Source organism: Brassica napus, chromosome C3 (assembly GCF_020379485.1).
Source record: "Brassica napus cultivar Da-Ae chromosome C3, Da-Ae, whole genome shotgun sequence".
Lineage (NCBI taxonomy): Eukaryota > Viridiplantae > Streptophyta > Magnoliopsida > Brassicales > Brassicaceae > Brassica > Brassica napus.
Window position 1 is genome coordinate 29,265,745 of NC_063446.1, and position 71,394 is coordinate 29,337,138.

Sequence of the window (71,394 nt, forward strand, 5' to 3'; positions counted from 1 at the left end):
GCGGGAATGTGTTATTTGCAGAAGATAAAGTCTACAAGGATTTGAGTGTCTGTGAGGTTAAAGCAGATGTCACAGAGAAGCTAAGAAATCAGACTGTGCTGGGAGAAACAGCAGGATCTGCGTCAGGACCGGAAGTTGAACCTTCAGGTGGAGCTGTTGACGAAAAAGTTGAAGTAGCTGTTGACGCAGATGATGAACAAGGTGAAAGTCTTGAATGATATCAGCTAGCAAGGGATAGAGTTCGGAGAAGAATAGTACCACCTGCACGGTACTCTGACTCGGAGGATATAGCAGTGTTTGCGCTATATGTAGCTGATGACGTATGTGCCGAGGAACCTCAAGACTATCATGGAGCGATGAACAGCAAAGAGAGAAGGCAGTGGGATGAATCATATAGTAAAGAGATGACTTCACTGGATAAGAACCAAACCTGGAAGCTTGTGAGAAGGCCTAGTAAGCGCAAGGTGATTGGCTGCAAGTGGGTCTTTAAGTTAAAGTCTGGTATACCTGGTGTTGAGAAGCCTAGATGATATTAGGAGTTTTCAAGGCTCCTAAGACAAATGTTGTAGTATAAATGATTGTCGAACCAATTCCAAGGGATTTCAAGCACTGAGAATGCAAGTACTTACTTAATATAAGTGCAACCGATGATTTTAAAGGTTTTCTAAACTAATGATTATTACTAATGCAGTTTCAGAATAATAAAAACGGTTAATGAGTTGACTTTCTTAACTAAGGAAATGAGAACTCATGGGCATATGAATTAGACCTTGGGTGATCAAGTTTCGAACTAAAGATGGCAAACAAACAATCAAACTATCAACCTTAAGCTTAGACACGATTCTAAACAAACTCTATGTCTAGACGAATCTTCATTTACTAACACATTTCAAACAACAAATGTCTTCGGTTGAATAATATGGAAGCAATCATTACTAACAGGTCTAAGGCTATCTTAGCATTTCTAACAACAAATGTCTTTGGCAAAATATGCTAAAAGCTTAGAAGAGTTGTTTCAGGCATTTCATCGAACACCTCTTGGGTGGGAAATGCCTAAAGATCAACTTTTGAGAAGCTAACTCAGAAGATGCATTATGATTACTCTACTAGCAAGGTTTTGGAATGATCTACTCTAAAACATCCTAGCTCTAACCTAATCACCCTTAATCTTCCTAAACCATGAATTCAAATGGTGATTACTCACTACTCTTCATGATTTCTCTTAAACCCATTTTGGATTTCAGATTAATCATACAGAGGGATACAACAACGAATTGGAAACACAGAATTGCAATAACTAGATGAACAAAGATGATTCAAGAGATGAACTTTCCAAAGGTTTTTTCTTAGAAAAAGATAATCTGTCTGGTGGCTGCCAAGAGTACTTAAAACATAGGTTTTCAGAAGTAAAAACGTGCATAATAAAATGACCAAAAGGCCCTTGAGTAGAAATGAATTCGAGTAATTAGACGTCGCGCAGCGACCTCCAGTAGTCGCTCCAAGAGGTCGCTCCAGGCTTCGGGAGCGACCTGGAGGGGTTATTGGGGTCAAAAACGGTTACGACGGAATTACCACCCGAAAATCCTCGGAGATCGTATTTCCGAAAGAGATAGTAAAAAGGAAGATGTAGCTTTCGTAAAATATAACCAAACACGAAGTTTTTACGAAGGAGTATCCTTGAAGATTTAAACCAAACTAGCCAAGCTCGACCGTTACGTAATTACCACGCATACACGCTGTCCGGTCGCTGCGTAGCAACCAAGACCGAGCTCGAGCCAAAGCTCGGTCGCTACGTAGCGACCGAGCGATCGTCCCGCTCGGTCGCTACGTAGCGACCGAACGATCGTCCCGCTCGGTCGCTACGTAGCGACCGAACGATCGTCCCGCTCGGTCGCTACGTAGCAACCGAACCCGAGCCAAAGCTCGGTCGCTACGTAGCGACCGAGCGATCGTCCCGCTCGGTCGCCACGTAGCGACCGAGCTCGAGCCAAAGCTCGGTCGCTACGTAGCGACCGAGCACTCGTCCCGCTCGGTCGCTACGTAGCGACCGAGCGTTCGTCCCGCTCGGTTGCTACGTAGCAACCGCGCTCGAGCCGAAGTTCAGTCGCTGTGTAGCGATTGAACCCTTCCAAACATCGATACGACATCAATCCATGCATTCTCGTCGAACCTTCGAATGCTATCTCCCGAAGACCGTAGCAAGCTCAGTCCATGTTTTCCGCTATTCAAATTCATCGATCATGCTTCGCGGATTAGAAACCGCGGAAAGTTTGTTCTTTATCAAAAAGAATTCGTAGTAAACGTGTCGAGTCGGAAGACGGCCCAAAGGGATCTAAAACACGACTCGAGGCCCATCCTACGACTTCTTGACCAAAAGCCCGTAAACCGCAGCACGGTTTACGCTTGGTCCACAAGGAAGGATAAATGTCAAGTTTCCGCGGATAAATACAGAAGTTTTGAAGATAATTGGAAGATCGGGATAAATGGAATATCTCCATTTTTATGCTATGACGGCTTAAGGGCAGAAGAGTAAAAACGTAAACCGACCTTGGAGCTAGTATATAAGGAGTCCTAGGCGAAGAGTATGGGGAGAGACTTTTTCAGAGCAAACTTAGCACTTAGAGCAATTTAGGCATTTTTCCGTTTTTGCTATTTCGAGCTGCGACTCAATTAGGTCTAGCTGTGTTAGGGTTGCTAGAACTAGGAATCTCGCCGACAGCTCTCGAGCCCAGACTTATACCTTTTTGTAAACGCTCATACGCAGATTCGGAATAAGATCTACTTTGCTCTCTTTTTTCGATTTCTTATTCTTATCGTTGTTATTCTCGTGTTCTGATTGCTTGACGTGTGGTAATTAGCAGATTTCTGGGTCCTCTGGGAAATTAGGGTTTTTCTAGTTTCCTTATTTAAACGGAAATCGACAGTGCGAATTTTGGTTCCCACAGTTTGGCGCTAGAAGGAGGGGGATACGGATCAATCTAACCCGCAAAAGCCGCATCACTCTCGATCAGACATGTCAACTAACGACGCGGATAACGTGCAAACTCCTCTTAACGGAGGCAGCGGCACCGATCTCCACACTCCAGTAGCAGACGTATCCGCGGCCAACGCACAAGCCAACGCCGCGACGCTCGAGGAGTTTAAAAAGATGTTCGCCACCTATGAGAAAAGGTCGGAAGAACAGGATAAGCTCGTGAATACCTTGACCCAACAGGTTGAAACCTTAACGGCAAGGACCCAAGCAATCCGCCCCCGCGGAACCACCAAAATCCACGGGAAAAGGCTCGACTTCGCTACCCCACTCGACAGATCAGGAGTCGCGCGGGAACGACCTTCCGGTCAAAACCCTAGCGAGAAATCTCCCATCGAAAAGGGGAACCCTGAAAGTCTTCCGCCCCCTGCAAAGGACTCGGAGGATAACGAAGCCGAACACATTGACCTGGATCCTAGCGATGTTTCCAACGACACCGATGAGAACGTCGACAGACATCTGAGAAGGACCAGAAGCCGATCTGCTCAGGAAGGCTCCCCGTTCGAAAAACCAATGACGGAAGAAGAAGAAATCGTCTATTGGAACAAACAGGAGGAGCTGGCTGAAAGACAAACCGAGCTCACTCGCAGTAAACGCCGACAGGCTCGGAAATCTACTGACGAGACATCGGATATCCGCGATCTTCGCGACTACATCACCAAGACTGCGGCAGAAGTGAGGGCCGTAAAGTCTCAAATCCATCATGCTACTAGTGCTGCCCCCGAAATCGATCGACTATTGGAAGGAGCTCGGAAGACCCCTTTTACCAATCGCATTTCGGACATGAGGGTGTCCGATCCGGGAAAAATCAAAGTACCGAAGTACGATGGTACGGCCGATCCAAAAGCGCACCTTCAGGCTTTCCACATCGCGATGGGAAGAGCTAGACTGAAGGACGGCGAAAAGGATGCCGGCTACTGCCGCCTGTTTGTTGAAAACCTGGAAGGAGCAGCACTTGAATGGTTCGCACGCCTTCGTCGTAACACCATCGGGAGTTTCCGACAGCTCGCATCGGAATTTCTCAAGCAATACTCTGTATTCATAGACAGAGAAACTTCCGATGTTGACCTCTGGAGTCTCTCCCAGAGGGAAGACGAACCCCTCCGCGAGTTTATCAGTCGGTTCAAGCTGATAATGTCAAGGGTCAGTGGGATAAGCGACAAAGTGGCCATCGACGCGCTGAGAAAGACGCTCTGGTACAAGTCGAAATTCAGAAAGTGGATAACTCTCGACAAACCACGAACGATCCAGGACGCCCTCCACAAAGCAACGGACTACATCATAGTAGAGGAGGAAACTAAAGTCTTATCGCAAAAACATAAGGCAGTAAGACCATCCTCGAAAGACGTGGACCCGAAAGGGAAAAAGAAGAACTCTCGTAACGGCAAGTACGTCCATCACGAGGGGGAAGATCTCCAAGGGGCGTATAACTATGCGATCAACTCGGATCATGGTCGGACCACGGGCAACACATGGACTCGCAATCAAGGGTATGACGAAAACACCTTCTGCGAGTTCCACCAATCCCGAGGACATTCCACAACCAACTGCAAAGTCTTGGGAGCAAGATTGGCCGCGAAGCTACTCGCCGGAGAGCTCTCGGAAGTAACTAGCGTCAAGGATCTGATCCTCGATTCTGATCGTCCTCCAAAGACGGACAGAAATCCGTCCGCTGAAAAATCCCCTCAACAAAACCAGCTTGGGGATAAACGCGGCAGGAGGCCTGACGACAAAGGGAACGATAACAATCGCCGCAGAGTCAATATGATCATCGGAGGATCACAATACTGCGGCGACACTGTGTCGGCCATCAAGGCTTACCAACGGAAGGCGGAGTCGAGCGCAAATTGGTCTACATGGTCTCCTCCCCGAGATGGCCAAAATTGCTCGATCACCTTCACAAAGGAAGAGGCCGGCGGCATCGATCAACCTCACTGCGACCCGCTCGTCATAGATCTCGTTATACGAGACTTAGAAGTCGGAAGGGTACTCGTCGACACGGGAAGCACGGTCAACGTAATCTTCCGCGACACTCTCAAACGGATGAGCATCGAACTCGGAGAAGTAATTCCGACGCCAAAACCACTCACGGGTTTTTCAGGCGAAGTATCGATGACTCTTGGATCGATCCAATTGCCAGTCATGGCCAAGGAGATCACGAAAATCGTCGAGTTCGCGGTGGTCGATCATCCCGCTATCTACAACGTGATCATGGGAACCCCATGGCTCAACGCCATGCAGGCAGTTCCGTCAACCTTCCACCTGGGTCTCAAATTCCCAACCCCAAGCGGAGTCGCGGCCATCTGGGGGTGCCAAAAACAGTCGCGGCTATGCTTCCTCGCAGAGCACAAGTTAAGGCAAATCACGACTTCTGCAGCTGTAAACGGCAAGCGCACGAAGATAGACCAATCTTCGGCCAAAAGCACCCCGGGAAAAAACGAATTAAAAACGTCTACCAACGCAAACGCATCGGACGTCGAAGCTCGACACAAGTCTGAAGCCCACGCTACAACTCAACCAGAACATCCGGAAAATAGCGTTGACCCAGCCACGATCGACAAGGTCAAGGCGGACATCGCGACATCTACCGCCGAGTAAGAACACTCGCGGCATGAAACAGAACTACGAGATGGCTTGATCCTCGAAAGGGGTACGTAGCAGCTCGTCAAAAGACGAGTTCAGCTATCCCCCTCTCTAAAAAGGGGGGAGTGGGTGCGTATACCGTATACTCCCACTTAAAAAATCGCCATTATTGTAATCGAGTTTTTAAGAAACTTCAAAAAACTTCTACTACAATATACGTTGTCCTTTTTATCGGAAAACGTTTACGCTTCAGTTAAAGACAAAAAAATTTCAGGACACGCCTGGAAACATTAAGACTCTTGTCTGCAGCCTCATCCGGCCCAAAAATCGTAAAAAAATCATCATCCTTCAAACGCACAAAGATACACGTATAATCCTCGAAACAACTGCGAGACGTCGCAAAGTTAAAATTCGAAGATAATACGAACAAATTGTCCGAACGCGACCACCAAAAACTTACACCCCATTCGTCGATTGGCCCCGACGAACACGCCAGCCGTCTTAAACAAACGCAATTCGATCACTCTTTTGATCTTTAAAAACGTCCAGCACAAGGACAAAAGCGCGCTACAAAAAAAATCCAAAATTTTGGTTTAGCACTTCCAGTTAATTCTGAGAAGATGCTCGATTCGTACCATACAAGTCATATAAGCCGAGAACATATCGCGGACTTTAAATCGGTGCGAATCAGGAAGAAATCGCAACAGGAAAACGATAGCCGGCTAGTCACCGCATAAACCTTAACCGAAAGTAAACCTAGGTCTTGCCCTAAACCCAACGCTCTGGTCTCAAACATCTCAAGGCATGATATCTAAAAGATACGAGATCCTAAACCATGTCTCTCCGTTCGTATCTCAATGTTCTCGAAAATCGTAAAGATAAATAATTTTTACGAAAATCACGAACGAACCAACAGATTGAACGTCTCATCGGAATTAAATATGAGACGACAACTCATATTTACTTCAAACCTACTCAGGAAAACTCGAAAACGAAAACATTCATCATATAAATAACCGCGTAAAGCGGTAAGGGGATTCAAAGCCACCAACGGCCAATCCCGATAAACGATAAAAACAGCCAAAACAGGCCCGTACAAATCTCTCGGCCACAATCGGCCATAAAACATGAAACAGAAAGACGAGCATCTCTCTTTCGATAACTATTCCACCTCTCATAATCCAAAGTCAAAGTCCCCGGACAACGAAGCACCGAAAGCATCCGCGGGACGATCCACTTCCTCGCCATCATCGGGAAACCCAGTCGAAACCTCCTCGGTATCAGGGGAAACCGGGATGGAATCCCAGAACCCTTGAATCCGCTCGTCGATCGGAGGGATAAGCGCCTCAGCGTGGGCACGTTCATTCATCCCACTCTTCATCAAGCTCATTTCCTCCTCAAACGCATAGTCATTGGCTCGCGTCCTCCAAAGACTTCCGACCGAACCGCGGCACTCACGAAAGTCACCCACCAAAGTAAAGGCATTCTTGAGGTTCCCATACTCAACCTGGAATTGAGAGGCACGAGTCTTCATCACCTCGACGATTTCCCTCTTGCCTTTCCTTTCCGCTTTGCGGATGGCCCGCGCGTGATCGCGAGTGAGTTGCGCCTCTCGCTCGAACCTCTCACCTTGCACGCGAGCGAGATCCCGCTCCGCTTTCTCCTCTTTGAAGCGGTAGACCATGGCTTCTCTATGGCCCGCCTCAATGGCCGAGCCCAGCAAGCTCAGGCCCTGTAAAATCGATTGACATGTTATAAATATATATATACATAGGACAATCACCAAAAAATTCTCAAAAAACTAACCCCATTGATGATGCGAGATCCTTCCGCAACGACTCTCGGCCTCGCCGATTCTTTCATAGGAGGAGGAGCATCGAAACCCGATGGCAGATCAGCAAAGAAATCATCGAAATCCGGAATAGGGACCTCGCTCGAACCACTCCCATCGCCGTAAGCAAGGTTCGGATCCCATCCTGGAAGCATAGAGTCATCCATCAAAAATTCTATGCCGCCAAGATCGACGTCTTTTCCCTTCCGAGAGCTCGACTCCGGCACAGCTGTTGGAGCTTCGACGGGATTCTGGTCGTCAGATTCGGAGTCGCTTCCTGTGTCCGCAGCCAAAGTAGGACCGGGTTGCACGAGTTTCAGTGCCTTCCGAACCCTCTTCGGCGTAAAAGAAGTCCAGAAGAAGGGACCGTTCCTGAGAAGATCCCTCACCGCAATGATGTCCTCAGGGAACGGAGCAAGAGGGTTGATGAAGGGACGATCATTCGGCAACCTCCGGAACAGTGGAATGCAACTCTCTTCGACAGACGCAGCGTCTATACGAACAAAGAAAAAGAACTTCTTCCACGAGTTGAAGTTCGAAATGAACTTCTTAACCACTGACATAAATTTCCGAGGGACCAACCTATGCTTATCCGTATCTGTGACAAGTTGAAGCCTCAAAAGCGCTTCATAATGATCGACGGAAAGGGAAAGGCCATGCTCGTAACTTAGGATCAGGATCCCAATAAGATGCTGAATGGCAAGGGGAGTCAACTGGCTTATCGCAACTTCGAACTGGTCCAACACTCGGACGAGAGGTATTGGGAACCATAGGCGACAACGCACTACGAACGCCTCGTAGCAAGTGAAGTAACCCTCTGGGGGGCTGTTAGCACATTCCCCACGGCGAGGAACCCGGAACTCCACAGCATCCGGGATATGGTAGAACGATCGCATGATCGCGAGAAACTCGTCGGTACTCCTGCTTGCATCCCCTTTCTCGACTCCATGATGGGTCAGGACCGGGAACGACTTCTCCTTGGGAGGGGTCAACGAGCCGTAATGAGCAACCCACCATGCATCCTTCTCGGCAGGATGTACTGAGTGAGGCACGAACTCCATCTTCGGAACAATAAGCTCTTCGTAAGCGCTCGCGGATGAAGACCTTTTTTTCGCAATCTTTTTCTTGCTCGACATCTTTAAACTTCTTCTAAGAAAATAGAGGAAAAGGGTGGAGAGAAAGAAAGAAAATTTTTTCGTAAGAAAGATCTTAGAGAAAGACAAGAAAGTGAAAAAATTATGAAACAAGTTACCTCCCTTCTTATAAGCATGAGGATTTACTGTTCAAGCTCGGACTTTCGGATATTAATTCCATCCATCACGCCTAACTTGCCAAACATGCCTAACCGCACGCTAGGATCCTACGATGCATGATCCTAACGGGTTGGGGGGCTAACTGTTGGGGTCAAAAACGGTTACGACGGAATTACCACCCGAAAATCCTTGGAGATCGTATTTCCGAAAGAGATAGCAAAAAGGAAGATGTAGCTTTCGTAAAATATAACCAAACTCGAAGTTTTTACGAAGGAGTATCCTTGAAGATTTAAACCAAACTAGCCAACCTCGACCGTTACGTAATTACCACGCATACACGCTGTCCGGTTGCTGCGTAGCAACCAAGACCGAGCTCGAGCCAAAGCTCGTCCGCTACGTATGGTCGCTACGTAGCGACCGAGCTCGAGCCGAAGCTCGGTCGCTACGTAGCGACCGAGCGCTCGAGCCGAAGCTCGGTCGCTACGTAGCGACCGAGCGCTCGAGCCGGAGCTCGGTCGCTACGTAGCGACCGAGTGCTCGAGCCAAAGCTCGGTCGCTAGGTAGCGACCGAGCACTCATCCCGCTCGGTCGCTACGTAGCGACCGAGCACTCGTCCCGCTCGGTCGCTACGTAGCGACCAAGCTCGAGCCAAAGCTCGGTCGCTACGTAGCGACCGAACCCGAGCCAAAGCTCAGTCGCTACGTAGCAACCGAGCGATCGTATCGCTCGGTTGCTACGTAGCGACTGAGCTCGAGCCAAAGCTCGGTCGCTACGTAGCGACCGAGCAATCGTCCGGCTCGGTCGCTACGTAGCGACTGAGCTCAAGCCAAAGCTCGGTCGCTACGTAGGAACCGCGCTCGAGCCGAAGTTCAGTCGATGTGTAGCGATTGAACCCTTCCGAACATCGATACGACATCAATCCATGCATTCTCGTCGAACCTTCGAATGCTATCTCCCGAAGACCGTAGCAAGCTCAGTCCATGTTTTCTGCTATTCAAATTCATCGATCAAGCTTCGCGGATTAGAAACCGCGGAAAGTTCGTTCTTTATCAAAAAGAATTCGTAGTAAACGTGTCGAGTCGGAAGACGGCCCAAAGGGATCTAAAACACGACTCGAGGCCCATCCTACGACTTCTTGACCAAAAGCCCGTAAACCGCAGCACGGTTTACGCTTGGTCCACAAGGAAGGATAAATGTCAAGTTTCCGCGGATAAATACAGAAGTTTTGAAGATAATTGGAAGATCGGGAAAAATGGAATATCTCCATTTTTATGCTATGACGGCTTAAGGGCAGAAGAGTAAAAACGTAAACCGACCTTGGAGCTAGTATATAAGGAGTCCTAGGCGAAGAGCATGGGGAGAGACTTTTTCAGAGCAAACTTAGCACTTAGAGCAATTTTGGCATTTTTCCGTTTTTTGTTATTTCGAGCTGCGACTCAATTAGGTTTAGCCGTCATAGGGTTGCTAGAACTAGGAATCTCGCCGACAGCTCTCGAGCCCAGGCTTATACCTTGTTGTAAACGCTCATACGCAGATTCAGAATAAGATCTACTTTGCTCTCTTTTTTCGATTTCTTATTCTTATCGTTGTTATTCTCGTGTTCTGATTGCTTGACGTGTGGTAATTAGCAGATATCCGGGTCCTCTGGGAAATTAGGGTTTTCCTAGTTTCCTTATTTAAACGGAAATCGACAGTGCGAATTTCGGTTCCCACAGGGGTCGCTGCGAGACGTCGCTCTGGGTCGCTCTTCGCGAGCGACCTCGCTGCGTCGCTCCGGTCACGTCGCTCCGAGTGATGGAGACGCAAGCGACCTCGCTGCATCGCTCCGGTCAAGTCGCTCCGGGTGATGGAGACGCGAGCGACCCCGCTGCGTCGCTCCGGTCAAGTCGCTCTGGGTGATGGAGATGGAGCGACCTCACTGCGTCGCTCTGGTCAAGTCGCTCTGAAAGGGTGTCACAACGACTTCACGGTGTCGCTCCGGTGAGGTCGCTCCCATGCACTGCTCGTCCAATGATCACCTTTTTCACCTCTTTTGAGCTCCAAATGCACCCAAATGTCTCCAAGAACTCCATGTGGTACTCCAATACCTGATAAGGACTCATGTATGCAAAATGCAACCTAAACATGGCTAAATCCTAGTCTATATGATCAAAATGCACATGGGTGAATGGATAAGACAATGAAAATATGCAAGATATCAACTCCCCCAAACTTGTTTTTTTACTTGTCCACAAGTGAACTTTCTAGAACTCATAGGGAGAGAGGTTTGAAGGTGGGAGCTCATAGCCAAAAGAAACACAACTAGCACTCGATTCAACATCTAATCTAACATGAGCACACTCTCTTATTACACTCTAGCTTCTCTAGGCCTATCTCAACTCTTTTTGCCCTTATACTCATCATCAAGCATCCACACATTTAAATCAACCAACTCTCACATTCATTAAGCATAAAACATCAACTGAATTTTTGCAAATGGTCAATTGGTCCAAATCATTTGGTTGAGTAAGGGAAGGCTTTTATTCAAGTGGGTCAAGAGGTTCGAAATCCATGATCTTTTAAAGTGGTTTACTCTCGAAACGAGTAGCCTTGACATTGCACATAATATATCTAAGAAAGGGACCAACTCATGCATACAATGCTCAATCTCCATTGTTCTACCCTTTTCCCAAATATACAAGTTACACAATCACTTCATAATGTCGAACCCAACTCTCATCTCTCACCAAAAGACCCCAAGAACACTTTGCACATAAAACTCTTTTTTTTGAAATCTATAAAGGATTTTCTTAACTTCTAAACAAATCTTAGCTCTAAACAACTATGCTAGCCCCTTTTTTTTTTTTTTTTTTTTTATTCTTTTCTTCTTTCTTTTTCTATTTTGTTTTTGGGGCCAAGACTTTTCACAAATCGAGCTAGAAGTTTCTCTACTTATCCCATAAAGACTAGTCAATTAAACACAAGAGTTCACTCTTTTCCTTCAACTTTCTCATACTCCCAAATCGAACTTCACAACACTCACCCCCATCCTATGGCTAGACAATGATGTGCCTAATCTAGCAAGAATGAAGATCAAGCATTGTTGTTCCCGATACTCTCAACATTATGTGAATGTAAGACTTTCCGAAAAAGGCCTCACTCATCAATCAATGAAGGCTTAAACAGAGGAAGGGATTTTGGGGAGGGGTCTACCACTAGAGGTTGTCAAAAATATTGGCATAAAGGATGTGACAACTCAAGTGTGTATATCCATGATTCAGTACACAAGGGACCATGAGCAAGATGCATTAAGTTCGTTCAGTTCAAATAAGGTTGTAGTTGGCTTTAAAGACTGAGTTTCAGCAATCAACAAGTTTCAGGAAGAGTTTTCAAGGCTCGAAGCATACAAGTCCTTTTGAGAGGTGCATAAGCTACTCAGGTGCAAAGTAGTGTTCTTTACAAGGAATTTTAAAGTGAATGCAACCTGTATGCTCTAGACTCTCCTAGAAATGCAAATGATGCAAACTAAATGATTTTTTTTTATATGCAAATAGATATGCAATGCTTGACTCAATGAAACAACATCAAAGCAAACATGATCAAATACTTGGTACCTCCCCCAAACTTAAATGACACAGCCTCTGTATTGTCAAGGAGAGGGAGATACCCAAAAAGAGAAAACTAATATGCAAAAACGAAATGGTATATACATGGGAAAGTAGAGAAATACCTTCAAGGATAGTAAGTAGGGGCAGATGCCCCAGCATCATCGTCGTCCGGTGGAAACGTGGCGTAGTAACCCCAATGTCCTGAGCTGTAGTCTCCATACCATTGTTGGCTCTGGACTTCTTCAATCTCAGCTTCACTTTCTGAAGAGGCTAGGGATGGAGACTTGTTTCCAGAGGCGGAAGGCTGAGTGGGTGGGTTCCTCCGTTGTCGCTGGAGCTGTCTATCAGTGAGTGGGAAACCAAGATCAGTGGGGTGAGGTGGGGGCTGGGGGACTGATGTGTTCGCGAAGGCGAAGTCCGCTGAGCTACATCCAGCTATTCCTCCTATGGTCAAGACATCGGCCACTTTCTTCATGAACTTGGCTGAAGTCTTTGCTTGCTTCTTCACCGTCTTGCTTAGCGCCTTGCACTTGTCCTTCAACTTTTTGATCGTTCTGTCTTGTGCCTTGTTCCATCGCTGAAGTCGGCAAATGTGGTCATGAGCATCACGAAGCGCACCAGGGGGAAGGACTCCATCATGCGGCTTGAAGTAGTAGCGTGGAGGTCCATAGATGGGTACAGATTCTTCCCTAGGAGGTTCTGTGAAGTCGTGTCTCGTCGGAACACTCCTTTTCCTTGGTGCAGCAATGGGACCGAGAGACCCGTGTTCTCCAGGAAAGTCTTCTTGGGATAAGTTGAAGCTGATAGCTCCAGGTCTCTCTAAGCCCGTCAGCCTCTGGTTTGGAAGAGCCACTTCGACCGGCTTGCCCTGCAAGTAGTAGTGGTAGACGTAGTCCTTCCCATACATCCCACTGAAATAGGTGGCAATCCTCAAGTAAGTGCCATCGATGAACTTAGGCCCTGCTGCGTCCTTTCCCAAAGGAACATTCAGAAATTGGAGCAGTGGCGTGATCATCCCGCCTATCCCAACCTTTGGTTGCGAATCAGTTGTGTACCATGCCCAGTCTCTGTAGTGCTCGAGACGATTCACGAAGAAACTGACCATCCCGAAGGAAGCATAGATGTCGTTGCTTGGAAGGGGCAACGTTCCAGGTGGGGCATAGGGGCGGATAGCCGGGCAGAGCAGGCGCATGTTTTCCTCGGTGACACTACCAGCTTGCTTCCGTGGGTAGAATGCATGGACGAGCATCCTATGGAGGTAGCGTACAGACGGGTGCCGTATATGTGAGTTCTTGTCAGCCCCGGTAGAGTGTTTGTTTCCAGTGATTAGCTTCCAAAGCTGAGCGGGGAGGTTTTCACACTTGGGAGGGGAGTGGTCTGCCAAGTCTTGGAAACCCATGACTCTCCCAATGTCTTTGAAGTTCATGTTGTACTCTCTCCCATTGACCCTGAACTTTATTTTGCCCCATCCCTGCCTCACGTGCGGATCGTCATGGTAAGTGACCTCAAGGGAAGACAAGAACTGACAGGAGACATCCCGGTAGGTGGGGTAGGCCATGGTGAGGAGTTTGGGCATCTTCAGGTGCCCCAGCATTGCCTCAATATCAGAATAGAGACCCACCTCTTCAGCAAATCAAGGTCAGCGAATCTGGTCGGAGTCCAAGTTACCCCATTCAACAAATGGTGATACAGCTCTTCCTCAGATGGAGTTTTCGCCCTGTCTCTATCCTCAGCAACCTCTTTCCCTTTGGACATCTTGGCCCTCTTTGTAGGAGCCTGCTCATCTGCACTTTCATCGCCACTCTCTTCATCTGTGGCAACTGCTATACTCTTCCCTGCCCTCTTCTCTTGCTCCTTTGCCTTCTTTGCAGCCACGGTTTTCTGTCGAGAAGTCTTTTGTGTCCCAGAACCAGCTCGTTCCGAGGCTAAAGCCTTTCCTCTCAACGAAGACTCTTGACTTTCAGGTTCCTGCCTCTCAGCATCCGACTTTCCCTTTGTTTTCTTAACCATTGTACCTGAGAAATACAAAACTTGGAAAGGGATAAGTCGATTGACTTTGCAAATGTAGACTTCAAGAAGGAACGTAAAAAACCACAATTCTCAATTTTTTTCATCATGTGAAAATTACAAGACAAGTAAAATTCAATAATCAAAGTTATTCTAGAATGAGAGGGTTCTCTAATCAAACCTTTCAACACCTTAACATACTAACTCACCCACTAACACACTCAAATAGGATCAATTTCGAAAAGCCCCAAATCCATGAACCCTAATTTTGCCAAAGTTCAAATTAAGCTCAGTTCCACCTTCAATTCAACAACCCAACTTGATATATAAGCTTTCCCTAGTCTATTTCACCACAATCAAGCAAGAAAATTACCAAATTTCGAGTTTCAAATTCTAGGGTTTATGGACCTACGAATTTGAATTTAAAAACACAATACCTTGCTTTGGATGGAAGGAAATGGGGAATGGGTGGTGAGGAATAGACTGTTGGGGCGAAAGCTTAGATTTAGAAACAAGAACTATGAGATTTGGGTGAGAATTGAGAAAGTTAGGAGATTTTTGGTGTGGGTTTGCTTGAGAGAGTATGAGTGTTTGTGAGAGGAAAGGAGAGTGAAAGAGATGAAGGTCGTGGGTATGGGTAGTTCTAGGGTCGTCCGGTTAGGTTTAGGGCTGGTTAACTCGAATTAAACCGGACAAAATCGAAAAGGGACTTACCTGGACCGGCTCTGGAGCGACCTGGAGTGGTCGCTCTGATGGGTCGCTCTGTGTCGCAGTAAACGCGAGCGACCTCACATGGTCGCTGCGTCACGTCGCTCCCAGCGACAGAAAATGCGAGCGACCTCACGTGGTCGCTGCGGGACGTCGCTCCGAGGGCGATTCTGGAGCCTCGGAGACATAAAACGCAAGCGACTTAGCCGAGTCGCTCTGATCACGTCGCTCCCAGCGACAGAAACACGAGCGACCTCACGTGGTCGCTGCGGGACGTCGCTCCCAGAGCAACTCTCGAGTTCCAGACACCGAATGTGCGAGCGACTTAGCCGAGTCGCTCTGATCACGTCGCTCCCATCTGGAGCGACCTCGTGGCGTCGCTGCGGAACCTCACTCCCACGCTCAAGTCCTTGCCACGACCGGATCGATGAACCACCTGAACAATACTTCAACACTTCCCCCTTTTTTTTTTTTATGAAATATGAAGAAAATGAAAATAGCAATGCAATATGTACAAGGATACGCATGGGACTTCCTCCCAAGTGAGCTTGTTTTAAGTCTCTAGCTTGACTTTGCTTCCTTTTGGACTAGGCTGGGGTAGGATCAGACAGTGGAGTTAAAACTCCATCTTCCTCAGGTGCATCAGCCATGTAGAGCTTAACCCTTTGCCCATTGACAGTGAAGTCTCTTCCATTTGTACTCCACAAAACTATTGCTCCATATGGCTTAACCTCTTTGACCTTGAAAGGGCCGGACCACCTTGACTTAAGCTTTCCTGGAAACAACTTCAGTCTTGAGTTGTGGAGAAGAACTTGATCTCCTTCTTTAAACTCTCTCTTTAGGATATTCTTGTCATGGAAAGATTTAGTCTTCTCCTTGTAGATCCTTGAGTTTTCGAAGGCATCCATTCTTATCTCATCAAGCTCATGTAGCTGAAAAAGCCTTTTCTCCTTGGCACTCTTGATGTCAAAGTTCAGCAACTTTACTGCCCAAAGCGCCTTGTACTCAAGCTCCACTGGTAGATGGCAAGCTTTCCCGTACAATAGGTTGAAAGGTGTGGTCCCCAGAGGTGTCTTGTAAGCTGTCCTGTAAGCCCAAAGCGCATCATCAAGCTTAACTGACCAATCCTTCCTTGTAATCCCCACAATCTTCTCCAGAATGGACTTGATCTCTCTGTTAGAAATTTCAACTTGACCGCTTGTTTGAGGATGGTAAGGAGTTGCAACCTTGTGCTTAACACCGTTCTTCCTGAGAAGTCCCTCAAGCAGTTTGTTGATGAAATGAGACCCTCCATCACTGATTACAACTCTTGGAACTCCGAACCTTGGAAAGATGGTGCTCTTGAACATCTTGATTACCACTCTTGCATCATTGGTGGGACTTGCAATAGCTTCCACCCATTTTGAGACATAATCAACAGCTACCAGGATGTACTTGTTGCCATGTGATGATGGAAATGGCCCCATGAAGTCAATACCCCACACATCAAACACTTCAACTTCAAGGATTGGATTCTGAGGCATCTCATTCCTCTTGGTGATGTTTCCCCTCCTTTGGCATGAATCACACCTTGAAACAAAGTCTTGTGTGTCCTTGAACATGTGTGGCCACCAGAATCCAGCTTGTAACACCTTAGCAACAGTCTTGAAGGTGGCAAAGTGGCCTCCATAAGATGATCCATGACACTGTGTAAGGATCCCATCAATCTCCTCATTAGCAACCACTCTCCTATAAAGTTGATCTTTGCAGAGAATGTAGAGGTAGGGCTCATCCCAGTAGTATCTCTTCACATCCTTGTAGAACTTCTTCTTGGCATAACCCACAAGATTCAAAGGCTCTTTTCTGTGGCTAGGTAATTCACCAAATCAGCATACCAAGGTTCTTTCTCTTCTGTTGCCTTGACTTCTTCAAGCTTCCTTCCAGTCTCACAAACTGCTATCACTGCTCCAATAGCCATGATCTGTTCCTCAGGGAGTCCTTCGTCAATGGGAATGCCACACTCCACTCTCAGCCTGGACAAGTGATCAGCTACACCATTCTCAACTCCTGGCTTGTCCTTGATCTCTAAATCAAACTCTTGCAGCAAAAGAATCCATCTCAAGAGCTGGGCTTTGCATCCTTCTTCGCCAAAAGGTGTCTCAACGCAGCATGATCTGTGTAGACAATGACTTTAGATCCCACCAAGTAGCTTCTGAACTTCTCAAAGGCAAAGACAATGGCTAGCATCTCCTTCTCTGTTGTGGCATATCTCATCTGAGCATCATTCAGGGTTTGGCTCGCGTAGTAGATCACATGGGTCTTGCCATCTTTCTTCTGCCCCAAAACAGCTCCCACAGCATAATCACTAGCATCACACATGATCTCAAAGGGGAGATCCCAATTAGGTGGCTGGACAATTGGAGCACTGATGAGTTCACCTTTCAGCTTCTTGAAGGCTTCTAGACACTCCACATCAAAGCTGAAGGTGGCTTCTTTGCACAGCAGCCTGGTCAATGGTCTAGTGATCATGGAGAAGTCCTTTATGAATCTCCTGTAAAAACCAGCATGACCAAGAAAACTTCGGATGTCTTTCACTGTCTTTGGTGGGGGCAAACCAACCATAACATCGATTTTGGCCTTATCCACCTCAATCCCTTCTCTGAAATCTTGTGCCCCAGCACAATCCCTTCTTTGACCATGAAGTGACACTTCTCCCAGTTCAGCACAAGGTTGGTGTCTTCACATCTCTGTAGGACCCTGCATAAATTTGACAAACAAGCAGAAAACGAAGATCCATAGACAGAGAAATCATCCATGAACACCTCCACAACATCCTCAATCAGATCAGAAAAGATCGACATCATGCACCTTTGAAAGGTAGCTGGAGCATTACATAGACCAAATGGCATTCTTCGATATGCGAAGGTACCATAAGGACATGTGAATGTTGTTTTCTCCTGATCATTGGGATGTATGGGGATCTGGAAGAATCCTGAATATCCATCAAGAAAACAATAGAATGGATGATTTGCAAGTCTCTCAAGCATCTGATCAATAAATGGAAGTGGAAAATGATCTTTTCTAGATGCAGAGTTCAGTTTGCGATAATCAATACACATCCTATGCCCAGTGACTGTTCTTGTTGGTATCAATTCATCCTTGTCATTTTTAATCACAGTTATACCACCCTTTTTTGGCACAACATGCACAGGAGATACCCATTTAGAATCTGAGATAGGGTAGATAACACCAGCATCTAAGAGTTTAAGAATCTCTTTCTTTACAACATCCTTCAGGTTAGGATTTAACCTTCTTTGATGCTCGATAGAAGTCATTGATTCATCCTCAAGATGTATCCTATGCATACACAAAGAGGGTGATATTCCCTTGATGTCATCAAGTGAGTAACCTATTGCTTTTCTAAATCTTTTAAGTGTTTTCAAAAGTTCAGATAGCTCAGTTTCAGTAAGTTCACTACTCACAATGACTGGATAAGTTCCATTAGGACCAAGAAATGCATACCTTACACCATTGGGGAGAGGTTTAAGCTCCACCTTAGGCGCCTTAAGTTCGCTCCAGTCGTTTTGCTGGGTGTCCCCTTGTTGAATGACCGAGGCTTCCTGATGGACAATTTGAGGCAGCTCCTCATACTGATCCTTACTACCAAATCCTCTGTGTGAATCCAACATCATCCCATAGGCAGCACTCTCCAGGTTCTGAATCACTTCAGCTGGCCTCTCTATCGTCAAAGCATGCTGTAGAGGGTCTTCTATTGACAATTCTTCAAGGAGCTCATCAGCAAGGGCATCCATCTCTTCAATGTAGAAAACTTGCCCTTGAACTGTTGGTTTCTTCATTACCTCCTTGATGTCAAAGTGAAGAACATGCCCTTTACCCAAGTGGAGATCAATCTTGCCCTCTTTCACATTAACAATTGCTCCTGCTGTAGCTAAGAAAGGCCTTCCAAGGATTAAAGGATCTGCAGCTTCCTCACCCATCTCAAGCACCACAAAGTCTGTAGGGATCTCATATTTTCCAACCATAACGGGGAGGTCCTCCAAGATACCCACCGGGTACTTCACTGAACGATCAGCCAATACCAGAGACAGTCTACACTTCTTGTACTGAGTGAAACCAAGCTTCTTAGCAACAGATAAAGGCATCAAGCTGACACTAGCTCCCAAATCGCAGAGACATCTATCAAATACCATAGGTCCAAGAGCACAAGGTAATGTGAAGCATCCTGGATCTTCTAGCTTCTTTGGAACAACAAGCCTTTGGATGATGGCACTGCACTCATGAGTGAGAATCACCATGCCCTCCATCTCCTTCTTCTTTGCAGCTACAACATCTTTGAGGAACTTACTATATTGAGGAATTAGCATGAAAGCATCAATGATGGGCATTGTGACTTGAACTTCACTCATTTGCTTCTCAAATAGAGCTTTGTACTTCTCTAGCTCTTGAATCTACCAGGGAATGGTAGTTTGGGTTCATAAGGAGGAGGAACAAAAGAATTTTCACTTGCTGGAGCAACAACTTCACCATCTTTCACTGTTTTCTTCTCTTCCCCAACCTTTCCTTTACCTTTCGCTTCCACAATCTTCTCCAAGATTTCATCATTGATTTTCTCATCAACAATCACCACTTCATCATCTATGTTGATGGCAACCCCCTCACCTTGTTTCTCAGCATCCTTGGTGAGAGCTTTCTGAGGTAACTCCTTACCACTCCTGAGGGTGATAGCTTTCATGGTCTCCTTGGGGTTTTGCTCAGATTTTCCAGGTAAAGAACCTTGTTGGCGATTTTGTTGAGTGTTCATGGCAGCAAACTGGTTCTCCAAGGTTCTGAACTTGTTGTTGAGCTCATTGTAGCTTCCATCAATCTTTGCGTGAAGGTTTTTCAACTCATAGCCAACATGCTTCTCACTTCTTGTCTGAGACTCCAAGATTTGTTTTAGTAGGGCATCAGTGCTGCTGACTGGAGGAGTAGAGGTAGAAGTAGTAGGTTGTTGTTGGGCAGGTTGTTGTCCTTTGTTGTTGAAACCGGGAGGAGGGTTTTGTTGAGGCTGATAGCTGCCTTGCTGGATGTTCCGAGGCTGATAACCACTCTGTTGGTTGTTGTGGTAAGATCTCTGTTGGTAGTTGTTGTACTGAAAGTTTGGCTCTTTCTTGTACCAGCTACCATTGTTGTTGATGAAGCACAGCTCTTCTTGCCCTTCCAAACCATCAACTTCCTGGACAACAGGTGTGGCGTCTTTGTTTGGGTTACCAACAAAATGCAGCTGCTCTTGGGTGGCCTTATCAGTAATGAGGATGTCAATCTTATCCTGGAGAGCCTTTAACTCCCTCCTCGTCTGCTTGTCATCTGTTCGACTGCCTCTGTCGTGGTCTCCACTGTAGACAGCATCACTCTTTACCATATTGTCAACCAGCTCTTCTGCATCTTCCTCAGTTCTCCCCAAGAAGAACCCATTGCTAGCTGTATCCAGTCTGGCCCTGTACTTAGGAAGAGCACCATGGTAGAATGTGCTCAGCAAGCTCTCCTTAGAGAAGCCATGGTGTGGGCATTGAGCTTGGTAGCCCTTGAATCTCTCCCAGGCTTCACTGAAGCCTTCCAAGCCTTTCTGTTGAAAACTGGAGATCTCATTTCTCAGCTTAGCAGTTCTTGAAGTAGAGAAGAACTTCTCCAAGAAAGCTTTCTTGCAGTCATCCCAAGTGGTGATTGAGTCACTTGGCAGAGACTTCTCCCACTGTCGTGCCTTATCCCCCAGAGAGAAAGGGAATAACTTCAGCTTTAAGGCATCCTCAGACACACCATTGGTTTTTGACAACCCACAGTAGCTGTCGAACCTGTCCAAGTGATCAAATGGGTCCTCTAGAGCCAAGCCATGATACTTGTTGTTCTCGATCACGTTGAGGAGTCCTGATTTGATCTCAAAGTTGTTGGCTGCTACAGCTGGTGCTCGGATTCCCAATCTATGACCATGAATGTTGGGACGGTCGTAAGTGCCAATGGGTCGAGCTGCTCGCTGTTGGTTTTAAGGAACGTTGTTGGCATCATTTTGATGTATGTCTCCCATATCAGTATCCAATCTCTGCAAGTGAGACTGTTGCTCTTCTTCTCTTCTCTTTCTAGCACACTCTCTCTCTAAAGCTCTGATGTCTGCGGCTCTTGGAACTAGGTTTGATGGACCCCTGCTCCTCAAGTTCATACACCTGTAAATTAAAGGGAGGTGAAGAAGGAGAATCAGTAACTAAAGAAAATTAAAATGACTTAGTCTCAAGCAAATGACTAAATCTCAATGTTCAAATCTACTTAGAATTTGGCAACGGCGCCAATTTGATATTAGGAGTTTTCAAGGCTCCTAAGACAAATGTTGTAGTATAAATGATTGTCGAACCAATTCCAAGGGATTTCAAGCACTGAGAATGCAAGTACTTACTTAATCTAAGTGCAACCGATGATTTTAAAGGTTTTCTAAACTAATGATTATTACTAATGCAGTTTCAGAATAATAAAAACGGTTAATGAGTTGACTTTCTTAACTAAGGAAATGAGAACTCATGGGCATAGGAATTAGACCTTGGGTGATCAAGTTTCGAACTAAAGATGGCAAACGAACAATCAAACTATCAACCTTAAGCTTAGACACGATTCTAAACAAACTCTATGTCTAGATGAATCTTCATTTACTAACACATTTCAAACAACAAATGTCTTCGGTTGAATAATTTGGAAGCAATCATTACTAACAGGTCTAAGACTATCTTAGCATTTCTAACAACAAATGTCTTTGGCAAAATATGCTAAAAGCTTAGAAGAGTTGTTTCAGGCATTTCATCGAACACCTTTTGGGTGGGAAATGCCTAAAGATCAACTTTTGAGAAGCTAACTCAGAAGATGCATTATGATTACTCTACTAGCAAGGTTTTGGAATGATCTACTCTAAAACATCCTAGCTCTAACCTAATCACCCTTAATCTTCCTAACCCATGAATTCAAATGGTGATTACTCACTACTCTTCATGATTCCTCTTAAACCCATTTTGGATTTCAGATTAATTATACAGAGGGATACAACAACGAATTGAAAACACAGAATTGCAATAACTAGATGAACAAAGATGATTCAAGAGATGAACTTTCCAAAGGTTTTTTCTTAGAAAAAGATAATCTGTCTGGTGGCTACCAAGAGTACTTAAAACATAGGTTTTCAGAAGTAAAAACGTGCATAATAAAATGACCAAAAGGCCCTTGAGTAGAAATGAATTCGAGTAATCAGACGTCGCGCAGCGACCTCCAGTAGTCGCTCCGAGAGGTCGCTCCAGGCTTCGGGAGCGACCTGGAGGGGTCGCTGCGAGACGTCGCTCTGGGTCGCTCTTCGCGAGCGACCTCGCTGCGTCGCTCCGGTCACGTCGCTCCAAGTGATGGAGACGCGAGCGACCTCGCTGCGTCGCTCCGGTCAAGTCGCTCCGGGTGATGGAGACGCGAGCGACCTCGCTGCGTCGCTCCGGTCAAGTCGCTCCGGGTGATGGAGACGCGAGCGACCACGCTGCGTCGCTCCGGTCAAGTTGCTCTGAAAGGGTGTCACAGTGACTTCACGGTGTCGTTCCGGTGAGGTCGCTCCCATGCACTGCTCGTCCAATGATCACCTTTTTCACCTCTTTTGAGCTCCAAATGCACCCAAATGTCTCCAAGAACTCCATGTGGTACTCCAATACCTGATAAGGACTCATGTATGCAAAATGCAACCTAAACATGGCTAAATCCTAGTCTATATGATCAAAATGCACATGGGTGAATGGATAAGACAATGAAAATATGCAAGATATCACTAGATTCAAGGCTCGATTAGTTGCTAAGGGATACTCTCAGAGGGAGGGTATTGACTATCAAGATGTGTTTTCACCCGTCATGAAACATGTGTCCATAAGATTTCTGTTGTCAATTACATTGAATCAGGATTTGGAGCTTGAGCAACTTGATGTAAAGACTGCATTTCTTCATGGTACACTTGAAGAAGAGATTTACATGGAGTAACCAGAGGGATTTCAGGTTAAAGGGAAAGATGATCACATTTGTCTACTTCAGAAGGCTCTTTATGGACTAAAGCAGGCACCAAGACAATGGAACAAGTGTTTTGATCAGTTTGTGGTTAGTCATGGATTTATGAAGAGTGAATATGATCATTGTGTCTACATCAAGAAGTTAACCAATGGTACGTACATCTATCTACTGTTATATGTGGATGATATGTTGGCTGCGTCAAATGATGCGGCAGAGATCATGAAGGTGAAGCAGCTACTCAGCAGCAGATTTGAGATGAAGGACTTAGGTCCAGCAAGACGAATTTTGGGAATGGATATTGAGAGATATCGTGTGAAGGGGATTCTGACACTATCTTAATCTGGTTATATCAGGTTGGTTCTCAAGGTATTCGACATGGATGAGTCAAAGAGTGTGTCAACGCCTGTTGGTGCACATTTCAAATTGTCTGCCTTAGACGATGCTGAAGCAGAGACAAGTATGGAGGATATTCCATATGCTAATGCTATCAGAAGCATAATGTATGCTATGATAGGCACAAGGTGTGATCTGGGATATGCATTGGGGTTGGTTAGTAGGTATATTAGTAAGCCTGGGATGGTTCATTGGACTGCGGTTAAGTGGGTATTAAGGTACCTGAAGGGAACACAAGATCTGAAACTGTGCTTCAGGAAGAATGAGGTATTTAAGGTTGAAGGTTTCTGTGATTCTGATTTTGCTTCAGATATGGACAAGAGAAGGTCGATCGCAGGTTATGTTTTCATGGCTGGTGGTAATACAATCAGCTGGAGATCAAGTCTAAAAAGTGTAGTGGCTCTGTCAACGACTGAAGCAGAGTATATGGCGCTGGTTCAAGCGGTCAAAGAAGGAATGTGGTTAAGGGGCTTAGCGGAGGAGCTTGGATTCAAGCAAGACACGGTGGAGATATCGTGTGACTCTCAAAGTGCATTGTGTCTAGCCAAGAACACTGTGTATCATGAGAGGACTAAGCACATCAACAGAAAGATGCACTTCATCAGGGATATTATCGCTCAAGGTGATGTAAGTGTGAAGAAGATCTGTACTAATAAGAATCATGCTGATATATTAACCAAGGTTGTTCCGGTTAAGAAGTTTGAGGAAGCGGTGGACTTCCTTGGGATGTCTGAACACTGAGAAGCATTCGGCATCGCCTGACAAAGCACGAGTTTGATTAACCTAAGTAGTAGATCATGTTTGATGTTATCAAGGTGGAGTTTGTTGGGATTTATCAGTGGCTACGTCAGAAAAATCCGTCGTGGACTGCGTCAGGATTTGGTGATGGAAATCAAACAAGATTGAGTAACTTAAACCAAGACAAGGACGTCATGTTAGGAAAAGGAAATGTCACTTTTATAGAGATATGAAAGTCGGCAGGATTCTGGAAATATTACTTTCATGGAGTTATGGAAGTTGCAAGTATTTTGAAATATTTCCTAATATGTTTATGGAAAGGGGCGAATGCCCTAATTCGACAAGGTTAACCTAATAGACTCCTACTATATAAGAGGAGCTTGTGTGTACTCTTTCTCCTTTGTCCAAGAAAAGACCTAGTTTGGTTTGTGATTTTTGGTTGTGAGAGAAAGAGAGGTTCTATATTCTTTGTACTTGAGATTATAGTGGATTGTCTCTTGCCAGGCCCCAGTGGACATAAACCATTCTAGGTGAATCACTGGGTAAACAATTTCTTGTGTCCATTTTCTATCTTTTCCGCATTCTTCTTTCTATCTCTATTATTCTACAAACTCAACTTTCTTACTTACGTCGTCGAGTTCGTCAGAGAGTGTATCAGCGAGTTTGTGTGTTTGATTTTGGTTCTTAAGTCAAACAGTTTCGTCGTTGTGGTTCAACAAAGAAGATGAAGAAGAAGCCGTGTTCACCTAAACGAGTTGGGAAGTCTCTGAAAAAGAAGAGAGGAACGCTCTACATTATTGTGAAATGTATTACTATGCTTCTTTGTTCGAACGAGTAATCATCAATACACACATTTGTATGTATAAATGATGACACTAAAAGGAGACATATATAGGTTCACCTGCCACATCTCGTCGCTCTACGGTGTTTCTTTCTCAATTTTATGCAGGTGTGTTGTTGTTGTTAATAGGCCTGAGCATTTTACCCGGATCCGAAGACCCGACCCGTAACCGACCCGAAAAAACCCGGTTCGGGTAGGAACCGACCCGATCAAATTACCCTATCGGGTCTTGTTGCAGAGGACCCGCGGGTCTTGGACCCGACCCGACCCGACCCAAACCCGAAACCCGATGGGTACCCGAATTAATAATGTAAATTAAATAAAATGCATCAAGGGGGAATCGAAGACGGGTTATTCGTCTAGAGAACATGGGGGTCAACCACTAGGAGACAACAAATTGTTGTTGTATCTCGCATAGTTTAATATATATACACATTTTAATATAATAAAAACACAAATTTTGAATAAAATTTCGAATATTTTCGGATATATAAATATTTTCAGATATTTTTTTGTATTTTAAGTCTTTTCTAAATCGAACCCGACCCGAAACCAAACCGAATCCAAACCGATAAATTCTAGTTATCCGAATGGGTCTAACTATCTAAGACCCGACCCGACCCGGATCCGGCACGATCTGAACCGACCCGAAACCGAGAATTTGAAATTACCCTATCGGGTCCTAAACTCTTAGACCCGAAAGATCCGGATCCGAAAGGACCCGATCCGAACCCGACCCGACGATCCGAACCCGACCCGGCGATCCGAATGCCCAGGCCTAGTTGTTAATATGCATTTCTAAATATTTTTCTTGTCAACTATACATATATGTACCCCCAATATTTTCTTGTCAATAGATGATCTATTTATGTTAATCATACCGGGCAATTTGTTTTCTACGTACCAAAAGGTAACTTCCTAATAGAACATGCTACGAGGCTGCTTTTAAGTACTATGGAGACTGTAAGTTACTATTTACTCGCATACATGCACACAAAATAGAGGGTACTGATTACTTGCTCACGAAATGTATTCTACTAAAATTCGCATTTTATTGAGCCAGGAAAAGATTTTGACCAAGAAAAAAAAAGTTGAGTCAGGGAAAAAGCTCTCACATTTGTTAATAGTAATGGGCTTAGGCCTATTTTCTGTAATCATTGGAGGAAGTAATTAGACCATTACCGTCTGTGTAACTTTGGAGTGGTTTACGTTTACCTGATGGCTCAAACTTGAATTAATAATGTTCTTTGGTTAGATCATCTCCAATGTATTTTGCTATTTTCACCTTTAAAATAGAGGAATTTTATAATAGAAGTGAAATATGCTTTAATGTATTCCTCTAAAATAGTAATTTCTAAATGTAGAATAAAAAATAGAAGAATGCTATTTCGACGAATGCTATTTTTTTTTCTATAAATAGAGGAAAATAGAGATCTTTGTTATAGAAGAAGAAATAGAGGTGGGTTAGAGCAATTTCACCGTCAAATGCTATTATAGAGGTGGAAATAGCAATGGATTAGAGATGGTCTTGTAAGCTGTTCTTCCCTCCTTTTTTTCAAATAGCTAAGCTTTGGTGTATTAGGGATGTGTTTGGCTTTTTTAATTTGATTATAATAAAAATGAAAGGAAAATAAACATATAGTATTTTTTTCTCATTTTTACATACCTTGTGGAACTCTTTGTGCCAAAGCCGAGGGAGGTCAACTAATCTATGTGAAATGATTAAAAGAGCCTAGCTAGTGAATTCTGGTCTATGGGTGTTATCATATATATATATATATATATTTATTTTTTTTTATTTTTTTTTATTTTTTTTTTGTCAGCAACAAACAGACTCATATAGATTCTGTAAACCAAACTAGTACCTCCGCATCTATATGAACAACAAAAGAGAGTTGCTTTCTTGCACTGCGTGCTAGAATGTCCGCCCTTGAATTATGCGTCCTTGGTATATGGATGAGCTCTGAGCTGTGGAAACTGCTTTGTAGGACCTTGATGTCTTCCAGATAACTTGCAAATCCAGGTCATTCTTCAGGTTTAGAAACCATCTTCACCAATTGAGAACAATCTGTCGCAAAAGTAACTGTAAAGTGTCTTAAATTCCTCATACATTTTATCCCCCAACTAAGTGCCTCTATTTCCGAATGAAGGGGTGATTGACTCATTCTAGTGTTCCTCGCTCCCATCAAACCAGCAAAACCTTCCAAAGTACTGTACCACCCTTGTCCCGAGTATCTATCATTTTCTTTCCATGATCCATCTGTATAACACCACCTACCAGGAATAGTTGGTATTGTCGCATTCACTACCGATATTGCCTGAGCAGCTCGCTGTGTATGGGCAATTTGCGCCTCGGCCCAGAGCACCGACTCTGTTTCTGCCAACTTAAGGGTATCTCGAGTATCAATATCCAAATTACTAAATACATTATTGTTCATTCCTTTCCATATATACCATAGAATCCATGCAAAATGATGATCTTCCATTGCCGGAGAAACTCTCCAAAATAAATGATCCATATTTGCAAAAATGATTGACATGGAAAAATATCTGGGTTTGACGGGATCCGTGAGAACGCCCAGACCTGAATTGCCGGTGGACATTCAAAGAAGACATGGTTTATGGATTCTTCAGGTGCTCCATATCGTGCACAAGTCATGTCCCCTTGGATTCCTCGTGATCGTAGATTTTTCTTTACCGCTATGCAACCTGTTACCAGTTGCCAAAAAAATGTTTTAACTTAGGTGAGCATTGCACTTTCCAGCAGTGTGCTTTCAACAACGAAACTGAAAGACCATACTCTGGCAGTGTCCTCTCTCTATCTGGATACACTCGCTCCACCTCATAACCTGTTTTAACCGTGTATCTCCCATTTTTCGTGAAATGCCATCCATCCCGATCTGCTGTCCGAATTCGGCTTAGAGGTATACTCTCAATAATTTGCACATCTTGCGGGTCCACCAACGTCCTAATAACCTGTGAATTCCATGTTCTTGATGTTTCATCAATAAGAGAATCCACTGTAAGATCCGGGTAAAGGTTATGTTGATTTTTGTTTGCTGGTCTCGGGCGAGTGGATGGGATCCATGGGTCATTCCATACTGAAATAGATGATCCTGATCCTACCCTTTTGATTAGTCATTTGCTAACCAGAGATCTAGCTGAGACAATACTACGCCAGCCATAAGATGACGAGTACGATCTAATAGGTTCCAGGGGTGATGCATTCCTGAAATATCGTCCTTTGAACACTCGGGCAAATAAAGTGTTCGATTTCTCAATTAATCTCCATAGTTGTTTCCCAAGCATAGCCGTGTTGAAGTCTGTGAGGTCTTTAAAACCCAACCCTCCTTCATCCTTAGGCGCACAGAGTTTATCCCATGATTTCCAATGCATTCCTCTAGTGCTCCCCCCTGGACTCCACCAAAACTGTGCTACTGCACTCGTCATTTTTTTCATAACTGTTTTCGGAATCCGGAAACAACTCATTATATGGTTTGGCAGAGCTGTTACCACCGATTTTATAATCACCTCTTTACCCCCTTTAGTGAAAAACTTGAAAGTCCAGCCATTGACTCTATTATTCAATCTCTCTTGAACAAAACTAAATACTTGTACCTTTGAACCTCCCAAACTCTCAGGTATTCCTAAATATGATCCCATGCCATCTAGGTTCTGTATTCCCATAATATCCCGCATTTCTTGTCTTAAGTCTTCATCAATCTTATGTCCAAATTGGATCGATGATTTTTCAAAATTTATCTATTGACCTGATGCCACTTCATATTCCTTAAGAATCCTAAGAATAGTCTGACATTCCTCTCTTTTAGTTTTATAGAAGAAAAGACTATCATCTGCAAAGAGTAAATGGGATATCGGGGGACAAGCCCTAGCAACTTTTATACCGTCAGATGTTTCTCCCTCTCCGCCTTTTTAATATTCGCTACCAACGCTTCCGTACACATTTAGTACCTCTGACGAAGCCCCCGCTGCGGAATAATATTTTCTTTTGGTTGCCCATTTAGTAACACTCTATACTGGACTGAGGAAATGCATTTCATCACCAGTTTTATCCAATGATTATCAAAACCCATCTTAGAAAGAAGTTGTTGAATAAAGATCCATTCAACTCTATCATGAGTAAAACTCATGTCTGTTATATATTGATCCACTGAAAAGCGTTTTAATTCATACTTATATATAACATAGCGCTGGTGTGAAATCTCCAAACCAAACCTTAATTATGAAATGACAAGGCTACATCCCTGCACAACATATATTAAACTTTAAAATTACAAAATTTCATATTCAGCAGGTTTAATAATGTTTCAAAAAACCTACTTTTTATCGTATATTTTTATGGTCAAATTTTTATCATATCTAAAAAAGCATTCTAATACAGTAAAAATTCTATAAATTAATAAAGTTGGAACTATGATATTTTATTAATTTGAAGAGTTATCAATTTTAAAAAAGTTTCTTTTTTAGATTTTTTTAATTTTATTTTAAAATAATTTTATTTATAAAATATGAAAATATTTAATTTTACCGTATATACATTAATTAAATTTTAGAAAATTGACTTTTATACTGTTTTATTATATTATATGGTGTATATTTTTATTTTTCATATGTTTACGGTATAACTTTAATAAAATCATCAAAATATATTCAAATGTTAAAATATATAGGTATTTTTATTGTGAATAGAAAATTAACATATAATGTTTAATTTGTATTTATATAAAATGTATATATAGATAGATTATTAATTTATGATTTTAATAGATCGTATATTTATATAAGACTTTAAAAAAATTATCATATTATTATTGTATCAATTTGTTTTATATTTTGAAACTGTTCAATTCGGACCGATGAATTTTCTTAATTTATAGTGTTTATTGAATTATAAAGTTTTAATTTACAGAATTTCTACCGTAGGTGGAAGGTAACGTTTATGGTTTTGAATCTTTTGGTTCGCCTGCTTAATGGGCTTATATTCTTGTTGGGTCACACGTACTCAGCCCAAATAATCTTTCACACTTTAAAGTCTAAACGTCGTCGTAGTCGTCTCTCTGTTTGCGCAACCGTGGAAGGAAAGTTTCGCCGGAAGAAGTTTTGCTCCGTCGCTGAAAATTTTCGGCTCCAAATTTCCGATAGATAGAGAAGAAGGCAGCAGGAAAGTCCAGATTCTCAATTGGGGTTTTCCTTTACTTGAATATGGTTGTAGAATCTCTCGAGAGTTCCTGTGAGGTTTCAAAGAGGAAACATGGAGACGGTGGTGACGGAATTAGAATCCTCCTCGATGAGTTTAGCAATGGAGACGTGAATTCTGTATCTAGTGTTTCATCCGTAAGCTAAAGTTCAAAACTTTACTCTCAATGCGTTTCATTGGTTTCTGGGTTCTTCTTCACTTAGTTATTGTTATGCAGAAAAGAGCTAAGGTTTCAAGAGAAATGACGTTTCAAGAAGATAGTGATTGGGAGCCTATGCAGCAGACAAAGCCTGTTGAGTCTGTGAAGTGGTTTTGCGTCAATTGCACTATGCCAAACCCTGGTGATATGGTCCACTGTTATGTACGTTTTAATGTTTGAATACTGATGTGGATTCGCTATTGGATCAGTAAAGTTGATTCCTTTTATGCAGATGTGTGGTGAGCACAAGGAGTCTGGCATCCTGAGTCATGGATGTTTTGCATCTCCGTTTTGCAAAGATAATGGTCTCACCCAAGTTGAAGAGAAACGTGGAGGTATGAGCTCCCTTCTTTTGGAACTTTGAGTTAACTATAAGCATACTCAATTCTCTTTTGTTCTGATCCTTAGGTAGCTCGCCTTCAACCAGCTCAACAGCTGTTGGTTTCGACGAGAGAATGTGGCTACACTCTGAAGTATGTTTCTGTTGTTTTTAATAGTTTGCTGAGAAATCTAGTATCTCTTAACATGTGTTGATGGCATGCTTAATAAGTTCGAAGTGAAGGAACTTCCACATGTTGAGAGACCTGACCGTCTTCCAGCTATAGCTGCCAGTCTCGCCACAGCTGGTACTGTAATGACCATATGTCTATGTTCTATTTTGCTGTATGTAATTTTTTGTATTCATCACATTTTGAAAATTTGCAGGCGTTTTTCCTGGAAGATGCTTTCCTATCCATGCAAGGGAAATCACTAAACAAGAACTCCAGATGGTGAGCTGCATACTTAATAGTCTTGGAGACGTCTCTAACTGCGATTAGTTTGTTTGTTTCATTAACTGATTTATAATTTTTTCAATTTTTGAGGTACACACTTCAGAGCATGTTGATGCTGTTGATACTACAAGCCAGCTTCAACATAGGTTTTGTAATTCACCTGTAACTTATCTAGTTTTGGCTCTCGCTGCTCATCTTTTTTCCCATTGTCTGGCAGCTACTTCACCTCTGACACATATGCTAATGAGTATTCAGCACGTGCTGCTAGACTTGCAGCAGGTTTGTGCGCTGATCTAGCTAAAGAAATCTTCTCTGGCCGTGTCAAAAATGGTTTCGCTTTGGTATGTCAAAAACTCACCATAATTTTAAAATTTAAAGATGCAACTACACATCTGCTTTAATTCATATCCGGTTTAAATATTTTTTTGATTGAATCAGGTTAGACCTCCAGGTCATCACGCTGGCATCAAAGATGCTATGGGGTTTTGCCTTCACAATAATGCAGCTGTTGCTGCATTAGTAGCACAAGCAGCAGGGGCAAGGAAGGTGCTCATTGTGGACTGGGTAATGTCACTTTAGAACTTCAACCTTCTTTATTCTTGTTCCGTGCATCAAGTGTTTAGGTGAATGTCAATATCTTTTCCATTGTTGTAGGATGTCCATCATGGAAATGGAACTCAAGAGATATTCGAAAAAAACAAATCTGTAAGCTGCATGTCTCATTGATTGTTTGAGTGTCGGATGCAGTAACTTATTCTTGTGAACTGACCTTTTCTATATAGGTAATGTACATTTCCTTGCACAGACATGAAGGAGGAAAGTTCTATCCGGGTACTGGAGCTGCTAATGAGGTACCTGTGCTTTTTCTATTGTGCATCAGTAGACTTAGTGGTCCGCAATTATACTCATATGTACTAGCTTTTTGTTGAGTTTGTAATCATGTGGTGGTATATTGTGTTTGTGTGTTGCCTCATCCATTCACACAATAACCTTCAGCGCCATATGAGAGAGGCGGTTGTGACTCAGGGGGCCGTGGATGCGGAGGCTGTCGTGGTGGATGAGGCACCTCCGTCTGAGTTCGCGTTTAATTTCAGCTACTCCGGTGATGGTTCGCTTCTCGATGACAAAGAAGCTTGTGGGGAACTGTTCCGTTTGTTCCGTCTTGAACCTGATCCGTCCAGAGATCTCTCCCCTCCTGATGAGACCAATTTGTACAATGAGTATGCTCTCAGTGTTGCTAGGGTATGTTACTTCAAACTGCAGATCTTTGTGCTTATGGTGTGAAAAGATCTTTTATATATATATATATATTTTTTTTTTTTTTTGTTTTCTTGAAATGTAGTCAATAGCGAGTGTGAACGCGATGGTAGCTGAGTATGAGAATGCGCTCAGGACTGCTAGGGCTGACCTTGAAGAGCAGAAAAAGGAGCTTGAGGAGATGGCCTCGCTGCGCAGAGAGCTGGAAGAAGAGAGAAAAAGCGCATGAAGAAGGAGGCTAAGGTCTTAAAGTCTGGAGTTAAACGTCTCAGGAAGTCACGGACTGATTGTGTTGCGAGGGAGAAGATGTACAATGAGCTGGTTGCCAAGTCTGCTTCTTGTTTTGAGAAGATGAGGAAGTCGATTGTATTAGAGCTGAACCAGGTATCAGGAATCCTCTCTGCTGATCGTGCGACTCTGGCGGATAGTGACGACGATGATGATGAGCACGAGATTTAACGAGCTGTTAGGAAGATGATTCTTATGTGGTTATTGTAATTTTGCCTTTTGGTGTTGGAGAAAAATGCAAAAAAGATGCTAGAGAAGCATCTTCCTAATCCCTAATACTATTCATTGCAGAACACTGATCTTAGTCAAACTCGATTCTGTTCAAAAATGAAGTGTTGTTTTTGTCTGAAAGCTTTCCATAAAAAGATCAACAAAATGAAGTGTTGTTTTTGTCTTCATCTGCCTAATCCGAAAAGAACGGACAGAACTAGTACAAGTCTACAAGAGCCGAGAGAGAGAGAGAATTTACAAAAATGGAACTGAAGTGAAAATTGCAAAGGCTGTTTCAGAGGAACTGCTTGAGCCAGTGGCAGCCGACGTCATCTTTCTCTAGCTCTTCTTTCAGCTCATGTAGGCGTTTAAGTGAATCTTTTAGCTCCATTTTATCAAGTGGCATCTCTGCGAATTCTTTCAGAAACTTGTGAGCTCGTGCTGCCCCTCTTGATACTTCCTCTGCATCATCTTCTCTGCTCTTTCTCTTCCCACTTTCCTGCAACACACCACCGCAAGAACTTTTTAATCTTTTGTCATAAACTCTCAAATCAGACGTAGTAAACTGAAGTATTGGTGAATATTTCCATCTTCAACCAGATACAAACGGAGCAAACGAATCCAGACCTCATTGTTGATAACTATGGAAGGTGGAGAGAAATCTTCTAGTTCGGCAGCTTTCTCCCTTGCTAGCGCAACTACGCTTTCAGGGAAGTTGGCAAACTCAGCCACATGGATCCCAAAGCTCTGGTCACATGCCCCTGGTTCAACCTAACCAGACAAACATAGACATCACAACAAGAAAGAGACACTTTTACTAAGGATGCAAGAGAGAAATTCTAAGATTCAGCGAATATGAATCTTCTTTTTCGGAAGAAGCAGATGATTCTGTTTGATTAAGACAAACCTTGTAAAGCATGGTGAGTTTGCGGCTTTCTGTGTCAATGTGCGCGCTAACATGGAAGTTTGCAACACCAACGGTGTTACCTGCAACTTCAGAGTTCGCTTGAGCCAAGGCAGTAAGTTCATGGAAGTGAGTAGCAAACAGAGTAGGGGCTTTCTTCACTTGAACCAGATGCTCACATATAGCCCATGCTAGACCTGGCATAGTGTCACCAAGACAACGTTAACAACATAATACAGCAAAATCAACTCAAAATCCAAAATAAAAGAAGAGAAACTAACCAAAACCATCATAGGTTGATGTTCCACGGCCCAATTCATCGATTATTATCAGTGATTTATCAGTAGCTCCTTTTAATATCGAAGCAGTTTCAAGCATTTCTTGCATGAAAGTAGACACTCCACGCAGCTAAAACATGAAAGTGAAAAAGAGGTTTAACACAACTCAGCAGTTTCAATAACAAAGAAGCAAAGAGTTTGTGTTAAACTCACTTGACAATCGCCTGCTCCTACACGGGCAAAGATACAGTCTCTGATGGAAACTGAAGCTTTATCACAAGGAACAAAGGAACCAACTTGAGCCATCAGAACAGTCACACCAACTTGGCGAATGAAAGTGGACTTTCCTCCCATGTTAGGTCCCGTTATTATTTGAAACCAACTCTCCCCTCTCATCTGATTTTGACAAAAGAATTGCTTCAAAGTCAAAATAGGGACACAAAGGAAAAACAAAGGCTATCTATCTCATCATCATATTACAATACTTACAAGTCTACAATCATTTGGTATAAAGTTCACCCAATCTTGAGCTTCTACGCATGGATGTCTGCTTCCTTCTAGCACAATGTCTCCAACATCCTGCAATGTATAAAACAAAGAAGAAAACCCATTAAATTTTCGTAACAAAAACAATCAAAATCAACTTGAAGTTGTACTAACCGAAGAGGTGACTTCTGGTCTACAGTATGGTGTAGGGCAACTTGCAGCCAAATCAGCAAAGCTTAGCAAAACATCCATCTCAGAAAGCATCCCTGCTAGCTCCTCAAACACCTAAACCATATAATATACATTATAAATCCCAGTGTTCTAAAAATTGGTCTAGGCTGCAAATCGAACCTAAACAAAATGATTTTTATAGAACAATTTTTTTTTTTTTTAAAATCACTCTTCAAAAAATCAGTATAGGCGCCCGCCTAAACATTGATAAATACCATACCTCGGAGAAGCTGGCAACAGTCTGAACAACACGATCAACGAGCTCCTTTTGACAGCTCTTATAATCGTCCACAACACTTTGGTACTGGTCCCCAAGTTTCTTAAGCTTTGTGTTTGTGAACTTCACTCCGTCTTTGCGAGTCTCCAGCACCAAGAACTGCGTCGTCAGCTTCTTCCTGATCTTAGGCTCTTCCTTCTTCGTGATCCTGAACACATGCCCATACTGCGCTGCTTTGTCGAGTTTCAAGGCCTTGTCCACCGGAAGATCGAGTTCTATAGCTGTCTTTTTGTGCAGTTCGTGTATCTGCTGCTCCAGCAACTCTTTCTGATCTTTGAGAGATGATAACGTGGCGTCGTAGCTTGAGGAGATCATGTACTCTCCGTTCTCTAGCTGGTCAAGGTCTACAGAGTACTCTACCAGATCAATGAACTTGCCGAGGTGATCTGCGTCTGATAAGGCCTCAAGCCTTTTGATGTATCTTTTGCTGATGAGCGATGAGAACTCTCCGGTGTACTGTTGTAGTGATGTTTTGATGAAGGGAAGCCTTATAGTTGACTGATAGAGTTTGATAATGTGCTGTAAACCGCCTCTTCTTCTCTCGAGACTCCTCACAAGCCTCTCAACATCTGAGATGCGCTTCAGATGCTGTCTAAGATCTTGCCTTAACCCAGCTTCTTCAACAAAGCACTGAACTATATCTAACCTCATCGTAATCTCATTCAAATCCACGAGAGGCTGCTTGAGCCACATGTGAAGCAGTCTCTTCCCCATCCCTGCGGTGCATGTTCTGTTCATAAGACCAAACAAACTGAAATTCTTGTTTGCGTCAGTTTTGCTCTCCATCACATTCAGCGCCCTCATAGCTGCAGAGTCGAGTCTCATGAATCCGCTGATGTCGTATCTGCGTATTGTGAAGTTCCCATAGTTACCCTCGTCCGAGAGAAGTTCAGAGAAGGAGAGTAATGCGCCAAGAGCAGGGGTGGCAAGCTCAAACCCAGAGATTAAATCTCTAACAGGCTCAATGTTCCCCTTCACCAACCTCTTTAGATCTGACTCTAAATCTCTTCCTTTAAACTCCTGACGACTTCTCTCTGTTGTCATCACACCACACCTCTCAAGAGACTCATACAAACTTTTGCATTCATTAGATTTGCCAGACTCAGCTGGAAAGATGCATTCTTTCGCGCCTATAGCAACGAGGGAAGACTCCAGGTTAGTGAAGCGGCTATCATCAAGAAACTCAGCTAGTCCAAGAACCCTCCTTGTGAGATCAACGTAAGCCATCCCGACAACGCATCTGCTCTCCTGAAAACTCAGAAACAAGGAGACAACAACCGGCGTGTCCTGCATCTCGTTGTTTGCAAACAAAACATCTTCGAAGCTACCAATGTTTCCAGGAGAGCCTGCTTTCACAAGCCTCCAATTCGACCCGCTTCCTTCGTAAAGCTCCACGGTATGGTCGTTCCTCTCCAGGAGAAGATCCCTGACGATGGTTTCAAACATGTTCTTACTAATGCTGACGCTCGAAAGAGCGTTTGCTCCACTCCCAATCTGGCGTAGAGCAGTGGTTGTATGGTAATAAGTCTGAGCAATGAAAACTGAGTTCTCCCCATGAGCTGTGTAATAATCCTGCAAAAATGCATTTAATCAAAGTCTAGACTCTAGACCAGTGAGAGAAGTAACAAAAGTGATAGATCCAGGAACTCACCTTGCGATCAAAGAACCTAACAGCTCTCGAGTCCTGTAAGGAAAAGACCAATCAAAACCCCACATAAGCATAGTTCCAGTGAATACATTTGCTTCAATCCCTAATCTTAAAGGCATATCTATCTGTTTCCCCTAGAGATAGAAGGAGACTTACATTTGGTAGGGTTTTGAAGAAAGAGAGAAACCCTTGAGCTTGCTTAGCATCTGAATGTTAAAGGTAGAAACTTTCGTGAAACCCACAAACCCAAATTGAAACTCGAGGGAAGGAAAAACGAAATTAGGGTTTTAGATTTCACCTAATTTAAGCTCCGGAAGCTTGTTCGTCTCCTCGAAGTTACCTTCCATCGGTGGATAAAGCAAGATCCTTTGGCTATGCTCTGAGACTTAAAGGAGCAAGTATTGTTTTCTCCTGGCAACTGGAATAGAAAGAGACAACTTTTCAAGGGCAGGTTATGGTGTCGGGTTTGGCGGGAAAATGATGGGCGGCAACTTTTTCCCGGCGGCGCGTTGATCGACGTTCTTTGCGATACGCGTGTTGGTCCATTAAAGATAAAGCCCATATACGCGTATTGGGCCTACTGGGCTAAATAAATATCTCTGTCTATTAGTTCAATACTTTATTTATTACCGAAATCCACAATTTTGAGGACTTTTGAGTCGCGTTGATCAAAAAAAAAAAAAGAAAAAAAAAAAGAGGACTTTTGAGTCGAGAAGAAGAGGAAAATGTTTCATTTCTTTTCAGAAACATGATTAGCGACAGAACTGTTTGGATAATGATAGATATTCACATATCATTATCTATAAAATTGAATTTATGTGATATACATATAGTTGATAAGTTGGAGAACTTTGGACAAAGAAGTTTCGGTGGCCGGCGGATCCCTTGTCCGTCGGTCGCCACCCCTCCTGTTTCGCCACTCTGCCTCCAATCCTGTCTCTCGATTGTCCTATCGTCGTCTCCTTGCTCAGCCCTCTAGATTTTCGTCGGATTGCGGCCGGATCCGGCGGATCTAATCAGTCGCCGAGAGTGTTTTTGGCATCCCCGGAGGGTTGGCGAGTCAGCGGTTGGTTGTCTGTCTTGAGGAAGCTCCGTTTTTGTTGTAGATCTGGGTTTTGGTTGTGGTTGAATCTGGGTCAGGTTCAACCCGAAGATATCGCCGGATTTGAAGCGTGTAGCTGCCGTTTCGCATCTGGCCTTGTGGTGTCTCTACCTCCCCTCCTCTCTTCGGTTCGGTTGCTACGCTAGGACTTCCCCATCTGGATTTTCGGATCTGAGATGAAAAGGCGTTGTGAGGCTTTCGCCGGGGACTCCTTTTGGTCTGGTTCTCTTAGCTCTTAACATGGTGGCTTCGTAGTCGCCTGGTGATTGGAGCTCTAGCTCCTCTGTTCTTCACGATTCTGGAAGGAGATAGACAGATTCTGGGTCTTGCCTCCTCCTCGTTCTGATGCCGTAATCTTTTTGAGCTAGCTGTTTCTGTGAAGGGACCGGAGTCGAGAGCCTTAACCTCCGCTTGCTTCAGACAGTAATGCTCCAGTGTCTTCCTGTTCGGTTCGGTTCGTTTGGTGTAGGGTCTCCAAGGCCTCGTCTTTTTTGTCTCTGGAGCTACTTCGACGTCTGGAGTGGATACTACCGGAATGTGGTCGGACCGGGACCTAGTCAACCCCGCTTCGCCTATAGTCCTTTCGGTTTCGCCTTCGGGATAATCTTCGGCCCCTAAGATTATTCTCCGGTCGATTTTCTCCTTGACTAATGCTCTTGTTTCAGGTTCCGGAACCAAGTTCAAGCGTTGGTCTACTGGTAATCGAATAGGTGCTAGGGAATTAGTTTAGTTAAGCTTTACTCACGTTCGTGTGCTGAGTAAACCTCTTTGTCATTGTAAGCCTTTTTTATCTTTTTTTGGGGGCTTGCCTTGACCCATGCTGTTAGCAAACCTTAGTGCAGTAGCTTTTGTTCACTCAAATTCTAATGTATCTCTTGCATCATTATTCTTAATGAAATTCACATACTTATCAAAAAAAAAAAAAAAAAAAAAAGAACTTTGGACAAAGGGAAGTGGAAGGTTTGTACTAGAAAGCACTATTATTGGCGATATAGAGGACGATGATGGCCTTTGATGAGCCACAGAAGTCGTATGAACTTATCTTTATGTCATTTATGGTTCCATATAGTCAGGGTATATTCCTCTTTTTTCTTTATTTATTTTTGTTTTGTTGATTCCCTATTTATCTTCATAAGTTGCATTCTTTATTTTTCATCTTTGATCATATTAGATCTTCATGGATGTTATTATATTTTCTAAAACACAAAATATATTTTTGGAAGAGGATGAAAGCTTTATAAGTTTGTACAAAACAATCCAATTTGTAAGGGAAAAGTAAGTTTGTACAAGACAATCCATTTTTTCTGTATTTTATCACTTCCAAAAATCAACGTGCATATACGTCTACCAATTTATGATTGTAAGTTTTTTTTTTGTAAAACAATGTGAATTAGATCGTAAGAATTTAATATTGAAACCCTATGAATGTTGACTTTTTAATTACTATTTTCTCGCATCTTAATACTCACATAGTTAAAGTCAAGGAAATGGATGTCGGGTTAAAAGTAAATATTATTGTGTTGTTTACTTTTATAAACTAGGGAAAATGTTACTGACAGAAGATATTATCATCACATCATAGAGTGTCCCCATTTTCTTGTAATGATGATATATCAAAAACTTTATAGAGTACAGCCAACCAAACTTTATATCAACCAAGCCTTGTTATATAACACACATACACGCACACACACATATGCATACAACATATATATATATATTTTTTTAACAGGGATGTTCCGCAGCCCGTAGTCGCTCTTATGAGCTTTCCGCAACCCGTAGTCACCCCTGACCCGGAGCCAGTCGGCGCTAATACTTTTAATTGGTGTAAAGCACTCCGTGGCCACGTAGGGTTTAGGGGCGAATCGAATCCAGGGACGCGCAGCCAAACGGCTTGACGCTTAACTCTACCGGGTACCACTAGCCCACCACTACGTGGTTTACAACATATATATTATCTGTACGTTTTGACACCTGTATATTATATATATATATATATATATATGCATACAACATATATCATTTACCTATACATTTTTGACACATGTACAATGTATAGATATATATAAATGTGCAATTAAATTGACAAAACATGTATAGTTTGTTATGTCTTTTCCCATTTCGACATTGTGTGACATCAAACTTTTAAGAACACTAAGTTCCAATTAGAACACGTTTAATAATTATCAAACCCATCATCCAAACCAAAAGTAAAACCATCCGTCATTTTCAAGGTTTATTCTATGAATTAGTAGATGTTTTCACAGAATTATCTGCTTTTAGTTTTGTTATGTAACATATTAGTTTATTAGAATATTTTAGTTTATTAAAAACACATTAAACTGTACTTTACCCTAGTATGTACAAAAAAAAACTTATAGGAGTAGGTAACATCACAAACTAATCTGGATATGTATAGTAGTTGTGTCAAGATTCTAGCGTCTTTTTTTTTTATTGAGCAAGGTCTCTAGCTGTATATACGGTTCATTATGTTAAAGATATTATCCATTCGATCTAATTTAAACTTTACATAAACCATATTAAGATATGACTTCATACATGATACATAAACAAGATGTACGTTTGTATACATCATAAACCAAATTTAGAGGTGGAGCATGGAGCAAAAATAAAGTAAGCAGTTTGGATATTATTTGAGTGTGGTTGAAGCATTATAAAGGTTAAAAATTAATAAAATAAAAGGGTATCATCATGACGTTGCATCGCCAGGAGGAAATGAACATTAAGTATAAACCTGTCAATTTAAGATTAAAATGCAGAGTCAGTCTACGATCGGGATTACACTCAAATAAATAAAATAAGCATCATATAATTTATTTGTTTGAGAATACATATATATTTTTTTGGTCAACAGAGAATATATATATATATATATATATATATCATATACACTATTCTACATATAATATAACATGCAAGATATGAGAAAGGCTACTAAGGTGATCATGTAATCAACTGGACAAAGCTATTTTATTACTAGATCACTGATATGAACTCTAAGTTCTTTGAATATTTGAAGTTTTAGTATTTTAGTTACTTTTATTCTATAACATTTCCCACCATGAAGTGGCATCGATATAAGTTGTCAAATCTCAACTTATGCGTGAAAGTAGGAAGATAGGCTCTAACTCTATCTTCTCGCTATCCCTAAAGCTGTACATCAACTTCTTATTCACCCATTAAGTTTGTCGCGATAATGTGTTATATTCTCATTAAAATTCAAATATCTGAGGTAAAAGTAAAATCGTTTATCTTTTTCCTGTAAACTATTATTACATAACCAACTTAAATAATCGTGATCTTATTTAAGAGGTGGTTGTAATCGAATATTTGTTTTGTCATCCAATATTTTCAACCGATTTAATCAACCAAACAATTTTTTTTACCCAAATAGTAAGTTCAAACTAACTCTGCAGGAACCACTTTGTTATAGCTAGTTCGTTTAAGATAATTGGATAGTTTTCTATTCAATTTTACATTTTTTAAAAAACTTGAACAAATTTTTGACATGTATTATTATGTTGTCTCTTTGGAGTTGTGTGAGCACTAGTTTAAACAAAATTTAGCTACGATTTCTTATGATCTTATAGAAATTTTATTTTATTTTGTCGTCCCAAACAATAAAAATCAAGAATTAGTCTATACAAACAAAAACAAAGTTTTAAGAAAATGGAAGGAAAAAGTCATAATTGAGTTTTCCCATGAAGAAAAGTAGAGACAAACACACATAATTTTGCAGAATACATTGCCATGAAAGAAAATTTCCCAAGTGAATTATAATCTAAAGGAGCATTGACTCTCTTTGCTATATATAGTAAATTATTCATTATTATCTCAAAAACCAAAAAAAAAAATGGTACAAAAATAAAGTTAGAATTTTGTACTTTCGAGAGTGATAATGAGTGACTGAGATTTGTAACCAACCAAATTGGGAACATAAGGTAGCTAATATAACACATAATGAAAGCACTCACGGAAAAGAAAAATCAATGCCCACTTTTGTAAGAAAAAAGGATTTCAAAGACTAACCGAAGATTGAAACTTTAATTTTGAGTCTCACTATCAACAACTTAAACTGATTCCAAAAATAAAACTAAAATTGTGATATGATATATATTGCTGTCTTCCTCATGGGATGTATGAGAGAGAAAATTTGAAAGCAACCTTATAAGAAGCCAGCGAGTCCTTCCATTATAATCATGTGGTCCTCCTGATAATAGCAGGCCTAGAGCGAGAGAGCAAGAGAGAAAGAAGAGAGAGCAAGGGATGCTGGATAATTACGTATGAGAAGGCGGCATGTATAAATGGAAAGAGTGAACAACAGTGGATGACCAAAACGAGATTTTATTTACAATGAGAGTGTTTCATCTTTGCACGTAACTCTCAAGTCTGTGATGTTCCAGCAGTGTATATGTATACGTGCATATATCATACAGAGGTTCACGGACTTCTCGCTCTCAAAACCCACTTGCTGGGTTCTTTGACGTCATTTTTGACTTGTATGCGTTTCTTTAGCCACATCTATCTTGTTTTAGTTATTTTCGTTTATCAGTTTACCATCGAGGATTTTTCAGTTTGTAACAAAATTAAAGCTCTTAGGTTTTTAATTTTAATATAAGCATTTGGTGTTAAAAAAGCTGTTGTTTTAGTTGTCAACCTCGAGCTTGATTACAATCTTTTTTTCTGTTGTTATCAATCCTGTAATTTGTTTAATATATAGATCAATGATTATATTTTTCTTTATGAGGGTTCGAATGCTTCTAGAGCTTTCCTTCCCCGTGACTAATTCCCTAAGATTTGTAGCACTATCGTGTCATAACCGTTCTAAAATAAATAGTTCTTTTTTTTTTTTGGTCGAATTCTAAAATAAATAGTTCGTGTATAATTTATCTATGTGACATAGATAATACTAAAAGAAAGTTAACACCTCACCAATTCACTATATAACTCAACTTTAAATGGTAGATTGACACATTAACTCTTAATATTCTCTTTTTCTGTATATAAAATATATAGATACTAAATGTTTCATATTTAAAAGCTTACAAGATAAGCACGGGAGAGAAAGAGAATGTATAGGGGAATAGGTAAGCTAGATTTTCTCTCTCTTGGCGATAGAAAAGGGGATTAGGTTTTCGACCGTTGCTCCGCCGTCGGAGGGCTCTGCTCGCCGGCGTTTCTCTCTGCCACCTCTCTTCTCTTCTGTTCTACTCCTCCTCATGTCGCGATGCTCCTCTCAAAAAAGAAGTATCGTCCACTTTTTGCTATTTCGTTTAAAGCCCGTCGTCTGATTCGATCTGTCAGAAAATCCTCGATGGTAAAGAAGAAGAACTTGTCTGTCTCTCTCGTCGATCTCCCTGAAATCGAAGTGGCTACATCTGGGTCTTCGGCCCTGGGGATAAATCTTTCTTCTTTGGCTATCCTTCCTTCCGGATCTGCTTCTGTTGCGTCTGGTTTCCTGCCTTCTGTTCAATCTGATCTGCCTTCTGGTTCTGCGTCTCCTGCTGGTCCGGTTCTGCAGTCTGTGGTGGCTTCTCCGCCAGTCTTTCAGTCTGTCTCTCCTCCAATTTTGGAGGTCCGCACTTCTATCGGTGCTTCTGGATCTGCTAAGCTCGGATCTAATTTTACGGAGGCTACGGCTACTCTAATGAAGAATTACGCCGATTTGCTCAAAAACTCTGCTCAGCTTCAGGAATTGGGAACTCCGGTGGAACATGTTTCAGGGGCCCCATTTGTCATAATTCCATATGAGAATATCGAAGCTGCAAAGTTGGAATTCAAAGATTTTATATATGCTCGATTTCATGGAGAATACCCGTCAATGGGGAAAATCATTGGTGTCGTTAATGCGGTTTGGGCACGAACTGGACCAAGAATCTATGTCCATAATATTGGACAGGGTATGTATCTTCTTAGAGTTATAAATAAAAAAACTCGAGAGGTGCTTCTGTCTCGTACTTGCTGGAACATTGGAGGTCTCCCAATGTTTGTTGCGCCATGGTCACCAGACTACTCTCCGGATGAACCCCCTCTCACTACTGCTATTGTACCGGTGGAAATACGAAATGTTCCTTACCTGCTCTTCAACAGGGAGAGCCTGAGCCGTATCGCAACAGCGGTTGGCAAACCAGACTCACTTGCTCCGGAAACAGAGCGCAAGGAAAACTTTGAGGTAGCGAAACTGTATGTGCGAGTTGACCTTACAATGCCACTGCCAAGCAGGATAATTTCAGGATTTTCTAATGGTAGGGAGGTTGAGATCGACGTTTCTTATCCATGGCTGCCAGTCAAATGTGATGTATGCAAAAAGTTTGGCCATAGCTCAGTCAAGTGTGCAGTTGGAGAGATTAAAGCAGCACCGGCGAAAACTGGTGCTAGGAAAACTCCTCCACACACTTCAAGAAGACGATCAAAATCCAGGCCAGGTCGTTCTATTGAGAAGAAATTGAAGGATGGAGTTCTCTGTTATGTTCCAGTGACCCAAGATCCACTAGCGGCCACAGATACTGAGACTAAAGCACATCCTGAGGGTCCTGTCTGTTTGGTTCCATCCATAACACCGACACTGCAACCGCCAGACGTTGATCTAGAAGAAGGCAAAATACGCCAGGTCGATAAAAAGAACACCACATCTCAGCCTCCATTACTGACTGAAGTAGGGGCTCCCGCTGTGGGAGAACAGAAACATGATAATAATGAAGCTCGGTCGGCAGCTTTTGAAGAGGACACTAACGATTCAAACTCTCCTGCTCCATCAGATACTACAACTACTGCAGTTGATGATCCGACAGAGATGGCTGTAGGCTTCCAGGGGGGGGGGTGCCTTGGTGTCCACTGCTGCTAATGGAAAGGACAGAAGGATTATTCTTAAAGATTCTGAGAAGGACCCCGGGAAACTGGTTTCCGGGTCTGCTGAGGATACTACTCTATCTACACAGACAGATTCCAGTTCTGCTGAGGTTGCTATCGATACTAATGGTGCTGGGAATTCTGAAGAAGACAACATCTATCATCCTGTTGAAGATCAGGAGCGAGACAACCTTTTTTCTTGGTTAAAAACAGGAAAAGTGGCCGTAAGGCTGCAAAACGCCATTAAAATATTAGATATGTTTTTTGCGTGGAATGTACGTGGACTGAACAGTGAAAGACGCCACACTATGACCAAGGATTGGATTAATATCCATAGGCCTCTTTTTGGAGCTTTTTTGGAAACACATATTTTGGAGAGTAATAAAGAGAGAGTATTAGGAGCTATTCCAAGGGGATGGAAGTTTTTTGGGAACTATGATAGTGAGGCTTCGGGACGTATTGTTGTCGTTTGGGACCTGAGGGTTATTCTGGTTATCTATGAAGCAACAGCTCAATCAGTTACTTGCGGAGTTTCTGTTCTATCGGAAAACATCTCCCTGACGGTTACCTTTGTCTACGGGTCAAATTTGGTGGAAGATAGGAGAAACTTGTGGAGCAATCTTGTTGATTTACAAACGTCTTCACCAGTTTCTTCTTACCCATGGTCGGTCCTTGGCGACTTCAATCAGATGTTGCGTACTTCTCACTACTCCAACCACCTTACTTCTCGGGTAGATGTGTCGGGAATGGAAGAGGCTAACGACTGCTTACAGGATGCTTAGTTGTTTGAGGCGCAAGCCAAAGGTTTACCTTACACTTGGAGAAATCGTCAAGATGACAACCCTATCTCCACTAGGATTGATCATGCTCTCATTAACCAGGCTTGGTCACTAGCTTTTCCGGACTCCTACGCGGATTTCTTGGACCCATCTCAATCTGATCATGCTCCCTGCCCCTTTCTGATGCCTTCTTTTAGACGTCAGATTATTAAACCCTTCAAGTTTTTTCCACCACGTCATTGATCATCCAGAATATGCACAGATCAGTTTAAGTTGGTACGTTCTCTTAAGGTATTGAAGAGGCCACTGCGACAGCTTAATAAAAGACACTTCAGTGGCATATCTCATAGGGTAAAGGAGCAGAGAGAGAAGGTGGATACATTACAGAGATCTCTCCTCACAGTACCTGATGTTCCAACAGCTCGGGAGGAGCATATTGAGAGAGACAAGCTGAATGTTCTTCTTAAGGCAGAGGAGAAATTTTACAGACAAAAGTCAAGAGTTAGATGGACGGCTGTGGGTGATCGCAATACCCCCTTTTATCACCAGACGGTCGCGAGTCATGCGTCAAGAAACCATATCCACTTCCTTAAGGATGCTGATGATAGATTGTATCACTCGATGGAGGATATCAAAACCCACGCTGTGGATTATTTCCAAGGTATACTGGGTACTACAGACCTTCCCGCTTCACCAGTCTCCCCTGAGGAACTGAGATCCTTGCTTCCGTTTCGGTGCTCTGACTTACAGCAGAATTACTTGAAGCGAGAAGTCACACCGGCTGAGATCAAAGCTACACTATTCGCCATGCCATTGAATAAGAGCCCGGGTCCAGATGGCTACTCGGTTGAGTTTCTTCGAGCCTCTTGGGGCATTGTAGGGGAGGATATTACATGTGATGTTAAGGAGTTTTCCGCAATGGTAAATTGCTTAGGGATATGAACACAACAGCCATTGCGCTAATTGCGAAGAAGCCGTAAGAATGCTGCCTTACTGATTATAGGCCTATCAGTTGTTGCAACATTGTGTACAAGCTCATATCCAAGATCATTGCGAACCGCCTCAAACCTATCTTGACTGAGTACATGAGCCCTAACCAAGCAGCCTTCTTAAAGGGTCGCAGTCTTGGAGAAAACGTGCTGCTGGCAACTGAGCTTATCAAAGACTACAATAAGTCTACATGCCTTAAGAGCGCCATGCTAAAAATTGATATACGAAAAGCTTTTGACACTGTGTGTTGGGACTTTGTGATCAAGGTGCTAAAATGGGCCTCAGACAAGGTGACTCTATCTCGCCTTATATATTCATTATGCTTATGGAGGTGCTATCTAGATTATTAGACAGAACCGAAACTGATGGAAGATATAGACTGCATTCGCTCTGCTCTTCTCCTAAGCTCACCCATCTGTTGTTTACCGACGATTTGTTAGTTTTTACTGATGGAGCCTGTGCATCTACAGCAGGGATCAAAGCTGTTATGAACCAATTCAAGGAATGGTCGGGTCTGAATACTAATCAGTCTAAAACAGAGATTTTCTATGGAGGCTACACTGATATCCAAGCCACGGTCCTAAGTGATCTCTCAGGGTTTCGGCGAGGGGGCGAGGGGAGTTTCCCACAAGATATCTTGGGCTGCCTCTTAGTCCAAAAAAAATTTCTACGGCCACGCTTCAGCCATTCCTAGATCGCATAACATCAAAACTCCAGTCTTGGACAGTTAAGTTCTTATCATTTGCTGGTAAAGTCACTGTGATATACTCTGTGATCTATGCCATGGTTAATTTTTGGAGTTCGGTCTTCGTGCTACCGAAATGGTTCTACGCCAAAGTGGACTCTCTTTGCTCTGGCTTTCTTTGGAAGAATAACACTACTTCAGCTGCTGGGGCAAGGGTCTCCTGGATTAATATATGTAAGCCCAAATCTGAGGGTGGTCTTGGTCTAAGGAAGTTTGAAGACTTTGAGATGGTCTTCAGATTGAAGAGGTTATGGCTGTTCTTCTACGTTTCTGGCTCCTTGTGGGTTCTGTGGCTGATAAATAATAGGTTTAGGGGAAGAAGTTTTTGGCTTACAAATGACTCGACTAGATTTTCAAGAACTGTCAGGAGCATGCTCCAGCTGAAGCAAGAACTTCAGCTATTTCTTCGATGCAATGTTGGGGATGGTAGCAGGGCCTTGTTCTGGTTTGATTACTGGACTGAGTTAGGACCACTACACATGCTCTTTGGTTCGTCGGGGCCCCGATCACTAAGGATCCCTCTCACTGCTACTGTTTCACAAGCGGTAAGCAATGGTCACTGGAACCTTCCCCCGGTGCGCTCAGAGATAGCTGAAACACTCCAGATAATCTTATCTACAATGCCGGTTCCCTCTGCAGCAAACAGTGGCGATGTTTATTTGTGGAGGAATCAGTCTGGTGGCTTCGGTCCATCATTCTCCTCTCGGGTCACATGGAAGAGGATTAGAGATCACAGTCCATCAGTTGACTGGTACAAGGTGGTTTGGTTTAAAGAGGAAATTCCTCGTTGCTCATTTATCTCTTGGACTGCTTTCCTTGGAAGGCTTCCAACTAGAGACCGATTGATTTCATGGGGATTATCTGTACAACCAGGTTGTGTTCTATGCTCTGTAGCTGATGAGTCAATTAGCCATCTTTTCTTTCATTGTTCCTTTGCAGCTGCTACTTGGAATCGTTTCTGTGGCAGGTACATGGCGTCTCCTCCGGTTTCGTTAGCAGCGGTCGTTCAGCTCTGTCAGCGGATACAAGGCCCCCAGGCTCCTCAAGCGGTTGCTGTACTGAAGCTCCTAAACCAAATCATCATCTACTCTCTTTGGCGTGAGCGCAATGCCCGCATCTTCCAAGGCTTGTCTTCGTCTCAAGAGGCGTTCTTCCGAGTGGTGGATCGTGCTATGCGAGATAGGCTGCTGTCATTGTCTCGAACCACGGTGCCTGCTCCCTCCCCGACGTTGCTTGAGTTGTACTTTTGGTTCCTATCCCCTTATAGTTAATGCTCTCCCTTGCTCATTGCTCTCTTCCTCACTCTCTTCTCTTTTATCTTTCTGTGTAATAAGTTGTGTCCCACAGCAATGTAAACTCTTAAAAAACGGTATAAATTTTAACATTTAGACAAAAAAAAAGAGGATGTATATAACCGTTCTAAAATAAATAGTTCTCTTTTTAGAGAAAGCGACATGTACGAGAGAGGATGTGTTTGAGAATTGACAGAGTCAAAAGAAAATAAAAGATTGGTCGCTCGTGGCATACTGTGAGACTGATAACAGAGAGCTAAAGCATTTTTATTTTCTTCCGAAAATTATTGCTGCTTCTTTTTTTTTTCTAGGGTTTCACATTACCACGTGCCACGAGACTTCCGAAAATTATTGCTGCCTCCAATTTGTAAACGAAACTTCATAATTCGAACTCTCCAATTGGACCAGTTCATGATCATTATTATTTTTTTACAAATATAAAATTAATATTTAAATAAAATTTAATATATTATAATTTGATATTACCTTATAAACAAAATTGCTTCATTTTATAAATCTAGTGTTTAAAAGTTTTTGAGAGTATTTTGTTTAAGAATATTTTTTCCCTTTATCTCTTTTTAATAGTGAAAAACTGACTTGAGAAACATGTAATAAATATGCTCTAACCTTGTATAACAATATACTTTTATCATTTCATGAAAATTATTGTCTCAGAATGGATGGGTTTCTATTCTTGATTGCAAGGCCAGCAGCAATTTAAATCCGAGTTTTATTCTTGTTTTTAAGCCTCGGTGTCACGAAAATTAAGTAAAACTAGATCTCGATCCGCGGAGCCGAGCAGGTTTTTGTTTTTATTTATTTTTATATAAATATTTTGTTTTCAATTCTAAAATGATATATATTATAATATATATGTGTCTATCAATTTTTAAAACATAATAAGTTTACATATATTTTTTCATTGAATAGATTGTTTCAAACTTTCACATGTATTTGTATCTTCTTCTATACATATATTTTTGGATTATTATTTCATTATTAAAATCGTAACTATATATATAAAGATTAGTAAAATATTGTTTTATTGTCATATTCAAAAATATTGTAACATTTCACAAATTTAGAAAGTTTTTTAAAAATTAAACTTTTCGTTTCATAGATTTATATTATCGAGTAAATAATTAAACGTTTAGTTTTTGTTTAATTTTTAAAGTAAACTATATAGTTTAAAATTTGTTTTCATTGGTTTAAGGTAGTAAAGATTAATCATTGTTAGATAATATGATTTTTGTTATTTAAAAAAAAATCTTTATAATTTTAAAAGTTAACATCGACAAATATTTAAATATTTAACATATGGAGGTATAGTATTAAAACATTAAATTATATCTATTAAATTTATACTATCTATAAATCCAATGGATCATCTATTGTTTAAATCCAATTATTGATAGCCCAATAAAAATTTCTGGTAGGTCCAAAATTTAAATGATAAGATTAAAGATTAAATGTAACATGACTTTCTAGGAATAGACTCATTAGGTCCATTTTTCTAAAAAACCATACATAAATCAAGGTAGTGACTTCTGTTTTAATATATAAGATGCGTTGTTGTAATTATGTACTTTTGTTTGCACTTTGTTGGTTAGTTGCTGAAATATAGTAACATTTTATTATGTTAACGAAAAATGTGTATCATTGACCCACATAAAAATTGTTTTACCATTTTAATCTACCATTTGATCTCTCACCCTTCCAGTGTAGATATTAATCGGAATAACAGTATTTGTGAGTTACTTGGAATGTAGTTATTAAAAAATACCATTTCATTGAAGTAACTTTCTAAATTGTTGAGAGATTCTAAATTTTCAGTGTAGTTAGAGTGATCCTTACCTCTCTCTTTTTTCTTGTCTTGCCAATGCTACGTCAAAACAAAGAAAGTTTTTTCAATGTTTTCTTCATTTTTTTTTCATTTAAACTCAATTGGATTCCAATAAATGAACGCAAGCAAAAGGGGCTGCCCTTTTAGAAAAACTGTTTGATTTATCTATTATAGTTGCAAACCTTTATAGAACACTGTGTTGCTTCACCATTTGTTTCGAATGATTGTAGAAATGCCACATTAAAAATGTTAAATCGAGCATTTGGAATAATTTTTGTTATAGAACCATGTTATTCAATTAGAAAATCCACTAGATCTGGGGTTATCTTACAATACTAAAAAGGGAATACGAAGCCCTCTAAGCTATGCTACGTCATTAAAAATAATCAACGAATAAGAAAGTTTTTAGTGGCCACGTCAGATTATTGTTTACTCGACACAAACTTTTCACGGGCCAATTATGTGGGCTGATAATATTGAGGACTGACCCATTTTTAAAAGTAAAATCTATCTTCTCGCCGGTGACTTACTACCATCGTCTCATGACCTGCCTCCAACTCCTGGCAGTTACTATCGATTCTGATGCTCCTCAAAGAACCATAAAGCTTATCACTTATTTACTGCAGAAATCTAATCGGCCTAAATTTATTTCAATCTCATCATCTCCCCCCATAAAATAAATTGATGAATGTGAACACAAAGGCCAAAATATTGGTGAATGTGAAAGTTTGATAAAGAAGATTAGTTAATTAGTTACATCGTATAGTTCTTGGCCTTCTTTTTTGATCTGCATTAGTTGGTGGAACTCTTTTGTGGAAGCTCTTATGGCTTTGGGGAAGATACTGGCATTGGTGGAATCTTTCCCTGCACAACATGATTAGCGGATCCAAGAACAGTCGTGTCTTCAGCAATCTTTGTGAGCAATTATGTATTTTTTGAATCCTTCACATATTTGACATGCTTGTGTTTTGGTTTAGACTTATTGTTTTTCATTAGCCGTTCATATAAGCTTTTCACTGGGTTTGTATCTGATTGGATTCAGGCATTGTTGGGTTTGGTACTGGTCTAGCAGCGATGATGTGTTCTCGGCTACGTTATATTTTTCTTACTGTTGTAAACGGAATTTGACATCTATTGGTGTTTGATCTTGACAGGAAAATCGAGAAAATGTAGAAATTCAGTTTGCAAAGTACATATATCCTGCTTTTTGATCAGGTAAGTGTTCCCATCTTAAAAAAAATAATCTGATTCCAACAGTTGGGGTTTTTGATTGAGTTTGTGATTCATAGATTGCTAATGCAACAAAAGTGACCGAAGTGAAAAAAACAGTTAAAAGAACAGGGCCAATGAGAAAATGTGTCTTCATATCATCTTCTTAGCATGTGCTTTTAGGACAATTCGTTCAACGATCTTCATCACTATATTATCACTGAAGAAAGCTAAAGTGAGTGAAAAACTATGCATCTAAAGGTAAAATAAAATCACAATTTTATTTGTTTAATTATATCTATATATATGACAATAATCTGGATTGTAAAAATGATTTAGGGCTCAGTATGTATTCAAATATATTTTCACTGATATTCCCTACTGCAGATGAAGATGTCATCCAATTTGGTATCTCCCGAGTATCTTCAAAAGAAATGACGGAAACAGAGTTTTCCCTCCCAAAACCTCAAACTTTGCTATTGTGGCAAGTTCCTCAACTATCATGACTAGCTTGGTATAACATTTGCACGTAAGCCTTTTATACAATAATGATATGGTCATGGAACATCCTCACATGAACCCTTGACGGTTCGGTTTAGTAACGAGTTAAAAGACCAAATAATATATCAATCTCATGTGAATGCCAATTCCTTTTCTCGCAAATGCACTTAAACATGTGAATGTGAATCTTAGTTGATGTCTAAGGCATATATAATCAAGCTGTCATGACCGTCAAAAATTATAGTCTATATCGTTATTAATACACATATATTTTGTCAGCCATAAAGTCTGGGTGATGCGATCATGCAAATAGTCACAATTATCATATTTCAAAACCATAAAAGAAAAACACAGTCTAAAAGAGAGAGCACACCAACGCAGCTTGCATAATTGGAGAGGATGGATATTGTAGATCCTAAATCTATACTAAGAATTTGATAGTGATTGGGAGTTTGATCTAGGGATGACAAATGATGTAGGCAACGATATCTAGAACACAACTATATAATCAGTTTCCAGTAGGCAAAAATGGACTTTTATTGATGAATAAGATCGAGTACAATGAGTTAAACAATATCGAATGTTTCAAATGAGATCGCTAAGAGAAAGGATCTAAAAGTGGATGAAAACAAGGTCGAAGTATGGGTGTAGCTCTCTCTGGGGTTTTCCATGTGTCTCTCTCTTCATGTGCCTCGATCTCCTTTTGTAGTGAATTGAGTCTAGGGTCTTTGCAACCGTCCCACGATCTTCGACTTTCCGAATCGGTCTCTTCTTGCTCGTATTGGGCCTCTTAGTTGCTTAACGTCGCACGGCCCAAACTGGCTCCGGCCCGTTTGGCATATGGACCAGAATTGGGTCCAACAAATACTACAAGAATAAATGCAGATCCACTAAGAGACTACCATGTCTACTCTGTTTTTTTTCATGCAATTTATTCAAGACCAGTTAAGATAAACATAGTTTTCAACTTGAAGAGTGGTAGAGAGGTTGAGACATAATTTTCATTACGAGAAGATGAAAGCATATACCGACCGAACTATTCACACTAACAAAAGTTTGTTTTTAAGATTTTTTTAGAACATAGTTTGTTTTTAAGTTAATATTGGCTTTTTAACATGCTTTTGCCTACTCATTGCATAATTATTTGCACTTGCAAGGCATCGCCAGTCCTATATTATACTCTAAATTTTATGTAGTGTTTCCAAATCTAGAGAGTGATGGTCCGATTTATATGATTTAAAGACTAATTTTTGGGTGGTGTTTTAAAAAAAAAAATTGGATTAGTTTGGTTTGTGTTTTATTTTTATTTATAATGTGTTTCTATAAGCTGGTTTTGAGAAAATAGCATTTTTGTTGTTTGATATTTTTATTCAGTTTATTCTTTATCATAAAATAGTTTGGTTTTGTAAAAATAACCGATTTAAATCATCTATTTTAATCAGAACCCATGTAAAGCAATTTCATTTCTCTTAATTCCGTTGATATTTGATCGAAAAAAATTTCTTAACCTTTAGCTAAAAAATTTAGTTTTTAGTCTCCTTGATAAAAGAATTTTGATTAGTGTATCAAATCAATATTGTATAACCGTAAATTAATTACACGAATGAAATTATTTATCATTTGAAATAAACAATGCAAAAAGCTTGTATATATGTCAGTTTATATTTTTTTGTAGAAAGGGGGAAAATTAAAATGTAAAATCATTAATTCTAAATACATAAAAAAGTTTTAAATTAAATGTTGATTTAACAATTGTTTTATATGATACAAAAGATTTTAGCTGAAACTTAAAAAATATTGACTATTTATCACTTTTCGTTAATTTTAATAATAAATAAACAACAAAGAGTGAGGGGTTGATTGGTTGTTCTGTAGTTTTTGTTTTTGTTTTTGTTTTTGTTTTTACCTAAAAAAAATAAGCTGTAAATTGTTTTGCTATATATTTATTTTCAAAACACTAAATAAAATCTTTAGAAAAGTTGATTTTGAAAACTAATATATTATTATTATTATTTTTAATTTTATACTGTATCTTTAATTTTAAACTCTAAAATATGATTGTTTTTTTTTTTAAAAAAAAATATGAAATAAGTGGATTTCTAAAAAATTTAGAAATAAATTTATTCATTTCAAATTCGTTGGACAACATAATAAATTAATTTGCGTATTATTACTTATATTTTTGGTAGTCAACTTTGAAATAATATATATACATGATTTTATAAAAAATAAACAAGCTAAAATTAATTAAAAATTATAAGACGAAATTTATCCGGACGTAGCCCGGGCAAAGACCCTAGTTGATTTAAATTCACCATTTATTATGTTATTATAGCTGCTCAAATTCACCATAATAATCAATTTTTGTTATAAATCATGTTACGAATGTCTAATCAATATCCACAACTTTTGCATTAGTTATTTAAGACATTACTATTCTAATGATTGCAAGGTATTTCAATTTTTTTAAAAGTAACACTACAAGATATGATATATACGTTTCAAGAAAAAAAAAGGCCGTATAAAGTGATATATTTTTTAAAAAAATATAGCAAATTATTAAAGCTGCTCTAAGTTCACCAAAATAATCAAAACTCAACCTCATTGTATTCGACTTTACCAAACAAAACTCAATCATTTAAAATATTGGTTAGGTACACAATTCAACAACTGTATTCAACTTTATATATAAGAATTTCTACCTTCTCGCATCTAATCCTGTTTTTACAAAATTAAAATAACTCTGAGTTTTCAAAGTTATTTACACTCTCTGCCACTTAGATTATTAATAAGTTTTCCTAAAAATAATGTTGTCTTTTTTGATTAATTAATGCTAGAATTTTGACAATAAAAACGGAAACAACGACTTCAAGTGCTCAACATGATCTGTTGTTTTTAACTAAATTAGCTAAACCTTTCTTCTTCACTTACCGTATGATAAATCAGATGACTTCAAAGTAAATCATTGATTCAATTCTTCATTCATATCATATAATTATATGAATAATTATTCCTCCAAAACCCTCATTTTCTAGTCATGTTAGCATTGACATCATGTGGATATATTAATGTAAACTATAACAGCAACAAGATATATGTATATATATTTTTTTTCGTAATGTATAAAATTGAAATCATCTATATCAATAGATGATCTAATCTTTCTAAACCAACCATAAAAACTGTAGCCTAGAATTTCGCTATCTTTTATATTTACGTAAATAATATATGGTATTAAATTTTTTTCCAAATCAGTTCTTCATTGCTTTACTTGCGGAAGAGTCTACAAAAAGTACAAAATTTGAATTCAGAAATGATTAAATCTGAGTTAATTAGCACGATCCTACTTACCAAAAATATTTGATCCCCGTATATTCAAAATCTTCAACTTTTTAATCATTATCAATACATATAAAATCGTTTTCAAATACTGAATAGCTTCAATTGCGGAAAATCTTATAGTTATCGGGAAAAAAATTGGGAAGCGATATATGCGGATCAACGTAACACATCAACACTATAATCATGTTACCTATAATATATCTTGCATATAATTATTTACCAGAATCATTCCCTCCCCTAACCTTGCGCATCAATCAACATTTATTTTAAACATTTAATAATTAAAACCTATCCATAATTGGTAACAAAAATATTTAATCAAGATAAGAATGATACCTATATTCTTGGTAACAAAAATATTTAAGATACACAGAATATTCGGATTAGTTGCAAAGTGGGCGTTCTGTAGATTTATAATTCCTAGGGTTTCATATCTTTATTCACTACAAGAAAACATAAAGGATTCTGAGGGAAAAAATTGTCGGAATTTCGTCGGAATATCGTTATTCCGACGACATACCGACGAAACACGTCGTCGGAAATAATTCTTCGGAATTTCTTTTTTCCTCGGAAATCCCTCGGAATTTTCCGACGGAATTCCGAGGAAATAAATTTCCGAGAAAATTCCGAGGAAATAAATTTCCGAGAAAATTCCGAGGATCACTAGTTTGTCGGAAATGTCCTCGGAATATACCGAGGGAGAACTTCGTCGGTATAATTCCTCGGAAGTTCATCGATCGATGCGTGTATGGACATATATACATCGATCGATAGGAGTATACCGACGGACCTTTTCCTCGGTTTATTCCGAGGAACTTTTCCCTCTGTATATTCCGAGAGACCAGTTCCTCGGAATTTTCCGAGGGACAGCTCCCTCGGAATTTTCCGAGGGAGCTGTCTCTCGGAATATACCGAGGGAAAAGTTCCTCGGAATAAACAGAGGAACCTGTCCCTTGGTATAGCCCGAACGTTTTTTAAAAAATGCATCGATCGATGCTTTTTTGTTCAAAAACGCATCGATCGATCAAGTGAAAAATATAATTAATTTCCTCGGAATGTAAAAAATATTAATTTAAAAAAAAAAAAAAAATTCTGAAATTTAAATTCGAAAATATGAAATTAAAAGTAAAAATTGAAATCATATTAATTAATATTCAAAGTTTCACAAATAAAAATAAAATATTCCGAGTTTGTGGAAAAAAAAAACTACGGGTCTGGCACGTCCGGGAACACCTCGTTCGGGTACATCCTCTGCATCATCTCCATCATTTGCTGGTTCAGCCTCCTCTGTGCCTCATAGCCCGCCTGTTGAGCCGCCATCTGGGTCTCTAACAAAGATATACGATCATCTTTGTCCTTCAACTGGGGCGTAAGTACTTCTGGATCAACAAAGGGCGGTGGTGCAGAAGAAGGGGGAACCGACCGGGTGTGACGACCCAAACAGACCAAACGTCCCTTCTTCTTTGGAACCGACTGAATAGAAAAAAGCCAAATTTAGAAATTTAAACCAAGAAATAAATGAATTGAACTTTTAAAAACAAAGAACTTACGGATTCAACGATTTCATTGATTCGAAACCGGGACAAGTTGGTCGAAGCGTCATCCTTGGTTTGAAGCTGAGACACTTCGTCTACCACCTGAGTTTGGACCAGGTCGACCACGTCCCTCACAAGACCGTCATCAATCTGGCCGGTCTTCTTGTTGGTATACGCCCTCCTCATTAGGGCGAGATCATCAACTGGCTCGCCATCATTTTCTTCCGCCTTGAAAAAAAACATAAATTAAAGAAACATTAGAAATTAGAAGAAATGCACAGTAAATTTAAATTCTGAAACTCAAATAATTGAAAAAAAAGTGGTTGAACTTACCATGCGATCTCCGAGAGTGGCAATAGATTGAGCACCCAAGTTATGCTTGTAGATGCCCTTCCCTTTACGGTCGCTCCTGCGGTTGGTGGAGTTGGTGGAAGAAGTTTCTTTCGTCTCTTCCTTATCCCAATGCGCACACAACTCCTTCCAGACCGTGTCGTTCATCGACTTTGGGACCTTTTAATAAAAAAAAAAAAAAAGTTTAATAAATTAAAAAATAGTTTAATAAATTAAAAAATGGTTTAATAAATTAAATCGAACCTTATTGATTTCCCACTTCTTCTTCCACTCGTGGATCTGCTTCCCATAGTTGTCCATTACTTTATGGACGAAGTGGTGATAGATAAAGAGCGTCTCATCGGAATTCCAGTTGAACTCTTGCTGAAAAAAAAACACAATTAGTAGAAAATTTATATTAAAGATTAAAAATATAAGTAAAAAATTAGAATACTTACCGCAAACTGACGAAACCACAGAACCTGCTTGTCGGTTGGGAAGTGAGTGAAAATCGGATGTCCACTGTCGAGGGCCGAGTACATCATACGGTTGATCCATGCGCTGATCCCGTTCCCGGATCGGTTGAACCTTATTAAAAGAACAAACGGTTAATAATGAATCCAAATTTAAAGAAAAAAAAATGTTTAATTACCATGTTTGACCCCGTCCATGTGGATACGGAGTGAGATACGGAAGATGGTCACGACCGGGCTGTTGAACCAACTCCGCAACACGCATCACTCCCGGATGACCCGGAGGAACAGGAACGGATGCAGCAGCGTGAGCGAGAGGAGCAGGAGCGGGTGCAGCAGAGGGAGATGTATGGTTGGAGCTGTGGGGCGAAGGGGAATCCTGAAAATGGCTGGAATCCCGAGACTGGCTCCCCGTACCACCACGACCACGACGCTGTCGAGGCCGGGTCTGATCATCATGAGACCTGTAAATTTAAAAAATATATTTAATAAATACAGAAATATATAAATTAATTTTAAAAAAAAAAAATCCCAAATAATTTAATCACAAAAAAAGATTTATATATATTTAAATTTTTTAATAAATATATAAAAATAGTTCTAATAAACAAAAAATAGTTGTAATAAATAAAAATAGTTTAATAATTACAAAAAAATAGTTTTAATAATATATATATATTAAAAATATTTTTAAATCCCAAATAATAGTTTTTAATCACAAAAAAAGTTTTATAGATATTTAAAATGTTTTGTAAAATCCAAAAAATCGAATTTATATAGAATTTTTTTTTTGTAAAGTCTAAAAAATCGAATTTATATAGAAAAATCGTTTTGTAAAATACAAAAATCGATTTTATATACAAAAATCGATTTTATAAATACAAAAAAAAAATTATAAAAAAATTCTAAATCAATTCAACAAAACAAATCATTCAACAAAATCACTATTCTAAACCTATTATACAACCAAATCACAATCCTAACCAATCACCCTAAAAAAAATCTATCAAAACCACACAAAAACCTAACAAATAGAACCTAAGAGAGAGGGATAGGATCCTTACATGATTTGTGTAAGAGAAGAGGGAGATCGCCGGAGATATCATCGGATTTCAGGGGGAAATCGCCGGAGAGAAGAGAGGATTTGCGCAGAGGAAGAAGAGAGAAATGGGGAAGAAGAACGGGCTTGTGGTTATAAAACCAAGGGTCCGACGGACATTATCCGTCGGAATTATAATTTCAATTTTCGCGAAATATTTGCCCGGTAAAATGAAAATATTCCGAGGAAATACTGAGGAACTAGTGTTTGGGGTTTCAAAACATCAATTTTTTTTGCCGTATTTCATTTCTTATACAATTGTAATGCATACCATTGAAGATTCTTTGTATAGATGAGCATAAACCATGAAATAAAAAATTTCAAAACTAATTGAAAGTATTCCCTTTACCGTTTATTAAAAGGTATAAGTGTTTGTCTTATGTTGCGAGATTTCGTTCATACAATCGGAAAAGTGTTAATTATACGGTAAGGAACAAATTTTTGACTTTATAATGAACGTAAGACACTTAATAAGGGTTATATAGGTGTTATTCAAACGGCAAAACGTTGTTTTCAGTTTAAAAACCCTATTTCCTCGGAATTTCCTCGGATTATTCCGAGGGAACTCCGAGGAAACCCTCTTCTTCCTCGGAATTTCCTCGGAATATTCCGAGGAAATTCCGAGGAACTAGTGTTTGGGGTTTCAAAACGTAATTTTTTTTAAATAAACGCATCGATCGATGCGTTTTTGAACAAAAACGAATCGATCGATTACTAAGATGGACCGGGCCGTAAGATTGTGATCGATCGATGAGAGTATCCCATCGATCGATCGAGAATCTCAATTGTTCCTCGGAATGTCCTCGGAAGATTGTGAATTTCTTATTTCCGTGTTGATTCCTTGATCAAATATGCATGAAACAGATGTTTAAACATGGAATAGAACACAATTGTCTGTGATCAACGAGTTTGGAACAGGATTTGAGATGATTTAGGGATTGAGAATTTTTTTCAATTTGTTTTTTTTTTTATCACAACTCGATTTCGCTTTTCATTTTCATGTTGCTTTGAGTTCTTAATTGATTATAACCATGTTGAGAGCAATGATTCTATTTTGTAGAGAATGAAGCGCACGAAAATATCAGCAAAGAAGAACACACAAGAAGAGGGTTCGTCTCAGCTGGAGAAGCAAAGGCCAAAGAAGTGGGATAAGTCTGATACCACCCACTACAACAACATGAAGAAGGTAGCCGTTCCGGCTACACAACTAGCATGTCCTGAGACGATGACAATATTGGGAATCCAAGCAGACATTGAAGGACTGTTCCAGAACATGGGTCTAGGCCAACTATGCAACCTCAACGAACCCACTTATCCGGAGTTGGTACGCCAGTTCATAGCATCCGCATACGTCACCCGTCCCGATGATAGCCATCAGGAAGGTTTTCTGGCATTCGTAGTGCAGAAAGTATACTATGAGGTATCTTTCACAGACCTCTGCGGACTATTTGGATTGAGTGCAGGGGAGAGGACATCTGGTCTTTATTGGACTTCAGAGCTGTTGAACTTCTGGGAAACGATTGGCACAGGGGTTTATAGATCTTCTCAGGCAAAGGAGTCACTTATCCGGAGCCCAGTACTGAGATATGCCACACGCCTCATTGGCTCATTGCTATACGGGACAACCACAGCCGCATCAGTCACGCAATGGGAGTTGTGCCTCCTGTACCAAGGTGTGAGGCATTTGCTACCGACATTTGGAAACTCTACATTCCCACCTGCTACTGCCTTCAACATGGGAGCGGTGCTGGCCGTAAACTTAGCAGGATACAAGGGGGAAGTAACCAATTCCAAGAGCAATGCATGTGGATTTGGTGCAGTGATTACTCGGATCCTTAGACATGTGGGTGTAGACTGCAAGAACCAGCAGGTAGCACTGGACAGATCGAACAACATTGCTTGGAACTACCTGGATGCCATTTCTCTAGTAAGTAAGGAGTTCATAGCTGGTCCCCACACGAGGATCCATCGGGATGGTCCTTACGTCTACGTATTCCAGGATCGAGCGAAGAAAACACTCTACTGCCACCTGCCTCAGATCGGTCTGACTTCTCTACTTTCAGAGGCTGCAGTTGAGTTCCTACCCCCTGCTACCGCACTAGTAGACAAGCCATCCTTCTTCACGCCAAAATATCAGACCAAAGGCAAGGGCGTGGTTGATGAAGAAGGAGAAGATGAGGCTGCACAAGTCATTCCAGATGATTCACAACCCCATCAGCTACTCCCATCAGACTCCAGCCAGTACAAGCTGCAAGAGCTTCCACCGAACGCCACTTTGCGCCAGCAACAACATTGGAGAGATCAGAGCATAAAGACAAACAACGACATGCTACACAAGATCTGGGCTGCCATTTCACGTATCAGGCCGTGTCGTTGCCAAAAGGATGATGTAGTTCATCGGGACAACTCTCCATCCAGCTCTGGTTCGGGTTCGAGTGGTACACACAGGGTAAGAAAGAGGTCCAAGAAACCCAACGATGCAGGAACATCTGGAGCAGGAGACGAGGAGTAGGAGCTATCACCGGCTATTTTATTTTATTTTCTATTCTAACGTTTTATGGTCTTATTTTCTGTTAATTTTGAACTGAGTTTTTTTTTGGGTTTCTTAATTATGAGTTCGTATTTCTTTTCATGGTTTCTTCGTTTTATTTGGTTGTGTTCTGAGTAGTTTTTAATTCGTATTCAGCTTTGCCTTGCTAGATAAACCAAATAACTATTATCCGAGGAAAGAGGTTATATCAAGTGTTCCTCGGAATTTCCTTGGTATTTCTTAAAAAAAAAAAAATAATAAGTTCAATGGTAGTCTGTTTCCGAGTCATCATCACCAGATGAATCTGAATCTGGATCTTGGTGAAACTCTCCAATCACTGGTTCATCCTCTACGTGAACGACGGCTTCCTCTCCAAAGTCGGTTAAATCGACTACAAGGCCAACTCCAGCTAAATCTTCTGCTGCACTTAAGTTGCCGGATGTGCTTGGTTGTAGTGGGTCTTCCAGCTCAGAACTTCCCTGAACTCGGCCTCTCGGGTTGAGTCTTGTAACAGTAACCCATGGATCATCTCTGTTCCTTACCCGGGGGTACTTGATATAACAAACCTGTAACATTTAGAAAAATTATAAATTAATACACATGATGATGAATCATTCTGAATAATTAACATTTAATTACCTGATCGGCCTGAGAAGCAAGAATGAAAGGATCATAATATTGCAGCTTTCGCCTCGAATTTACTGATGTAACACCAAATGCATCTGTTCTCACACCTCGATCTGGGGTGTTGTCGTGCCAATCACAATAGAAAACAGTACAGCGCAATCCAACCATGCCCAAATACTTAATTTCCAAAATCTCATGTATGTGTCCGTAGTATACATCATCTCCTGATGCAGAACAAACGCCAGCATCATAAGTCGTACTCGAACGTCTCCTCTTCTGAGTTGTGAATGCATATCCTCGAGTACAAAATCTCGGATATGACTTCACAACAAAGTTTGGTCCAACGACCATCTCACGTATCCAATCGTCAAATGTTTCACCTCTGGCCAAACCAGCAGACACCTATTAATAGCACATATATATATATTATATCAATAAATGTGAATTAGTATAAATATGTGATAAAATATATTTTAATTTGTTTAAAGCACTCACATAAGTAAACATCCATCCACTAAATTCTCTCTGCTTCATTTCTTCTAGTTCGTCCTCTGTGGCGTATCTATACTCGAACCGCTTTTCTGCCATGAAAATCCTGTATATGATGACAATAATGTAATTAATTAAGATTTAAATTTCAACTTGTTAAAATAAAAATTTGTAAGCTCATTTATTTACCTCTCATATTGAAGAACGTCTTCGCAGTTGGTGAGCAAATATGTTTGCAAATGACTGCGCTCCTGCTCAGTAAGTCGACGGTCCTTTGGTTTTCCGCTAAGTCGTCCAACATCTGTGAAAATGTCTGGAACCGTAACATGATATGCTGCCCGTTCGCCTCTATCATCATGCCGAGCAGGTCTTCTGTTTTTGGTCTGAACTTCTGCTGGAAAGTAGTAGTCGGAAAAGTTTGAAGTTTCTTCATTGATCATCTGTGCGACTATAGAACCTTCCACCCTACTTAAATTTTTGACCATCTTCTTCAAATGAAACATATACCGCTCATACAGATACATCCATCTATACTGCACAGGACCACCAAGTTCCAATTCTCTTGCCAGGTGAATAACAAGATGCTCCATAACATCAAAAAATGAGGGAGGAAATATCTTCTCAAGGTTGCACTGAATCACGGCTATGTTAGTCTTCAAATTTTCAATACCTTCAAGAGTCACTGATCTCGTGCATAAATCGCGGAAGAAACCACTTATCCCTGCAATTGCTTCATGAACATTTCGTGGTAATAGTTCCTTGAAGGCGAACGGAAGGAGGCGCTGCATCATTACATGGCAATCGTGGCTTTTCAAGCCAGTAAACTTTCCTTCCTTTCTGTCGATACAGTTACGCAAATTTGATGCGTAACCGTCTGGAAATTCCACATCGTTTGAAATCCAATCAAAGAACGCATCTTTTCCCGCTGCATCAAGTCGGTATATGGGAAAAGGAGCCCTACCATTCTCATCAACATGAAGTTCTGAACGAGCACATATATCGACTAAATCCAGTCTTGACTTCAAATTATCCTTTGTTTTACCTTGAACATTAAGGATCGTGTTCATGAGATTGTCAAAAAAGTTCTTCTCAATATGCATGACATCTAAATTATGCCTTAGCAGATGATCCTCCCAGTATGGCAGATCCCAGAAAATATTTTTTTTGTGCCAGTTATGTAGTTCTCCAACAGCATCTACCGGAAAACGCTCATGTCCACCGACTTCTGGCGTCCTTTCTGCACCAAAATCTCTTAGTTGTATCTTCAAATCTTTCCCACAAATTTCCGGAGGTGGACTGTCAAACACCCTCTTGTTCTTCGTAAACAAATTCCTACTCCTACGATATGGATGATCAGGTGGTAGGAATCTCCTGTGACAGTCAAACCAACACGTTTTCCTTCCGTGTTTTAGTTGGAAAGCATCAGTGTTATCTTGACAATATGGACATGATAGCCTTCCATGCGTTGTCCATCCAGACAACATACCATATGCTGGAAAATCACTTATTGTCCACATTAGTACTGCCCGCATTTGAAAGTTTTCTTTACACGAAACATCGTATGTTTCAGCACCTTGAGCCCATAGTTGTTGCAACTCATATATTAGTGGCTGAAGAAACACATCAAGTGATCTCTTAGGATGCTCTGGTCCGGGAACGAGAATCGAGAGAAACAAAAACTCTCGTCGCAAGCACAAGTTTGGGGGGAGGTTGTATGGTGTAAGAATGACGGGCCATAGAGAATACTGTCTTCCACTCTTGCCAAACGGACTGAAACCATCAGTACATAATCCAAGGTAGACATTTCTTCTCTCATACGCAAAGTCGGGATACTTTGATTGGAAATGCTTCCACGCTTTTGCATCTGAAGGATGTCTGATCTCACCATCTGTTGAGTGCTCCGCATGCCATCTCATTGGTTGCGCTGTGCGTTCAGACAGATACAACCTCTGCAACCTTTCCGTCAAAGGTAAATACCACATCCTTTTATATGGCACTGGAACTCTTCCACTCGTATCTTTATAACGAGGCTTTCCACAAAATTTGCATGTAACCCGCTGTTCATCCGCCCTCCAATAAATCATGCAGTTGTCGCTGCATACATCTATTACCTGATACGATAAACCAAGACCAGCTACGAGTTTCTGAACCTCGTAGTATGAACCAGGAGCTACATTATCCTCGGGTAGAATACCTTTTACAAAATCAGCAATCGCATCCACACAGTCTTCAGCCAAATTATAATCTGTTTTAATGCCCATCAATCTTGTAGCAGATGATAAAGCTGAATGACCATCTCTGCAACCTTCGTACAATGGTTGCTTTCCAGCATCCAACATATCATAAAATCTCCTAGCTTCTGCATTGGGTAAATCTTCCCCTCTAAAATGATCATTTACCATCTGCTCAGTACCTACACCATAATCTACATCCGTTCTAATTGGTTCTTCTAATCTAACCGCTGGCTGAGGTTCGCTAGTACTACCATGTTCATAATCAGTTTCCCCATGATGATACCAAATTTTGTAACTTCGTGTAAACCCACTCAAATATAGATGAGTCCAAACATCCCACTCTTTAATAACCTTTCTATTTTTACAATTAGAGCAAGGACATCTTAACATACATGTTTTTGCTTCCCGTTGTCGGTGAACTAACCTCATGAATTCGGTTATACCTCGTTGGTATTCTTCTGTAAGCAATCTCGTGTTCGGATCCAAATGAGGTCGATCGATCCAAGAACGAAAATAATTTGAAGAAGACATATTTTTTATGAATCAAATTCGTGTGTAAATAGAGTAAGAGAGAGGATGAAGATATGAAGTGAAAGAAGAGGAAGAGGAGTGCTTGTATTTATAGTTTAAATCCTGCCGACATACCGAGGAAATTCCGACGGAATTCCGACGGAAAAAGCTAGTTCGTCGGAATTTCCTCGGAATTTTGTAAAATCCCCCAACGGCTCTCCAACGACTATAATATTTCCTCGGAATTCATCGGTTTTTTCCGAGGAACACATTGTTCCTCGGAATTTCCTCGGAATATTCCGACGGACTGAGGTTTCCTCGGAATTCCGTCGGTATATTCCGAGGAAATTCCGAGGAACCCCAATTTTGTGTTTCCTTGGAATTTCCTCGGTTTTCTCGATATATTCCGAGGATTTCATTTTCCGTCGGAATGTCTGTCAGAATACCGCTGTTTTCTTGTAGTGATTATATATAGTTTCCCTCACACCAATATTCACCACAACATTTCATCACTAACAAACAATCATGTCATTAAACAAATCTTTTTCTTTGCTTTCCAAGGTCAAACCTTGGAAGTCCGCATGGCGTCCCCCCCCCCCCCCATGCGGAAGAAACACACACAGTAAGTCATTCACACACAAAAAAATTCATCTGTCCATACGATTTCGTGTATGAATCCGCATAATTTTTAAATGACCCAAATAGTTATCTATTTAACACAAACTGAAGCCTTTAATTAAATTGTAACTATTTCAATATTATTCATTAATTAATTTATTCTTATACTAATCTTAATCAAAATTTCAATATGTTATATTTTCATAGCCGTTGAATAAATAAATTTCCGTAAAACATTATACCTTATTTATCAGTTTCATATATCATACTAACTCATAATTCTTTATTTCATTATATTTTAAATTGTCAAAAAAAAATTTTATATTTCTTATGTAAATGAATCATTATCTTCATATTAATTTTTCACTATCTTTATTTGATATTAAATATCGGTGATATAGTAGTTTACTAACACAGATACAGTTACTACTCAAGTTAATACAAACTAACTATTAGAAATAAATCATTTAGTATAAACAAAACAAATTTCAAAAATAAAATAAATACCCGCCTAGTCTGGCGCTTTTGCATACTTGTTGAATTTTCTTTACTTTATTTATTGTGTATCCAAATTTCTAATTCTCATCTTCATAATATGAAAAACTTCTATCTAATTTTTTGTTAGTTTTTTTTGTGCCTTGCATTTATTGACTAAAATATGTTAGGTTATATATATAATTAATTTAATTTAATTATATATATAACCTAACATATTTTAGTCAATAAGAGATAAAGATATAATGCAAGGCAATGAGATTTAGTTTCAATAGAGGTATATAAGGTATATAATTATCAGATATATGCTTTGTAAATCAACTATAAAATATCCTATGAAGTTTACTAAAAGTTACCATCTGATAATTATAGCTAATAATAAGTTTAATAGCATATATAGTTATATTCTGTGACAAATAGCCCTACAGTGAAATGTTCATTCTAAACTTACTATTGTTTAGGCATAACTTAAATTCATATTAATTTATATATATATATATATATATATATATAATCTTAGTTAATTTCTTGATAGCTATCAACAATTTTATATCTATCAAAGAATTCTTGAGTTTTTATCTAATTTTTAGTAATGAAATATTCAACGAAATCTAAGAACATAAAAAAAAAGATGACAAGGTCTTGTTTATTAAAACAATCCGTAGAACCAAATAAAACGGAAATCTATTAATACCACATTTTCACCAAAACAAAACGAATATATATTTATGCTAAAAAGAAGAAATTAAGCAAATAAAAAAAAGTTCCTCTTCAAAAGCGTAGCCTCTTCCAAATGGATGTTGTTCCTTCCCCATTTTCATATCTATAGGTCCCTTTCTCTCTCTCCTCCCTTTCTCTCTCTCTATTCTGATTCATAGCACATGGACTCATTTAAGTACCTTGCCTGTGTTGTCCTTCTCATACCATTAGTCCTTTACTTCAGTAAAGTTACTCTCTTTCTCTCACTCTACACATTTGGATTCAAACATAGATTCTCTTGAACAAAGACATATTTTACTAATCACTATTACTGTTCTTTCTTTCATTTTCTTGATTTTGTAGGCTTAGAAAGAAAAGTATTTTTCTTCTTTTCATAATTTTGATTGTCTTCGTCAGTGTAACAGTAATCTTTTCTTTGATTTTATTCCTTTCTCTCATTTTCGTCTCTTTTTCTGAATGTGAAGAAGGTTTTGGTACAAGTGTCCTTCTCAAAAAAAAATTTTAGGGGTTATTAATTTAATTTTGTTGCTTCAAGACCCCAAAAAGACATGAACAACAACAACAGAAGATCTCTCAGTACTACTACCACCATCAGTGAAGACTACATGTTATTTCCTTATAATGACCATTATTCCTCGCAAGCACTACTCCCTTTTAGCCCTTGTTCTTCCATTAACGACATCTTGATTCCCTCCAACTTCAACACATCAAACAATCATCTTGACCATCATTATCAATTCTTACAAGCACCTTCTTCTTTTTCTCAATTCGAATTCGTCCCGGATTTTGCCCTCGTCGCCTCTTTCCTCCCACAAAACAATGGCCATAATGATAACCAAACCATCACCACCAATGACCATAATCATCATCATCATCATCCATCACTTCTTCCCTTGAACAACCCTGTTGGAAAATCTCTCGTTGAGCCCTTGGAGACGATAACCACTCACATAGAAGATTCCAGGAAAATCTCAACTTCTCAAGACCCAAAAATGAATAAAGTCAAGAAACCAAGCAGAACGGATCGGCACAGCAAGATCAAAACGGCTAAAGGGACAAGAGATCGTAGGATGAGGCTCTCGCTAGATGTCGCCAAAGAGTTGTTCGGCTTACAAGACATGCTTGGATTCGACAAAGCCAGCAAAACCGTTGAATGGTTGCTCACACAAGCCAAACCCGAGATCATAAAGATCATGAGCAGCCTTTCTAACCCGTTAAACCATGGCGGCTTCAGCAGCTGCGAGGAGTCTCAAACCCGTAATTATACATTTCTAGTTTTAAGTCTACTAACCTTTTATGAAATTTTTTGATCTTCTTCATGGTTACTCTGAAATTTTTATATTTTAATCAAGGACCGGCGTTAGGATCAATGCACACATCGTCTGATCTGTGCAAGCTTTCATCCATGGGAACAGTCGAGGACAGAGGCAGCAATACTAACTCGACCGGTACGTACGTTAGAAGTTGCCTACTGTTTTATATATAGTCTCATTTTTTCTTTCAAAAGGTTATAAGAAGAGATAACTTTTATAGTTTAAAAATTATTGAGTTTTATCCATCGGTTTGCATTAGAAACAAGGGGAAATAAGGTGGATGGGATATCGATGAGAGGGAAGAGAAAGATGTTGCAAGCGCGAACGCCCATTTTGAAGAAGTTATCTAAGGACGAGAGAGAAAAAGCAAGAGAGAGAGCAAAGGATAGAACAAAGGAGAAGATGATGAAGAGAATATCACAAGTAAATATTTTGGATGAAGAAGCTCATAATCATCATGATGAGATAGTCAAGAACAATAAAAGCCATGTGAATTGCAAATATTTTGAGGCTACGCCCTGCCAAGAAGCGATCGAAGAACTTCTTTGCAAGAACGATGGTTTTGCAGTTTGCAATGAATTTCTGGTCAACAAATTTAATTCATCATTTCCAATGCCTAATCACCATCGCAGCCAAGGGACAGCTAGTTCAATAGAGGTATCTTATTCTATATCACAATTTTTAATTCTAAAAATTTATTTTGTTAATTACTACTAGTAAATTTAAGTTTTATATATTGTCCATCTCAAATCCCAAAAGTACCAACACCAGTTATTAGTGTAGGAATTCGTTTTATGTTTTGTGAGTATATTAATCATTACCATATATTTTCACATTACAGATTGAACGGCGCCGTTTTTCGATTGACAGATTATATTATTTGCCAAATTTCATTTGTTAGTTTGGTTACGTGCCTTGCAGCAGCAGATTGACAGATTATATTATTTGCCAAATTTCATTTGTTAGTTTGGTTACGTGCCTTGCAGCAGCAGCGTCAGTTTATGGATCTTCATCACTTCTTGGAGAGACCAAGAGACCTCATGTACAACTACCATATATAATATGTGATCGATTTTACCGTTAATTTTTAGAATAATTATTTGCTGAGATATACTCTGAATCTTAAGTTTATATGAAGGCTTCCTACTTATTTTAGTGTGACATATTAAATTGATGTAAAATAATCAATGTATTTTGTATAATACTTTAATTCTATAAACGCATTTTGTTAATAGTATAACATATGCGTGTTGAGTTTGTCGACTGTCGTCTGCCTTCAGGAATACAAACATTGATAAGATCACAAACAAAAATTGCGAAAATTGTGAAAATGGTAAGTTATTATTCATGATTTAATCCACTTTCTACTGATTATCTTTATGACTCCTGGACATCAATTATAGTATAGTGGATTTAAGCCGCAGTCAAAAACTTTAAAACCTTTCAAGGTAGTTAACTTAATTAAATGGTGCAACTAATCAAATGGCTTGTGATCATGTATAAGTTAAATGAAGTGAAGCTCTATGCATCTAAATATATTTTCCAGAGAGGTTATATATGATCACTTTTTAATACACTTTAGTTGTGATTTTAAATGAAGTGAAGCTATATTGTTTCGTCATTTAACCAATGCTATATATATATATATATAATTATATACTATAATAAAACATCTGCTCTGATCGATCAAAATGTCTTGGGAGTAGTAATTTAATTCTTTTGTGATAAGCCAAATTACTAGGGGATTTGGTTTAACTTACTCAATCCAGACAAAGGATATATATAATTTCGTACTGGTCATAGATATATATTAATGTATATATAATAAAAAGATTGAATTTGATATATAGTACTTCTGGATAGAGCTTCAAATAAAAACAACAATAGGACGATATGGATTATGAACCTGATGTTCACACTGTTCTCGTATTAGCGTTAAATTATATATGTTGACACAATAAGAAGTACATATATTATAATACGCTTGTACCACTAATGTCTTCAGTGTTCGTATTCCATTTGTATGGTAAAAATATATAAGTCACTCACCATTTTAATAGCCTCGGTAAGAAGTCGATCACTTTGATTTTAGCACCACTTGCGGATGATCAACTGTATATCGATTTGCTATCAAAACCTTGTGTGGTTGATCAGGTGGTTCTAGTCTTGCCTAGAAATGTTTTATTATCAGTTAACGCAGATCCGAGCAGACCACACTCACCAAGTGGTACGGTATACTTTTACAGACTACACTTGAAATACATATTAGTTTCATAGTTTGCTTTCCCTATATATTATTAGCCTGTGTTGTGTACCTTGGTTCTCCACTTTTATTTGATCTAATTTGTCTTTTGGCTCCTGAACAAAAAAAAACACAACCATAGGCACAGTAAAACGGAGAAAAACGATTAAAATATCTACTAGAATTCCATCTACAACCTCATAAAATTTCGTCATTTATCAGAAATAAAATATATACTAAAATACATTCAAGCCCTGCTTACCGAGATATTGACTGTTAATTGTACTATATATCAGGTGCTGGAAACACAATACATATATAGGAGACCTCTATGGTAATGAACGAAAAAAATCATAATTAAACTAGATATCATAATTTCTTTTACAATTTTGTAAAATGTTATGATAGACATGTTTGCAATGACTCATAGTTGCAGCAAACACACATGATAAGTACATTGCGATGCCAAACATAAAAGACAATATGGGAGAGTAGATTTTGTGTGTTTTGTTTGGAATGTAAAGTTTGATTTAGTTGTATTTGGTTCCTGGATAACTAGTAAGTGGAGGAAGAGACTACAATATATAAGAAGGGGTTAGAAGACCCAAACACAAGGTTCGGATTTTAGGGAGGAATATGAAAAACATAATTTTTTTTTACTAAAATGAAATCCTGTGAAGTGACAAAAGTAGGTTAAAATAAATGAGTAAATAAAA

General features: G+C 40.2%; 5 protein-coding genes and 1 non-coding gene across 9 annotated transcripts; 4 read left to right on the forward strand and 2 right to left on the reverse strand.

Annotated features, from left to right (window-relative positions):
• The first annotated feature begins 20,531 nt into the window (after positions 1–20,531).
• Positions 20,532–20,638, forward strand: LOC125584595. Its single transcript, XR_007321507.1, has one exon. It is a non-coding gene; the product is annotated as a small nucleolar RNA R71 (small nucleolar RNA).
• A 2,786-nt stretch (positions 20,639–23,424) lies between these two features.
• On the forward strand, positions 23,425–24,183 carry LOC125583001 (secreted RxLR effector protein 161-like). The gene has a single exon (XM_048749525.1). The coding sequence runs from the start codon at positions 23,425–23,427 to the stop codon at positions 24,181–24,183; it is 759 nt and encodes a 252-aa protein (XP_048605482.1).
• Positions 24,184–27,045: 2,862 nt separating this feature from the next.
• Positions 27,046–27,507, reverse strand: LOC106354418. The gene has a single exon (XM_013794347.1). The coding sequence runs from the start codon at positions 27,505–27,507 to the stop codon at positions 27,046–27,048; it is 462 nt and encodes a 153-aa protein (XP_013649801.1).
• A 2,576-nt stretch (positions 27,508–30,083) lies between these two features.
• LOC106360127 (histone deacetylase 15) lies at positions 30,084–33,107 on the forward strand. Of its 2 annotated transcripts, none has more exons than XM_013799751.3 (13): positions 30,084–30,376; positions 30,457–30,600; positions 30,671–30,773; positions 30,847–30,911; positions 30,989–31,064; positions 31,144–31,208; positions 31,302–31,357; positions 31,429–31,552; positions 31,650–31,775; positions 31,866–31,916; positions 31,994–32,062; positions 32,208–32,453; positions 32,554–33,107. In XM_013799751.3, exons 1-13 carry the CDS (start codon positions 30,245–30,247, stop codon positions 32,695–32,697), a joined length of 1,401 nt encoding a protein of 466 aa, XP_013655205.1. In that variant the 5' UTR covers positions 30,084–30,244; the 3' UTR covers positions 32,698–33,107. The 2 variants fall into 2 exon arrangements, with proteins under 2 accessions (XP_013655205.1, XP_013655335.1); XM_013799881.3 differs by having other exon boundaries at positions 30,105–30,376; positions 30,462–30,600.
• On the reverse strand, positions 33,058–37,340 carry LOC106360022 (DNA mismatch repair protein MSH2). The gene is made up of 11 exons (XM_013799661.3): positions 37,089–37,340; positions 36,947–36,996; positions 36,794–36,826; positions 35,086–36,714; positions 34,809–34,919; positions 34,638–34,727; positions 34,362–34,544; positions 34,152–34,278; positions 33,874–34,067; positions 33,594–33,737; positions 33,058–33,465 (listed from the first exon to the last, which is right to left on the reverse strand). The coding sequence occupies exons 1-11, from the start codon at positions 37,135–37,137 to the stop codon at positions 33,262–33,264; spliced, it is 2,814 nt and encodes a 937-aa protein (XP_013655115.1). The 5' UTR covers positions 37,138–37,340; the 3' UTR covers positions 33,058–33,261.
• Positions 37,341–66,720: 29,380 nt separating this feature from the next.
• LOC106370703 (transcription factor TCP18-like) lies at positions 66,721–69,678 on the forward strand. Of its 3 annotated transcripts, none has more exons than XM_048753163.1 (4): positions 66,721–68,380; positions 68,476–68,571; positions 68,696–69,093; positions 69,278–69,678. In XM_048753163.1, the coding sequence occupies exons 1-4, from the start codon at positions 67,672–67,674 to the stop codon at positions 69,335–69,337; spliced, it is 1,263 nt and encodes a 420-aa protein (XP_048609120.1). In that variant the 5' UTR covers positions 66,721–67,671; the 3' UTR covers positions 69,338–69,678. The 3 variants fall into 3 exon arrangements, with proteins under 3 accessions (XP_048609120.1, XP_013666156.2, XP_013666184.2); XM_013810702.3 differs by having other exon boundaries at positions 69,426–69,678; XM_013810730.3 differs by having other exon boundaries at positions 66,733–68,380; positions 69,423–69,678.
• Positions 69,679–71,394: the final 1,716 nt, after the last annotated feature.

Coding starts and splice junctions, on each gene's coding strand:
- LOC106354418 (XM_013794347.1), bottom strand. CDS start 27,507: ATGGAAGATCATCATTTTGCATGGATTCTATGGTATATATGGAAAGGA.
- LOC106360127 (XM_013799751.3), top strand. CDS start 30,245: ATGGTTGTAGAATCTCTCGAGAGTTCCTGTGAGGTTTCAAAGAGGAAA. Junction 30,377..30,456: donor CTGTATCTAGTGTTTCATCC/GTAAGCTAAAGT, acceptor ATTGTTATGCAG/AAAAGAGCTAAGGTTTCAAG. Junction 30,601..30,670: donor GTGATATGGTCCACTGTTAT/GTACGTTTTAAT, acceptor CCTTTTATGCAG/ATGTGTGGTGAGCACAAGGA.
- LOC106370703 (XM_013810730.3), top strand. CDS start 67,672: ATGAACAACAACAACAGAAGATCTCTCAGTACTACTACCACCATCAGT. Junction 68,381..68,475: donor CTGCGAGGAGTCTCAAACCC/GTAATTATACAT, acceptor ATTTTAATCAAG/GACCGGCGTTAGGATCAATG. Junction 68,572..68,695: donor CAGCAATACTAACTCGACCG/GTACGTACGTTA, acceptor GGTTTGCATTAG/AAACAAGGGGAAATAAGGTG.
- LOC125583001 (XM_048749525.1), top strand. CDS start 23,425: ATGGATGAGTCAAAGAGTGTGTCAACGCCTGTTGGTGCACATTTCAAA.
- LOC106360022 (XM_013799661.3), bottom strand. CDS start 37,137: ATGGAAGGTAACTTCGAGGAGACGAACAAGCTTCCGGAGCTTAAATTA. Junction 34,545..34,637: donor TACCAAATGATTGTAGACTT/GTAAGTATTGTA, acceptor TGTCAAAATCAG/ATGAGAGGGGAGAGTTGGTT. Junction 33,466..33,593: donor CCATAGTTATCAACAATGAG/GTCTGGATTCGT, acceptor GGTGTGTTGCAG/GAAAGTGGGAAGAGAAAGAG.